Source organism: Macrosteles quadrilineatus, unplaced genomic scaffold (genome assembly GCF_028750875.1).
Source record: "Macrosteles quadrilineatus isolate MER2022 unplaced genomic scaffold, UCM_ALF_1.0 Scaffold_1__1_contigs__length_201487025, whole genome shotgun sequence".
Taxonomy (NCBI): Eukaryota; Metazoa; Arthropoda; class Insecta; order Hemiptera; family Cicadellidae; genus Macrosteles; species Macrosteles quadrilineatus.
The window spans coordinates 27942924-28015012 of record NW_026542594.1 but is presented as its reverse complement, the minus strand read 5'-3'; the positions used below and the strand labels follow the sequence as shown (position 1 = coordinate 28015012).

The window sequence follows — 72089 nt, the reverse complement described above, 5'->3', positions numbered from 1 at the left end:
CTCTAAAACAAATCGAAAATTGCAAAGATCGCTTTAAAAAATAATTTGAACATCCTAGTATTTTACTATGTATATTTCATTAATCTGTCATCCTCTTACAGAAGAATTGAACGAATCAATGATTAGCATTACACATAGTATAAATAAGTCAACCCTTAGTATGTCTTTTATTTTTATCCAAATGCTGAATTTGTGACACAAAAGCTGAATGTTTACAGCTGTTATGTTAAGCAAATTATTTTATGCCAAAAGCTAGTTTAGAATCTTAGCGTCGGCTGCTAGACTTTTAAAAAATTAAAACTTAATTTCTAAAAAACTGGGACCCTAAACTAAAATTATGGCTTCGACATTCCCTAGTTTTCAAAATTATCTTTCTTTCAACACAAAAATCGTGAAAATCCGTCGAGTGGTTGATTCAGAATCGTGAAATAAAAAAACACACTTTCGTTTTAATATTATAGATTATCAATACATTTTCAAAGGAGAAACAAACGTCCGATTATTTCTAGGCAGCCACAACAGATGCCACAATCGTTCTACGATTTCCCAGTCTCTCACCACAATTTTGACGCAAAGAATCGGCTTTACGTAATTAATATATAGATAGAATAGATAGAGTGTAGATGTAACAGTCGCTCATACATTACTAGACAAATTTTACTTAAGCCAAATTCAAGTCTGGAAATGTATGAAGCAGCCTTTTGGTCTTTTCAGTTGTATTCCTATATGCTGTTCTTACCATGTACATTCGTAGCGGCCACTATTTACATCAACGTTATTAGTAATGTACAATATTTACAGTTTCTTAATTACAATTAATTATTTATCGCTCAGTTCTGTTAGGTTTGAAGGTTTAACTAACCTGTTTTACATGGCTAAATGTAGTAACCATCCAACGCGGAATACAACGTCGCAATCCCTTGTTAAATATCTTTAACTGTAAAAGTTATAGTAACATATAAATACTATTTTTAACATACACAAATCTGGGTTTCAATCAATGTTGCTTCAGATAATAACGTTGAGCTACCATTAAACATTATTAGTTTTAGGAGACACTTTATTTTGGCTACGTTATGATTTCTGGTCGCTATCTTATGCTGGACCAAAGGATCGAAAGAATACGCAAACAATACCGGTATCATTACAATAGAGACATAGCTCCGTGTTTAAAGCGATATTATACCTCCACAAACTTGGGTAGTAACTATATTTAACTATATATAAGTTTGTTAAGACCAAAAGAACTGACTAATGTAAATAGTTTTAATTTAGAAACTGTACTATTGTAGATTACTAATAACGTTAATTGTAATAGTAGCCGCTAAGTATTTACATAATCAGAACTGTAAAAATGAATAAAACCGTCAAGGCCGAAAGACCGCTTATACATTTCCATACGTGACAATTCTGTCTAGTGTATGAGCGGCTGTTACATCCAACAATCACATAAGACCAAGTTACATATACATTTATTTATCTAGATAGTAATTTAAAAGCGGTATATTTTTATTACTACTTAATATAGTTAGTAAGTTTTATTTGATCAGTGAGAACTGATTGGTTGCTTTAGTCAAATAGTCAACACCTAGCCGTGGTTCTTGGTGGTGTACGCAAACTTCGCTTGTCAAATTCCACTGACACAAAGGCCAGGCCTTGTAGTCCAGGAGCTGAGGGGGTTTGAGCATGCATAAAGGAGTACGCAATGTTATTGCTGATTATTGTAATATGGACTGTGGTGATCAAAATTACGTATGTCGCCTATTTAAGAAACTGACATCCCCCATGTCAAGAAATTCCAGCTTCAACAGTAACCTCAAAATAAATTTCTCAAAAGTAAGCTAGAGGGTGCATTCGTTGGCACAGAAGTAAGATATGAACTGACGCGACGTGACGAAGGAAAAATCAAACTTACACTGTAACGGATATACCTCCCTTTGAATATGTCTTCCCAAAAAAAGTTTTCTTTTCAAATAAAATCATATTACACTGATGAAATCACGGAAGTGTTTAACTACAAAAGATCCACCAATACGATTTTAATACTATTTAAAGGTTCTTCCAAAGGAAGAGATACCAGATAACATACTAATAATAACTCCGATGACGTATGGTAAGGGGAATATTTTATTCATTGAATGATCAACCGAATTTGGCGACTAACGCAATTAATATCAATATTGTTTTTACACTTATTATTCTTTAAACAATGCTAAATGCTCAAAATATGTAGCCTATATTTCATCCAATTTATCGCAGTTAGGTGAATTAACGTAATCCTTGAAAGTAACCGTCGATTTCGACGGGTTTCACCTAGTTACTATTAAATAGTATTAGATAATATATCGATGTTCACATGACCGGACGAGTCATCAGCTCTATCCCTAGTCCGTCGGTCATTATCCCTCGAGGCACCGGCCGATGGACCAGGGAACAGCTATGATTTACACTATCACCCTCTACTACGACATTTTTTTTAGGTAAACATTCCAACGCTCATGATGACATCGAACACTCATGCATATTTGTATATAGGCCTAGCCAGTCCAAAACCTGAATACACTGTAGGTATGAATCAGACCGCTTATATCATAAACAACTAAATATTAAGGCTAGTTTCCTAACCAGAGAACACACAAGAATGGCACTTTACAAGACTTTTTATACCAAGCCTTCATAAACTAAGAGTATTTCATAAGTTACGTTGCCTGTGTAGATTTAGACTTAAAATCAGTATAAAATCAGTAATGGATTGAAAATCTAAGTGTTATTTACGTTTTGTTTGCACTATAATGTAGTGTACCTGTTTCTCGAAATCGACTAATTTTTAAGCTATGTGTATTACCAGGAATTATTTCAAAACTAATAAATAAATAACGTCTGTGTTGGGCAGCGTACATCAGATTATAGATCTGTTTTACATTAAAACTTTTGTCATTCAAGGAGTTTAAAATACTCAACTAAAAGCTTATGTTATTAATAAAAAAATCACACTGTTCATAACAGTTTGATATAATCAACATTTTTTTGAAAATGTTTAATACTGTGAGTGAAAGAGTTTTTTTTAGCAACTACCACAGTACTACGTAAAATCAAAACAATATTTAGGTTGATTGGAGGTCAATCACTTTCTCGCAACTACGCGATAGAGGGCTGACCCAACACCCCAATAACTGGAATGAACTCTAAGAATTTGCAAATGAAGTCCATTCTGAGTAACGTGTGGGGATTAACGGGACATTCTGTACGCTGTTTACAAAATATTTCCTTAGTTGCCTTTCCAAGTACTGAATCTATATGGTTTTGCTTATATTAAACAATAAGTCAAATACGTTGTAGCAGATGTCTTTAGCTGCATTTTACAACAGGTATTTCGTTCACCTTTCTCAGAAATAGCTGTTCATGGCGTGTTCCTGAATCAACAATAAGGTATATTGTGTTATTGTCCTAATAAACACGAGAGACATTCGCCTATCTTTATGGTCGTATTATATAAATAACATTGAACTGATTAATTTAACAAATGATCATTGTTAATTTATTGTAACAATTAGGCTATTTATGTACTGTACATTTATGTTTTATGTTTTACATTTATGTTTGTTTTGTACTGTATTTATGTTTTAGTATATATACTGTTTAAATATTTATTTATTCAATCAATGTCCTGACTAATCAATACACAACCTAAACGATATTAAATAGAGATTTGATCATATTGTCATAGCATCTCTTTATAAGAAATCTGTCCGGAGTATGTGCAATTTTGGTTTATTAAACTTATTGGTAAATTGGTGTAAGATTGTTTTAGGTTTATTCGTAATCCGGACGCATACGAAGTTGAAGCTTTTGCTTTGGTATTAACAGTCAAGTAAAATAAATAAATAATTAAAATAAATAAATAATTAAAATAAATAAATAATTAAAATAAATAAATAATTAAATAATCTTATAAATTTAAGAAAATGGGTTATTCGTTTGGCTCTGCTACCCGACCATTTTTATTATTGAGGTCTCAAATTAAAGGTATGCACGCACAGATTTGCCATCAAGCATCGGCGTATATTTTTCTATTATCTCACTCGGCTTATACGTAAACGAAATTGCTCCCCATGTTTTTCTTATGGGAGTTAAATTTGGTTTTCATGATTTTCTTCGTTAGGCTAAACAAATCATGTTAACAATTTAATTTTTGAGTTGTTCTAATTCTTATAACGTAGTTTTCTAAAGTTATCTGTTGTGGCTGCCTAGAAATAATCGGACGTTTGTTTCTCCTTTGAAAATATATTGATAATTATAGTAGTGGTAGTTAGTTATGTTACAAGACTATGACAAATTGCCAATTAATTATTGAGTCAACTTGGTCCCCACGCACAGGCTTCGCATATGTGGGCCCTGTCGATTTTCAGAAATTACGTTCATTCTGTATCTATTATTCTTTTGTTATGAATTGCTTTTGATTTTATTTATTTGATTTAATTTTACTATGGTATTTTTCCGGACAAACTCCATTAAACATATAGCACGGGTCGAGGTTAATTTAACAACTTAAAACTAATTCATTCAACAATAGTTTACCTGAAAACTATTTTACTAATATTTGTTTAAAGTTTTACAGAATACACTTACACATGATGCTATTGTATGTTTTTATTTATACATGATATAGGTACTTACAACAAAACTTGTGAATTTTTGTGTTTATTTATACATTTATTGTATGGCAACAACGTAAACTTAAAGATAGGAGCGAGTGTATGCAATTCCAAGATAGAGTTTAGTATTCACCGATCCTACGATAGTTTAAGAGTATATTTCGTACCTAGGGCCGAAAATGACTTTTTTTCAGCTCGGGATCATTTTTAAGTTCGAGACGAAGATGAAATCGGTCCGTGGTACGATTGCTGTTTTTCACCAAACTATACAAAACTGAGAAAATATATCAATAATGTAGGCAAGCATGTTTCTTTACAACCTTTTTATCAGCTCGTGAACATCACAGAGAAAATATCCGCATATCGGTGGAAATGTATTTTCCTGTCGATCTACAGAATGTCTTTATAAATTAAAATAGGCTAAAAAGACATAAAAAAAATAATTACAAATGTTTAAAACTAACATGGGTTTAACGGGTTGCTATGCTGGTGACGAAATAACAACTAATTATGAAAATAAAATCAAAACAAATGGAACATATTCCAATCACATTTATTATTTACAGTGTATGTTAAAAGGAGAAGTATGTGTAGTACATTGCATAGTTTTTGTCGAGTTTTCAACCGCTGGACCTCAACTTCATTGTACACTTCATTGTTCATTGATCACTGGGAAATCCATTGTAAACTATAAGATATGCACACTAATCAATGCAAATACTTTAAGGTTATGTGAAAAAATATTTAAAGGAATCAGCAAAAATAGTAATACATAATTGCTGGGCAGCGGTCTATTGCAATTCATTAGGGATATACTGCTTGTATATTTAATGATATATATATAAATGTTTTAATTAAATAAGCGATTTTCGGTACTAGGGCTGGAAAATTTTAATCACAACTATAGCTGCCATTTCGACCCTGGACAGCAATGCGTAGCTTTCAGCCTCCAATTAACGTCTGTAAAACTACTAAAACATCGTATTGCGGTGAAAAATATTTGCCAATCATACTCAATCGACTGCAGTTCCTGATTTAATTAAGGGTATTATTAAAAAGTACTCGTGCAGTAATCAATTAAACAGGGTAACGAATTGAAGGATGGATACAACTAGACTATAAGGACGCAAAATACGCGTAGGTACAACTAGACGTAGGGACTACTAGACGGAGGGACCACTAGTCGTAGAGACTACTAGTCGTAGAGACTACTAGTCGTAGGGACAACTGGTCGCAACCGTACAAGCTAGGTGATACTACTTGTCGGTGGGATACACGTCTAGTTGTACCTACGTCTACTTGTACCTACGTCTAGTTGTACCTCCTAAAAATCTGCAGGTACAACTAGTCGGGTGAGCCACCGTCTACTTGTACCTACGTCTAGTTGTACCTACGACTAGTTGTCCCTAGGCCTTGAGGTACAAGTAGACGGAGGGACAACGAGACGGAGGGACAACGAGACGCGGTCCCCCTGAAAGTAGACAATTCATTTACGTGAACCAGACTAATATTTAATTGACGTTGAATACTGCAAATATGCATTCCATTTACGCAAGCCATATATATTATTGACATTGGATACTGCAAGTATTTGATCTCATTTACGAGAAAAATAAGTACCATTGACTTTAGAAAAGTATTGGATTAATATGCTAGCTCCGCTCAATAATGCAAGCAGACAACTGCATTGTACACCAGTAGTTTAACCACTAGTTTAACTAACCATTGACATAATTGCAATTATCATTATTGGTACGGGTAAATCTTGAGTTAAGGGCTATACGGGCAAATTAAAAACATTTAAATATTTATCTAGCCTAACCTTTAAACGTCTTCACGATGCAAGGAGTTCATAGTATTCAGAACCAGAACTCTATTAGAAAACTGTCAAATTATAGCCAAAAGTAATCATTATTGTTGATATATCTAGGCTTACACAGCTGTCCTGTATTATACCTGGAATATAGCTGGTTGATCTCTGTATGCCATGAAATACTGCAAATGACCCATCTCATGGTGAATCACGTGAAAATCTTCCCAATTTACTTCAGCACACATCAGAAGCCTAAATAGAAGTTAAAATGGAAAATATTAGTTAATTCATGTTGAAAATTTAGTTTGGATATCAATGGACTGAAAACTTTTCAACGGTACCCAATAAATCAAATGTGTATTACCTTTTGTTTATTGTATTTAGTTGTTTTACATTTTCGTTTTGAGGTCGACATTGACCTAAAAACAATTAGCTCGAATTTATAAATATCATTATAAACGTGTCTGTTAGCACGCGACTTCTAGTTTGATAACATTTGGAACAAGAGTATTAGCCTAGGTTTATTCCTGCGATTTTGGGAACCAGCATGATCGGACTATGGGAACGGGGTTTTCCCATTTTTGACTCTCAAAACAAAACTTTGCAGTTGATTTCCAAACCATTTCTTAGAGCTTAAAAAAGAATAGTTTAGTTCATTGAAACGTTGTTGTATACTAAAATAGTTTCTTAGGAAAGCTCAAAATTTTTAAATTTAATATTTCATGTAATTATTTTGGAGACTAAATAAACTTTTATAGTTTGCCTGTTTATGAATAACATTGTATTGTGATCAAAATTGTCAATTTTTCATTTTATATTAATCTATTGACACTTTACTAAGAACATATTTTATTACCTTACCTGTGACAAAAAAATAATAACTAATTAAGGCTAATGTCAATGAAAAAGGGAGTATTTTGGTGTATATCATATCAGTTAAGAAATTCGCTTAGTTTGCAGGTTTGCTGCGTTGGGGGTGTTAATAACCCAGATTTCCTTTATAGCATACACAACTGTCCGGTTTCAAGTCCAATGGAACGAACTGAAATTCGTCTACCATTACATATCAGCCACTGACTTTAAGACCCCTCAAGGACTTTATGGACTGTTATGGAGATGACATAATCGAATGATCAATATTGACATAAGCTCTGGCTCCCTATATGTCAAATTGTCAGCAAAATTGGGCAATATTTAGTCAACGAAGACGAATGGTGAGAACCGTCTGCCTGGCGCTCTTATCATGAAGATAGCGTCACACTCCAAACATAGGAGCGTTGTGTGGTTGGAACTAACTTTGTGGTTGCACACTTAAATGGGCACAACAACGTAAACGCATATAATTAAATACTAATTTATTGAAATACGATACAAACCTGTTTGACTTATGAGTTGTCGGGAAAATTATAGAAATAACCAAAAACAACTTAAGTGTTTGTTTAACTTTTAATAGCTTAGAGCTTGGCATCTTCGATAAGCATAAACTGTTTATGCCATAGATTCAATTAAGCTGACGTAGGTACATTTGTTATACACTAAAAGTTGCAGATATTATCACAGACAAAGGAACAAGAGTTTCCTTATAGAAATACAACTTATTTCCTTTTCTGTGATATATTACGAGCATAGCGTTTGCATAGTGGCGGTAAAAACTCGATGTTTAAATACAAACTGCCATTATGATAAAGAATGTTAAATCAGATAGTGATAAAATTAAATACCCCCGTTGCAGCAAACCTGCATACTAAGCGAATTTCCATTTACCCGGCTTGATTTCTACTAAAATATTCCCATAAATTTTCAGATTTATTTCCTATTTAAATAACATTAATTTTAGTGAGTAGTTAGGTTTGCTGCTACGGGGAAGATGTTGAGGTGTGTTTTTTTTAAATTGAAATATTGATAGCTTAGTATGAAATAAACCAAATTGCCAAATTTGATTAAAATATATCCATAAACAAGCAAACTAGAACAGTTAATTTATTCTCCATAAGAATAACATGGGAATTTTAAATTTAAATTTTTTTAAATTTTCTCCGTAGTCAATGAACGTTCAAAAACACTTTAATATACTAAATTATTTGTTTTTTTAAGCTCTTCAAAATGGTCTAGAGAGAAATTTAGAAATTTATAGTTTTTAGGGTGAAAAATGAGAAAACCCCATTTTACCCCATAAAACCCCCCATAGACCCCTGATCCCATTGTCCGATTATGCTGGTTCGCGAACTCGTTCGAATAAATGTAGGTTTACACGTTTGTACCAAATTTCATCAAAATCGGATCAATTTTGCTCGAGTTATCGCGCTAACGGACACATATATAAATAAATATATATACAGGGTGGAACGAAGTTAGTGTTAAAAAATTGTATGTGTTAAACTACTAAGTATTGGTGACAAAATGGCACCAATTTAAGTTTCCATACCCTCACAGGTAGGGAATAACAGACAATTTAAGATTTTTTCAAAATATTTGTACTTACGTACATAAAATGGCCATAAGTGCATTAAACATTGTTTTTATTCCAAATTCATTGTTATTTTCAGAATCCTCCAATTTCCAATAGTAATAGTTCAAATTCATTGAGATTAAACCTCTGCATAAGCCCTTATTTGGCCATGGAAGTTTGAATTTGTGATTTTTTATAAAAAAGTAATAACTTTTTCCAAAGTTTTTCTATACTACACTGGACTGCAGAGAGTGTCAAATATTACTAAAAACTTCTGCAGTTAATAACCTTTAAAATGATGTATAAACATCTACTGTTCCTTTGATTTGTCGTTCTCAAATTTAAGAGTTTCTCATGAAAAACACGGAACGGCTAATGTTCAATTTCCTTTAAAATAACATGTATTGGCTTTTATGATATGGCAGCAGCTACTTTAAAAATCATGTTTAAATGGGTATTATTGCAATTTTCAGAATCATTGTAAAATTCCTAATAAGAATATTGAGAAATTGTTGGTAGTAACACTTTATGAACCTATGTTTTGTGATGAATTTTCATTTAGGGGGTTTTCTTCTTATTTATTGGAATAAATTAAATATCGTTTACCTGCACTAGGTCATCAATCTTACCACATTGACACCTATATTGACTGCGACAGTGAGGCATTGACTGTAGTGGATGTATTGACAGTTTAAAAAACATTCGTCTCCCGCTTGATTATACTTAGGTTCATTATGAATTGAACTGAATAAATAATACATAAATAAATACATGAATAAATACATTCAATTTGGATATAATTAAATGGGTAGAATAAGGCAGACGCTAGTCAGGTTTACCCCTTTTTACGTCTAAAAATCTTAGTATAACAGCTATTTGATGAATTTTCATTTAGGGGGTTTTCTTCTTACTTATTGGAATAAATTAAATATCGTTTACGGTGTTAGTTCTATGGCACATTATTCAACCGATGTGCGAGATTGATTTAAAGCAAAATACACAACTTGAATGATAATGATGGGTCATATGGTGTGGTTTGCTGGCATGCCAGGTCGCCAGACCTAAGTCCACTGGACTTGCTTTGTGTGTTATGTAGAGTACTTGGTCTACTCATCTTTATTGGAAGATAATCAGAAAATTAACTACTGGATAATGAATGCAGATGTGCTAGTCAGAGGAACGTTGTATTTTAATGTTACTGTTGGTGCCACGTGCAAAAAAAGCTTGGCTGTGTATCTGGGAAAATGGAGGAGATAAAAAAAAAAAAAAAAAAAAAAACTCAAGTAGTTGGCATCAAATAGAAGGCAACTATTAAAACCTCAAGGAAGTAAGGAACAGTTATTTAAGTTTCGAATATTGTGTGTTTTAGAATTAACTTTTAGTTTTTGTATAAATAACTAAAACTAAGTATTTTTGAGGTAGGTTAACGATTATTTTAGTTAAGAAATATATCACTTGACTGAGTTATTTCCATTAGCATGTGTCTAAGCACTACAATCAATTAATTGGTATATTATACTTAGGTTAATTTTCGGTTTTCGGTGAACATATTGACATCATAAAGTGTAGTATCTACATAATTTTATAGGCTACTCCATTGGAAGTATTTGCTTATGCTTAGAAACAAATCTGAAGTTAAATGTACCATGTGTAACTTTGAACAATATTCAATGTATACCAAAAATAAAAATAAAAATAATTTAACATGTTTTCACAAAACATACGTTTATATGGATGTAAATCCTAATAGACCCTTAATATTCTTACAATAAATCTCACAAGGATTCTAAAAATTACAATAGACCCTATCCAAATATAACTGTTATTGCAGCTATTGCCATATTATTTAAGCAAATACATGTTATTTTAAAGGAAATTGAACATTAGCCGTTCCGTGTTTTTCATGAGAAACTCTTAAATTTGAGAACGACAAATCAAAGGAACAGTAGATGTTTATACATCATTTTAAAGGTTATTAACTGCAGAAGTTTTTAGTAATATTTGACACTCTCTGCAGTCCAGTGTAGTATAGAAAAACTTTGGAAAAAGTTATTACTTTTTTATAAAAAATCACAAATTCAAACTTCCATGGCCAAATAAGGGCTTATACAGATGTTTAATCTCTATGAATTTGTACTATTACTATTGGAAATTTAACGAGGATTCTGAAAATGACAATGCATTTGGAATAAAAACAATGTTTAATGCACTTATGGCCATTTTATGTAAGTAAGTACAAATATTTTGAAAAAATCTTAAATTGTCTGTTATTCCCAACCTGTGAGGGTATGGAAACTTAAATTGGTGCCATTTTGTCACCAATACTTAGTAGTTTAACACATAAAATTTTTTAACACTAACTTCGTTCCACCCTGTATATATATATATATATATATATATATATATATGAATTTGAACGGATGGTGTTTTTGGCATCTGGGGACCTCAAAACGAAAAAGTAAATCGGTCCCGGGTCTAGGTCTTACCATGAGACCTACGGTAATAGCTTATTCCCTTTATGGGAAATTCGCTAAAACATAATGAAATCATTATTCAGGGTAATATAATGGGGTCTAGTGTGATCATTCTATCCGTACCAAACTATTTTAAAGTTTTCCCAAACGAGACGCCGATCATTGGGCTTTAAATAAATGATCCTGGCTAATGAAACAGCTGATCTTAGTCAGTAACAAAGCTACACAGATCATCACACACCATTCTACACTCATCCTTCACTCATATTTGGGTTAAAATACGCAGCTAAGTGGCGTCCCCATCTTAATGATTGATAATTGATAATTGACCCCAGTTAGTTCATACAGGATCGAGGACAGCTGAAAGCACTTTACCGACTACACCACTCCCATCTTAGTTTAATGAGGACCACCAACGACTGAATTTGAAGCCATGATTGGTTGGATTCGTAAGGAACCTTTTCCTTGCATATTTTCTGTACATTGTTTTTTAGGCAAAGTGACTGAGAATTTTCATCCACGTTTCTCCTTGTATGATAACTGTAATTGTGTACCTGTAGTCATCGCCGGTGTACATGTTGGCAGCAGTTCCATGACAGTTGGAGACTCGACCCTCTCGCTTCTTCAGCTGAGAGTTGGTCCAGAACTTGGGCGGCATCCTGTCTAGACCCAGCGATACGTAGAAGTCCTCAGCTCGCCGCACCATGTCCCACACTGAATAGTTCTTGGCGCGAAGACCAGCGTCCAGGTCCAGCCTCGTCGAATTGACCAACAGAGGAAGAACTGCGGACCACTCCTGAGCCCACATGTTGCCTAAAATATTACTACAATGAAGTAAATTTGACCGAAAACATGCAAACTTGGCTGATTCGCAATTTTTATTAAGATCGTTATAGGACATTGGTAAGTGATCATGGTGGGTCATGCTGTCTAAATGATTATTGCGGACACGTTGCGTCATTGAACATAATGTTTTAGGATGATTGTAGAATCTGGTCTCGTCTTAGTTGGGAAGAGACCTAGATCATAGCCAGGTTAGTACCTACAAATCAAATAATGCCGGAAACACAAAAGCTGAAACCAACAAATATTCAGGACAAATTAACAAGACCAATAAAAAAAAATATGAAAAAAGTCCAATCAGTCATGTACAATCGAAAATTCGAGTTCTCTGGACGTTCCGTTTGTGATAGCAGTGACGTTTTTGGCCCGAAAATAAACATGATTTAGTATTGCTTAAATGGAACTGCTAAAACATATGTTAATGCTATTAGTAAAGGATTCGGGTCAACAACGTCATTTGTTTATGTTTATGATCCATACCGGGTATTATTCTAGTATTCGTGCTACAGTGGAGCCTCGATAACAAGACCCTCGATAACAAGTCACCCTTGATAACAAGGGTCATTTTTAGATCCCCTAGAATTTATTTTACCCCTAATCACATCTTATTGCAAACCTTGATAAGGAGACAACCTTGATAACAAGTCTTATCCCCATGACGTACCGAAGACGTACCATGACGTACCATGAGACGTACCGAAAGTGGCATTTTGTGGCGCGCGCTCATGTTTTACGGTGAGTAAATACAACGAAGGAAAATCAGCTGATCATTTTTCCTCACTTTAGAGCCTGGGAAACATATACTTTCTTTGATATAAGTTGTTATCGACTTTTGGTACGGAGTGATGGAAAAATATGTCAATTCATTCTTGTTGTGTAATGAATCCGGTGCTACAGCAGCTATCTATATAATTGATTCGCCGACACGAAATTTGTCCTTTGAACTCCTCCGCCCTTTCTCAACCGATCGGGGCTCTGCCCCAGTGGCTTTTAAGGTTCCTATGCTATCCTTATGAAGAACATATTTGTTTTCAATATGATCAGGTAGATAATTTAGTTTCCGACTCCCAGCCTAAAGATATTTATCATTAGATCTCTTGTCTACCAAAGTATTGCCACAGACCAACCATTGTGTTAGCGATGCCAATAATTGTTTTACGCAAACAAGGCTAGCATTCTAACACAAAGCTTTCTTTTAAGTATAAACAACTTTGTTTTTGTTTATTGTATTTTTCCTCATAAGATGGTAAACAAACGTTTAAAAATAGCTATAAAAATATTTTCATACGATGGATGGAAACTCGATTCTTAATAGTATAGTAGTATTGAATAACTAAATTATATGTTTCCAACAAATTGGAAACTTTTTTCCCTCCACCATTTTAATCATGTACAAGGAGTTAATTTTCAATTGTATTGTATGAACTATTGTGTAAATTGTATGAACAATTTTATTTGGCGATTTTTCAAATAGTTGATTACCAAGAAGGTTTTCTGATCACCATGTCTTCTGGTTATATAGCTAATGTCCACGTTTCTAATACAGGGGAGAACGGACCAAATGAAAACAAAACGATCCTTAACTGAATTAGACCGAGAAGAGTCACAATAGATCGATGCACGCACCTGCTTCTGAACAACTACCCTATGAACGAATATTGGTAGTTAGGGCTACGTAAAGTTGACAAAACATAATTTATTTTTGTAAAAAAATACAACCGACTTCAAATGCTCTAAAAAGAATGAAATAATTTCAATAAAGTAAACTTTTGTATTAGTCAAGATCACGTATTTCAAGTCGGCGCGGCTCTATGATGATTTTTGATAAACAATTTAAAGAGGATGTCCACATTGCAGGTGACTATCTATAACTAAAGGTGATTATAATCTTATAGTGGTATTAACGAGTATCTTTAAAAAGATTATAATGTATTTACATATTTCTAACTTGGAAAAGTAACGTTTTAATTTTAAACTGTTATAGATTCTTTTCCCTATTATATTATCAAAATAAATAATTTTCCTATTCATATAGAACATTTGTGTGTGTTATTTTCATTATGCAATCATTCTGAAGTAAACATAAAATACAAGAAAATACTTCCTTTGATATACATAAACAAAACAGTTCAGTATGTTTTTTTATATATTCATGTTATCCAGCGACAATTTATTGATTTTCAAAATACACTCTCGATATCTTTTATTTTATTCATATTTTTGCAGTTAGAGCCGCGTCGACTTGAAATACGTGAGCTTGACTAATACAAAAGTTTACTTTATTGAAATTATTTCATTCTTTTTAGAGCATTTGAAGTCGGTTGTATTTTTTTACAAAAATAAATTATTTCATGATTTTTAGTGACTGTATAATTTGTTATATATTAATTACTTGAAGTTTTTTGATAAGCAAAACTGTTTGAAACAATCAAAAGTGCCACAGAACAATCATTATTTTTAAACTGCTTGAGTTACCTGTTCAGGTTACATAATCAATGGGTATTAAAAATTAACATTTTTGGATGTTCCAAAAAAAAAAAAAAAAAAAAAAAAAAAAAAAAAAAAAAAAAAAAAAAAAAAAAAACAATGAGTTGTTCATTACATTAGGCCTAATGAAAAACTAAATGTCTTTCCTTGAGACATTGAAATGCCAGACATCATCGTTTCCTGCAGTTGGCGTATTTCTACATTATAAAACGAAATACAGTAAGGTCCCAAGCCTTTTGGAACAATAAGAAAGTTATTCCTCAGCCACCAGCACTAAAAAATCTCTTAAAAGTAGAAAATAGGTTGTTATCACGTACCTTTGAAAAATACGTATATGATTGGTTCAGATAAAAGTGGTGTAAGGGGTAGGTGGTTTTGTTTGCTCAAGATGTAGTTGAAATTGCAAATCAGCTTCCCATTTCCGAAGCAGGCATAATTGAGCGGAGCGAGCGAAGCTCTTATACGTCGACTTTTATGCATTTCGTAATACGCAAACTCCTCCTAGACGGCTGAATCAATCGTTTTCAATTTTTGCGTGGTGATAAAGACCATACCGGTGAGTGCCAACATCTATATGGCGTTAAAAAAGTCTCTCAGGAATCCACCCCACTGGGTCTCAAAGTTTCAATGTAATCCTTGTGGAAGCAGTATTTGACACATAAACAAAGAAATATGATCAGCTGTTGACTTTTGAATGCAGTAGATAAATAAATAGCTGATAGCATTATATTATATTATATTAGCCACAGATATTAGAACATAAACGGTGGTATGGATCATAAATATAATCAAATGACGACACTAGCTTGAGGTCCGTGACGTAGGAAGTGGTGAAGGAAGTAGTAAAGGTGAGCAGTCTGGAGTGTGGAAACTGAATAAGACGATTAGATTTAGGTAGGTATCTGCATTCCTAAAATTTTATGGGAAGGGAGGAAAACGGGTCCGTGACGTAGGAAGTGGTGAAGGAAGTAGATTTAGGTAGGTATCTGCATTCCTAAAATTCTATGGGAAGGGAGGAAAACGGGTCCGTGACGTAGGAAGTGGTGAAGGAAGTAGTCAAGGCGAGCTGTCCGGAGTGTGGGAACTGTTTATGACGATTAGATTAAGGTATCTGCATTCCTAAAATTCTATGGGAACGGAGGGAAACAGGTCCGCGACGTAGGAAGTGGTGAAGGAAGTAGTCAAGGCGAGCTGTGCGGAGTGTGGGAACTGTTTATGACGATTAGATAAAGGTATCTGCATTCCTAAAATTCTATGGGAAGGGAGGGAAACAGGTTCGCGAAATAGGAAGTGGTGAAGGAAATAGTTAAGGTGAGCTGTTCGGAGTGTGGAAACTGTTTATGACTATTAGATTAAGGTATCTACAATCTTAAAATGCTATGGAAAGGGAGGAAAACAGGTCCGCGATGTACGAAGTGGTGAAGGAAGTAGTCAAGGCGAGCTGTCCGGAGTGTGGGAACTGTTTATGATGATTAGATTAAGGTATCTGCAATCCTTAAATCCTATGGAAAGGGAGGTTACAGGTCCGTGACGTAGGAAGTGATGAAGGAAGCAGTAAAGGCGAGTTTTTCGGAGTGTGTGAACTGTTTATGACGATTAGATTTAAGGTATCTGCAATCCTAAAATGCTATGGAAAGGGAGGGAAACAGGTCCGTGACGTAGGAAGTGGTGAAGGAAGTAGTAAAGGCGAGTTGTCCGGAGTGTGGGATCTGTTTATGACCAATAGATTAAGGTATTTGCAATCCAATAATGGGGAAGGGAGGTAAACAGGTCCGTGATGTAGGAAGAGATGAAGGAAGTACTGTAGTAAAGGCGACTAGGCGAGTTTTTCGGAGTGTGGGAACTGTTTATGACGATTAGATTAAGGTATCTTGGTATCTACAATCTTAAAATTCTATGGGAAGAGGGGAAAACAGGTCTGCGACGTAAGAAGAGGTGAAGGAGCCAGGTAAGGTGAAGGGTAGGTAAGGTGAGCAGTGTGGAGTTAGGGAACTGGAAACCGTTTGTAGCAGTTAGATTAATGTATCCGCAATGCTGAAATGCTATGAGAAGGGATGAAAGCATGCCCACGACATAGAAAATGGTGAAAGAAGTAGTAAAGGCTATCAGTGCGGAGTGTGGGAAATGTTTGTGGCAATTAGGTTAACGTTTCTAAAATACTAAAATGCTATGGAAAGTGATGAAAATAGGTCCACGATGTAGGAAGTAATAAAGTATGAACATATTGTGAGAACCGTCTGTGGCAGTTAGAATAATGTATCTTCAATCCTAAAATGCTATGGGAAGGGAAGGAAACAGGGCCCACGACGTAGGATGTGGTGAAGGAAGTATTAAAGGCTGGCAGTGCAGAGTGAGTGAACCATTTGGGCAGTTATATAAATGTATCTAATACTTAAAATGCTATGATAAGGGAAGGAAACAGGTCTATGACGTAGGGAATGGTGAAGGAAGTAGTAAGGCTTGCAGTGCAGAGTGTGGGAACTGTCTTTGGAAATTACATTAATGTATCTGCAATCCTAAAATGCTATGGGAAGAGAGGGAAACAGGTCTATGACGTAGGGTATGGTGAAGGAAGTAGTAAAGGTGGGCAGTGTTGAGTGTGGGAATGGATAAGTATCTGCAATGCTAGAATGCTATAGGAAGAGACTGGTTAAAATGATTATGAAACACGAATCGTTACATATTTCGATACGTATTCAATCGTTTACAATATAAATTTACAACTGAGTTGACAAAAGCTGAGTTTTACTCCATAGAGGCTAAAAACGAATTTTATTCCTTAAAGAGTAAAAATGCTACTTTAGACCGGCAACGCATGCATCAATGACGACTGTTTTTACTGCAGTATGACAAAAACAATATAATATGAACCCTTGATGACTCCGCTCAATTGTGTGGATGCATCTGCGAACGCCACCTAGTATTATTGACAGTGAAGAATGTTAATAAACATTCCACATCTTCAAATGTATGTTTAGTAATTAAAATATTTAATACTTTTAAGATGATTGATGATTATGCAATCTCACACCTCTTATGTCGTTTAAGGAATAATTGCATCTAATTTATATTTAAACCTCTTTTACGAATGCTTTGGTTTTCACAATACACCTTATATTGTCAATATCATACAGCTATTCACTATGTTTTTATAAGTCAGAACATTCAATAGGCCTACTCAAAACAGAATCATACACAAATCAGGTCAAACGTTGCAATACCTTTTTTATAGTAACCAAAACAAAATGCATTTTTTCAATGTAACTTATTTAGGCTCCATGGCAAGAAATAGTTTAGTAATGTCTGTAGCTTCATTTAAATGGTTTTAACTAACAGCTGTAGGAATGTTATTATTATTTATTGCCTTCTCTGCATAAATATAAACAAAATAAATGTTAAATATTTGAGGTTTTCAGCATTTTTCACCAAACAAATATTTTTTCTTAAACATAATGCTATATATGGTACCAAATAGAAACTCTCCTGATAATTTTGGTGGTGGAACCACGCTGATTGGTAAAAGAATCACAGAGAAATTGGCGAACATACATAGAAAAAAAACATCGCCACAGACAAATTGAGAACCTCCTCCTTTTGTTGGTACATAGTGGGGAAGTCGGTTAAAAATATAGGATTTATTAGGTATTGTTTAATGTCGATCTTGACGATCACCCTATGCACTCTATATTGACTTTCGTTCTGAGGTTTGTATTGCAATAACCCATGTAGAGAGAATATTGATGATGGATTTCCCCTCAGTAAGTAAACAATACAATGGATACAATACAATTGGAACATACAATGGATTTAAAGGTTAAAGATTTTTATGCTTTGAAGATTTAATTGATAGAGATTCTATTTGCCTGAAGTTGTTTCCTTAGATTAAAATTGAAATCGATTAAAAAATTAAGTTAACATTTAATTAACTATTTCCCCATCAACATTTTCCATCAACGAAGGGAACGAAGTCTTTTCGGGACAACTAGTGAGTTGTGAAACCAAAACATTTTAACAAAACAAAAAAGGACAATTTAAATAAACATTTTACCTAAACTCTCTAAACTAAAAATAATAAAATACCTTAGCTTATAGGCTTTAAGTGAAGGCATATACTTCATTTTTGTTCAAAAGAGTTTTTCATAATAACAGTTAATAGTTTTACTTTTTTTCGCTTTAATTTAAAGGTTTTAAATTGAATTATTTTAGTCGTGGACACGTGGGCTTGGGAAATGAAATAAATAGGAATTGCACGAAGAGTGAAACCGAACACTTTGCAGTCAACTCGAGTCAACACGACGCGATGTCTAATTGTCTGATCCTGGATTTCGAGGAATGAAAAATGACGGCTATTTCAAGTAGTCTCTAAACTCGATGGTTTACCTTCATCATTAAATCATTTATTCATTAACAAACGGAGTAATAATTTATTATGAATACATATTGAGAACATGATTAAAATGTTATTTTAGACCATTAAATGTAAAAAAGGTAATGCATTTTAAAATTAAATGTTTAATAATTAAACATTCAGTGAGTATTTATTATTTACCTTCAGAGTATTATTTACCTTAGATATTTTATAACCAAAGATGAAGATTCACTTATAAATCCGAATACAATCTGAATGTTATAAGGTATTTGTTTAAACCTATAAGGTATCTTAAGAAAAAACCCAACCCGGTTCAATAGTCAAACATTTTATGTTTGACTATTGAATAGTCAAAGCTAGTAGGCTACCCCGTGCTCTATTCATTTACAGTAATTTGTAGAACGGAAGGAAATTAGTATGTTTTACGGAAAGTGGCGTCTATCGCGGGGAACATTTGGTTGATGTAAGTTAAATTATTATCAACTCATAAAATAATTTAACCAAAAACGTTGCGTAGCCTAATATTAACGTAGGCCTAATATATCCAGGTTTTGCTAAGCCTAAGTGTTACAGTTTATTATTTAACTGCTTGTTTCGTAAACAATTTTCAAATAAGGTTGTTTATGGGTGATAAAACCCCAGAACTTATGAGTAAATCGTCTTAAACCTTCTCTCGTAACACAATAAACGAATGAACTTTTTTATTTGGAAGGTCAACATATTTCAAATCCGTTCTTACACGTAGACTATTTGTCTACAAATGTAATCAATTATATCAATGAAGTAGTTTTCAAAATAGCTTCGCTTTAGTATCATTATTAATCAAACTGTGGTAGTTATGTGTGTAAATGTGAAAATAGTGTAAATGTTTTGAAAAACCTGAGGATGAAATATACTTACGAGCGTGAGGTCTGAAAGTGGGCGTACATCAGAACGGTGTATGCATGTTGTGTACATGCATGTATGTGTGTGTACATGCATGTTTTGTTTGCAGTAATTCCTTTAAAATGAATCCTACTAATATTATAAATGTGAAAGTTTGTGTGTGTGTTTGTTTGTTTGTGTGTTTGAAGTTATATCACGTATTAATTACTAGATGGATTGGGCTCAAATTTGGCATGATGATAGCTCACATTCCCGATTAACATATGGGCATATTTTTATCTCAAAAATCCTTTCGGGCTCCGCCCCAGTGGCTCTAGAGTTTCCCATGTTAACCTTATGAGTACTCATATTTAAATGGAATTAAAGAATTTAGTCAGCTGTTTCAACTAAAAAGGTTGGTTCTATGATATGCAAAGGCATTGAAAGCTATAAGATTTACCAACAGGATGCAGCACTATTATTTTTTTAATTTTTGAAAACAGTTAATTTGAACCAAGCAGCAACAAAAACTGTGATACACAATGAGAACTGTCTGTTTTACAGTTATGTTTATGTTTTTAATTTCACGAATAATTTGTCATATTTTGTGAATCTTTAATTATTCATTTTTTTCTATTGTTTGGGTGAAGTGGTAGAACATTATGGCTATGGTAGATGTGTAATACTATAGTATACCGTAAATTTAAAGAAGCAAATGTTATTATACTTTTCCTCCCTCATTGCAAACGCTAAGCTTGAGTATAACTGTACTAAGCATTTTATACTTATATGCCATTTCCTTACGAAGGACGGGTACTCTGCTAGTCTATAATAGATTTGATTTTATATGTACAGTGTATGACACTCAGGCTGCTGACAGGCGAAGGTGGCTTAAGGATGCGTGTTAATGACGAGCTTAATAAGATCAGCTGGTTCCTTACCCAGGGCCGTTCATTAAAAGCCCAATCAAGCACAGCTGGGTGCAGTTTCGAACCATGAAAAAGCTTTTGGCTTTTCCTAAGATCGATTCGACTACCATATGATTAGGTCGTCTCACTAGGTGATCACTGTTCCACCTAAATATGTTATTACCTTGCTGAAGGTATTATGTAGTTACCCAACAGATGTGCTGGGATGAGGCCAGAGGAAGTGTCGAAGTCGTAAACTGTCGATAGTTTGGTCATCACATAGGAGTGAAGCTTTAGAAACAGCGGTCGAACCTCCATGTAGAGATTATCCACGACCCTCTCCAGGTCTTCCGCTTCCAGCTCGTCCCTCCACGCGGCTCCGATGTCCTCAAACCCTGCGACAAAACACTAGTCTCAATTAAACAGTGTAAGAAAGGGGATTAACCCTGTACCCACAGTGATCATCTACGCAGACACTCTGTTCACAGTCCACTTAAGTCGACCAAGTGTGAACAGAGTTGAACAGTAGCATGAGCATCGATTTTCAAATTCCTTTCCCAGCTGACGTGAGCTAGGCGATGACCGGTAAGGCTGACTTCTGAGAAACAACTTTTGTATAACCTATAAACCACACACACACACACACACTATCGGTATTCAGCCAATGAGAAGGTCTAACCCGTTTAGTCACACTTGTAGCAGTCTTATGTCTCTTACACCCTTTCACCTCTCTACAACAGCTAATAGGCTAATAGGAGTGTAACTTTAATAGGCTTTATTTTAAGAGAGGCATGGGACTCGAACAGCTATACAGTTTAGTAAACCAATCTAATCAGCCTTTCTGCACTGCATATAATGGCGAATTAAAAGAAACTAAAAAAAGTGTTTTAGTTTCTTCATCACGACTCTTAAAAAAAGTTAACTGCACTGCAACTGAGTTAGTAAACTGGAACTGGGCTGCATAGGTGAAAACCATTTTGTGATTTTCCATTCCATGCTTTAATAACCTTTAGGACCATAATATAACGACGCGAAATAATTCGCTCAGCAATGATCTAAATCCATATTTGAAATTGAGTTATCACTGTTATATCTCGCAATACGATTTAATTCCCTACTAACCGTTGTTCTTTGCTCCTATATTCATGAGATGTACCAGATTGGGGTAAACGTCTCTCGCCTTGGGTCCGATCTTGTTCCTCCACTCCACCCAGGACCACAGCAGCTCCGCAGGATCTTTGGATGTTCTCATAAGGACATCCAGCTCTGGCTCAACGTTGTAACACTCAGGATACTTTGGCCCTCGACACACCTCAGTCTCGGAGTACAGCCTCCCCATGTTCTCAGTCAGCGACATGACTTGCCTATTACATACAGCTTAATCGTCTATTAATTCTTGTCTTCGTAATAATTATATTGTTAACTTTACAAAATCGTCATATTTTTCAAACAAACACGTTACTCAAAATGGCTTAAGTGTAAAAAGCTTGGAGTGTAAAATGCATCTGATGGACTATTTTGCCATTCACGATGGAAATCAGACATTTTATAGGTAGTCAAATCAAATCAAAATATCATTTATTTCGCCAAAAATATTTACAAATTACTGTACTACATCATTTTAACAAATTACAAAATAGTTTACAACATTGTAAATTTATTTATAATATAAACATTTTCAGAAAAATATTTTTAAATTAGTCTTAGCAAAATATCTTCCACAAAAAAGAAATACTCCTGTGTGTGGAAGAGAGTATTTTTTTATGATTAAAAAAATGTATATATGAATGAAAAAGATTTGGAACGATTTAAAAGATAGTATAATCATACTTATCCATTAATCAAATGTATGGAATTGTTTGCCTTATCTCCCTATTTTGTAACCAAATTAAATTTCGATTAGGGGAATCGGTGGTTTAATCGGTTGCAAGATGAGTGCAGTAATGTACACGAAATGACAGCGATGTCGTTGGTTCGAGTCCTAGTAACCTCCACTATTTTTTTAGTACAGTTCATTCTTGCTGTGAATTGACTCATCCCTGGTTTTGATGGATATTTCCCGCGCGTGGACGGGCAAAATGCAAGAATATAGAATAAGAGACCGCCAACCTTTCAAAAATGGGTCACAACTAAATGAATACTCTAAGAGTCTAAGACATCTAAATAGGCCACAACGTTGTAGCAGCACCAACCTATTGCCGGTCGTCTGTTAATGAAACTCCAGGCTAGAAATTCTTCTTCCCATGACCCAATTCATGATTCCCGGAAGATATTTTGAAACGTATTCACATATTTAAGCAACTGTTTCCGATGTTTTCACTCACCTCGCCTGAGCCGGTGTGTATCTAGGGCCGCGACACAGCAAGTAGAGCATGCGTAGTCGCTGGTCATCGTTGGCCTGATGACGACCCACGGGTTCTCCCCGACACGCCTGGTTGTGCCACCTGGTGTAGGCCTCTATCAGCTCCTGGTGACTAGAACCTCCTATAGACTCCCCCGTGGCTGAAGCCCATTGCTGTCTAGCGCTAGCCTGATTCCACTTTAAGACCTCGGCGTTCAAAACGTCTAACTCTGGCGACTCTGATCCGTCTTCGTAAAGTGCATAGTCGACAGGAACTGTGGATGTAACAATTGGACAGATATGCAATGTTCACGTTAATAATATAAGCACAAAACATTATTTAAATGCTCGCTCATAAATAAATGCACATGAAGAAAAATGTATGGATCAAATACCGACGTAATGGCAACTCCAAAGTAAAGATTTGCTTACCTGCATAGCTGAAATTCCCATCTACATATAGAGGCAAAAACACAGTAGATCCTTTGCTAACAATAAATGAAATAACGGAGATAGTCAGCACCACAGCGAACACTGGAACAAAAAAACACAGCTCTGCTATAATTCCCTAACACGTTTTGTCTCGAGACTGCATTTGTATAAGAATAACATTTAAGATATTTATAAATAAAATTTCTTTACTGTTATTAGCTGGATCTTAGCCATAAAAAGAACGCAAATATTAAATTCATGAAATTAACTCCTCGCTAATTAATTATTAGGTAAAATCAATAACGCTTAGCAATTTAATAAGAATTAACCTTTCAGTTTGAAAAATGCCACCACCGTTGTTAAGGCAAACACTCCACGATAAAGCTTAAAATAATGTTTATAAACTTCAAATTAGCCTAAAAAACTTTTTCACGACATGCTCTCGACGAAGCTTTAACTGCCAAATATATTATATATTTACTTTATCGCTTTTATTATGCTTGCGTTTTTACTTAGTACACATAATCTTCTCCTTGGTAATTACAGTATGAATATAAATCAACTATTATTGCACGCTACTTCTTACCATGGAAAATAAAAATAATGTTAGGAATGATTAAACAGTCCGTTAATTTAATTTGATTTCGCAACATTGATGTTAAAGCTAAACTTAACCCTTTTTCATCTTCGCAGAAACCAATCTCTTTTCAGCGGCCAAAATTAATAAACAAATCAATCATTTGAGGATAAAAGGACATTTGTATATAGATAAATATTACGCCTAAATCGTAGATCTCACTATTTATTTAGTGATTAATTATCTTTATTATCTACATTTACAGTTATCTTTATTTTTTTACAAGTGACTAATTGATAAAAATTTCCGGTTAAATTCCTTTTGGTTTTAAAAAAGTTGGTGGGTACAGAATTTATTTTTTTAATAATCATATAGGTGCAAGAGAATTTTAAAACAGTATCTTTTATGATAATAGAGTTATTAAGTTAAGTTTTGTTATAAATCTTAGAGTAAATAAATAGAAGTAGACAATAGACAATAAATAGACAAATTTCTTTATTATTAATTTCTTCAAGAAATACAATATCGTCATGTTTGTTTATCTTGCTTTACAGGTATATTCTGGTCTTCTATATTTGTAAGACATTAAAAAGTTCTATGGTCGAGTAAACAGGTCCTTCCACCAGTCTAGTGCATTTCCGTTTCCTCTCATAGTTTTGATGTCTTGGGGCAGTGCATTGATGATCTTGCGGCCGATATAGGATAGTTTATTACTGAACTGCGTTGTATGGTGTGCAGGAAGACTGGCTGTTATTGAACTGCCACCAGTTTTATGGCCGTCCCGAGATACTTGAACTGCCACGATCATTAGAGCGGATTATAAGGGTCAGTTTCGTAGGGTTGTAAAACAGTTGAACTGCCACGCGGGTTCTGTAGGTAGCGAGGGAACTTTTTGAAATATTTGTCCCTCCAGTTTCCCACTTAGATACAGGATGGACTGGGAGTCAAGATTCAAGGCAACTGCGAGCAAAAAACTATGTACTTACTAGTACAAAAACACAACTTTAAGTATTAAGGATTTCCTTTTCTCATAGTTACTTCCTACTTTTTTTAACATGCTACGTGTTTATTATATTTAATTCGTGTGCCAACATGAAAAAAACTTCAATGATGTTTATATGTCAGTATATTATGTTCTATACTAATTCTAAAGTTCTGTAATTTATCACCTTTGAAATATTGAAGATACATAAGCTTTAGATTTGTTTTGGTTTTAGTTTGCTTGTTTACTTTTACTTGAGTTAACATTTTGATTCTCCCATGCATTTTTTTTAATTTCAGGGAAATGACTGTGCGTTTTTCTTATAATGTGGTATAGTGTTAACACTTTTGAATTTTGTTTTAATTATTGTTTAATTATTATTTCAGCACTGTATATTTTAAAAACACAGCAATTGATGTTGCAGAAAAATGTTGCGTATATCCTACTCTAATAATAATACTTATAATACTAGCTATGTCTGTTTGTTTGTCTGTCTGTTATTTAAACCTCCAGCGGAAGGATTTTGACTAATTTTGGAATTAGGGACTTATAGCCCTAAAACCGTGATTGGTGACAGCCACTACGTTAAGAAAATTCGTATTTTGCTACACAGCTAATTTGGAAATTCTGAAAATTAATATTAACGTTGTGAGTAATTAATGCTAGTTTGCGCAATTTTAAGCGAAAATGTTCAACATCGTTAACAAAAACATAAAATATAATTTGAAATATATAAACGGTATGATTTTTCCACCGTTTTTACTAAAGTATATTCATAAAACTATTCTCATGCGCGTTTGAATACCGGGTTCAGAGCCTAGGTTGAGACAGCTACGGATTTTTGATTGGTGTTTGGCGATCCGTAATTGCCTCCTTTATCACAAAATAGGCACACTTTGAATCGAAAATTTATCACATTCATCACACATTACAAATAAGCTATTAAATCTTATTTAGAATTTTTCAATTATATAAAACTGCCCAACAGAATATTAAATAGTACCAATATTTACATTGCCCGTTGTTTTTGTGAACTGTCACCATATCGGCTAAGAAGCTCTGGTATAAAACCAGGTTAATTTGAATCCATTACAAAATGTGCTGTCATTATACATTCTAGAACTCAATTATTGGTAATTTGACCAAATTCGTTTGTACGTTAATTCAGGTCTTTGTGTTAGCCTCATTTTGGGCCTGAAATTCCAGCCCGTACATCGACATTTTTGCGAACACTTAAGTAGGGTAAAACTCCAACTAAGCTACACAAATAATTTTTCTTGAGAGGGGTTGAAATTCCAGGCCTTACATAGTCATTTCTCTGAAATCTTAGAAATATGTAAATGGGGTAAACTTCCGGCAACCCGAAGAATTCACGCATAGTATAGACGGCGTGGTATTCAGTATACGCCTAGATTTGTACATAGCTTCACATAAGCATGCAGTAAGTAGGTAAATTTTGTTTTTGCGTAAATCCTCAACATACAATTTACATCTTTACTATTATGAATTATTTATTGATAACAAGCTTATATCAACTATGAAATGTTCAACTTTGATATTTTTATATTTATACCAGGCTTGTTTAATTCTTGGCTCTAAAATAACAACTATAAACCAACTAAAATATATAACAAACCAGTTATTTTTCAGGATTCCTTGACCTGATGAACAAAACTGATACAATACTTTCGACAAGATAGCTGTTTTTAATAAATTGTATAACCATGTTAAGAACTAATTATGACAACTTAAAAATATTTCGAAGCTAGCTTTAAATGTATTAAAGGAACCATGTTATGATTTACATTTAGTGCAATTCTCAAGTCCACAATTGTATCCACATTGTCCGTCAGTTGTAAAAATAATCACAGTTCAAAGTCTGTGATATATTTGACGTATAGTTGATAAGGGTGAAACAGATTTTTCCTACAGTCACTCAACAAAGTTGGCTTCCTTGCACTGTTTATAGTACAGAAAGCTGGTAATTGCTGCATTTACTTACTTTGTCACACGCTTTATACTTTGTCGCACGATTCATGATTTGACGCACATCGGGATTCAAACCAAACAACACAGAACAGCGTGGTTTTATTATGCACGTAATCTGGGTACGCTTGGAAATAGGTTGGCTACACTTAAATATAATAATACTATAATAACTGTACTAGAGTTATTGTAGTATGATAGCCTGTACTCATAACTACAGTTTGTTGCTTGAATTATTATTATTCCTTATATCTTAACTCTTATATTCCATCCTATATGTAAGTGGGATAATGGAGGGATAAATATTTCAAAAAGTTCCCTCGCTACCTGCAGAACCCGCGTGGCAGTTCACCTGTTTTTCATCCCTGTGAAACTGACCCTTATAATCCGCACTAATGATCGTGGCGGTTCAAGTATCTCTGGACGGGCATAAAACTCGTGGCGGTTCAATATTCCCCGGAAGACTGAAATCTGTTGCTCTTCTGGTCTGGTATGGGTGATAATCTCCATTCCTAAGAAGGTCCAGCTGGCCAATGTATAGAACAACTGCACTGGCGTAAAGTGCTATGACGGTTGGGAGCTTTAGCGACTTAACGGCTTATCTACAGCTATCTGTGGGGTCAAGGTCCATGAGAGCCCTAATAATAGCCTTCTTCTGAATTACTAGGATTTTTTAGGTTGGTTTCAGATATCCCTCCCCATGATATCAATCCATACCTGAGATGGGACTCCACCAAAGCAAAATATGCTGTCTTAGCTGCTTGCATGCCTGCAGTCCATGTCACCCTTTTCACCACATGGATTCCAGATAAAAGATGCTTACTTAAGTGGTTTATATGGTCTATCCAGGAGAGATCAGCATCAATAGTAACACCCACCAGTTTGGACTTTTTCAAGTGAAATATCAGGCGTTTCAGGTATGTGCCCCAGTCTTCTGCTAAAATTACTCTGTATCGTCTTAGAGGGGTTTATAGCTAAGTTATTTTTTGGCAATACTGACTTTTCTTTGTTGATAACTGTTCATTCTTTGTCATTTCTGTTTCCTCTCATAGTTTTGATGTCTTGGGGCAGTGCATTGATGATCTGGCGGCCGATATAGGATAGTTTATTACTGAACTGCGTTGTATGGTGTGCAGGAAGACTGAAATCTGTTGCTCTTCTGGTCTGGTATGGGTGATAATCTCCATTCCTAAGAAGGTCCAGCTGGCCAATGTATAGAACAACTGCACTGGCGTAAAGTGCTATGACGGTTGGGAGCTTTAGCGACTTAACGGCTTATCTACAGCTATCTGTGGGGCCAAGGTCCATGAGAGCCCTAATAATAGCCTTCTTCTGAATTACTAGGATTTTTTAGGTTGGTTTCAGATATCCCTCCCCATGATATCAATCCATACCTGAGATGGGACTCCACCAAAGCAAAATATGCTGTCTTAGCTGCTTGCATGCCTGCAGTCCATGTCACCCTTTTCACCACATGGATTCCAGATAAAAGATGCTTACTTAAGTGGTTTATATGGTCTATCCAGGAGAGATCAGCATCAATAGTAACACCCACCAGTTTGGACTTTTTCAAGTGAAATATCAGGCGTTTCAGGTATGTGCCCCAGTCTTCTGCTAAAATTACTCTGTATCGTCTTAGAGGGGTTTATAGCTAAGTTATTTTTTGGCAATACTGACTTTTCTTTGTTGATAACAGAATATCTTAATGTCGTTCTTGTGCTCTGTCATTTCTAAACAGTCGTGTTGTGTCATCTGCGTACGGTTTTGACGTTGTTGTCATTTATAAAACCAGGAAAGTCATTCGTAAAAAGGATGAAAAGAAAAGGTCCCAGGACAGAGCCCTGTGGTACTCCTCTATTCATTGTCAATCTCTATTCACATCTAATCTTGTTTTGATTAAAAAACTGAACTGCTGGCCAGTAACAGTATAACAGCCAACTGTAACTCCGTTCACAAAATGTAGGCAAATTTAGGGGGAAAAATCAATCCCCTCCACTTGACCCAGGCAACAACCCAACAAACATTTTATTCAACCCGTCTATCAGCTGTAACATACATTAGCCAAAAAGGTAGGCCTAAAAAGTTTGGACTTTAACACTTGTATCTCCTTCTAAGTAGTCGCCATAAAAAGCCACACTCTTGTTCCAGTTTCTCTACCACTCCTTGAAGACCTGTTCAAAACTCTCCTTAAACATAAACCTTCAAAATCGCCTATAAAATCTTAACAGCTGCAGTAGCAGATAGGGAACGCTGGCCTTTCACTCCTTTTTGGCTGAGACTACAGACAAAAAGTCATTTGGAGCCAGATCAGGGATTAAGGGTGGGTGTAGCACAGTTTCGATTTCTTTTTTGGCAAGAAACTGAAGCACGGCATTGGCAACATGGGGCGAGCATTGTCGTTATGCAGTTTCGAGCGTCTGCTGACGAGGTCTGACTGCTTTTTTTATGATGTGGTCTTGGATTATTTGTTTCAATACTAAAATGTAGTACTCCCCATTTAATTGTCTGACCCTGTGGTACAGTATACACCATACCATGATAATCAAAGAACGCAATTACCATTGCTTTTGGCGTCGGTCCACCTTCCAACTCACATGATTCCCATCCATCTTTAAAGTCTTTATGTCACCTAAAACAGGTTCTTTCACTCATGTTATCACTACCCTGTATGTAACCGTAGCTCTTTTCCTCAGTTTTACACAAAACTGTATTGCATATCTGCTCATGGAAATCACCCATAGTAAACTTTAGAGGCAAAAATTTGCGACTGTTTACTAATCGCTTGCCATGACAACAATAATATGCTATAATGTTAACAGCTGATTTGGTTGTTGCTAAATACTTCAATGTTTCATATCAACTTGAAAAAAACGAATTTTTGTACTTCGTTTGTTTGAATGAACACTACTGCCAGTCTTTATTGAACACCCCTCGTAATTGGAATTTTATTATGGTTAATTTAATTGTCCTCGGTCACTCTAATATCGTAATGTCGTCGGCTTGAGTGGTTATTTAATGAAATGCGAATATAAATATGTTTATTTTTTAAGTGTTATTATAAGCAAACTTACCATATAGGGAATACGCTATTACCGTAGGTCTCATGGTAAGACCTGGACCCAAGACCAATTTAATCTTTCGTTTTGAGGTCGCCAGAGGTAAAAATCACCCTCCGTTCAAACTCATATAAGCTCAGAGTAATAATACTGTAAGATATGTGTGTCCGTTAGCGAAAAATTATCCGATTTTGATGAAATTTGCAACAAAAGTTTAAACTTACGTTTATTAGAATGATTTCACAAACCAGCATGATCGGACTATGGGAACGGGGGTTTATGGGGTGTGTGTTGTGGGGTAAAAATTGGGGTTTCACATTTTTGACCATAAAAACAAAAGTATACACAATCTATGGTATTAAAAGAATTTGTTGGATTTTTGTATTCAGCAAATCGACCCCTAAATAGGTATCATCATTTGTTAAGGTATATTGGGTATCAATTTAAATCTCTTGCTCTTATACGTGCTTTTTGTGGGCTTGGATGATATCCCGTACGATGCTTTATATTTTAGACGTGTTCAATTTGGAAAAAATAATTACAAAGTTGTGTTCAGGGGTTGCTTAAAAAATTACAAGTCAGTGATAAGTTATAGTGATTATCTGGTTAAAAAAATATATAATTTTCAACTTAACTCAGAGCAGTAGAAAATTGTAAATTATCTCAAAATATCACTGATTTTGAAGTCAAGAAACGACGCTGGCTGCTAGTATCTTTTAAACCATTTTGCAGAACTAAAAACATGATCTAGTAAATTGAAGCGTTGTTATATGCCTAGCGGTTATGAAGAAAATTTAAAAATAGTGTTAATAAAAAATGTCTAGGCCTATGTTATTTTAATGGAGAACATATAAACGGTTGTAGTTTGCTTGTTTAGGGATACATTTTAATGCAATAAGAAATAAATATGACCATTTTAAGGGAACATTTTAGAGGAAATATAGCCAGGTTAATGTAAATTTTTTTACTGCGGGTTTGCTGCGACGGGTATATTTAAAAATTAACAGAGTGATATTCACAGTAAAGATTCTCACATTAGGTAAAAAAATGTACCAATTGTTTTACAGTAAACTGAGATACAGTCGCTCATTTTACTGACCGTTCTGGTTTAACGACTTATTATGGTTCCATTCGAAATTTAGCTCAGTGGAAAAAACTAGATTCTCTTTGTTATTCTAAAACAATTCACCAAAAACAAATCTTTCGTTTTTATTTTTTATGCTACAAATCTGTAAATATTTTGTGCTTTTTCATCGGACCAATATACTGTATTAACGTGTTGAAAGCGATACTTATATAGCCGGGATATAACTAAATAATAGGGGTTTGTATTTTTTGAAGATGCACAATTTCACTAAGTCCCTGCGGACTTAGTGAAATTTTTATGCTTTTTGCTCTGCTATAAAATTACTACGTTAAAAACATAGGCAAAAATACAAGACCCTATTATTTAGTTATTTAGCAGTTCTTTAACCTTTTTAAAACCTATAACTATTAATTTATTTCCCTGTGTCTATCAGCAATAAAGCTGTATAATCTTGTAAGGTATCCGGAACTCAAAAGATTGACCAGTATACATAAATAGATTTCTAAAAAACTATTGCATATAATTTAGTTGTAATCAAAATTTCTACTGAACTCTTTTGTTTGGTTCTTCTTATGTCGTTTTTACTTACTTGGAGACCGGGCAGATGTTGGCTGAGTGGAAGTCAGTTGAAACTGAAAGCTTTCAGAATCAGCTGATCACCTAGACAACGAAGTCCTGCGCAGCGTGGTGGGACCGCACCATCAGAATCTAACACCGTCAAACTCCAGGGAAATGTTATTTTTAGTAATCCAGTACCAGTAATTTAAAAATAAATGCAATTTACGATAGCGGCATTGCATATTCAACAGTTTATGGAGGAAACCATTCGTCTCGAGGATGTAATACCGTACCGGTTCACCTTCAAACAAATCAACATTAACAAAATCATCTATTATGACAGTAATTAACATCCTTTAGTGTTTAGTATTTAGAAGAATATTTATTTTATATTAAAAACAAATGGTAATGCCAAACACCAAAGCCACAGAACCCAAGTCCATTTTATCTTCAGACAACAATCTTATCGCTATTCATGTCATTGTCCTTATCGTTTGTCGTTCGCTTCAGACAGGTATCCTGGTCATTCTCTCTCTGTCCACGGCCCTATTAATATGGTCTAGTACCGGCCACCTCTTTTAATCTAATTTCCATTTACATTATTTCATCAAGTTGTTTCAGTTTTCATTTTTATTGCAATTAATATTGCCCAATCTTATTCTGAAGTCATTTTGGTTGTTTTAGTGACAAGTAGTATTTTTATTTGCGTTTTATTAACTCACGAATCATGCACCATCAAGTAATCAAAGTGTCCTGTGCGGTGTCGCGACTTCCGTGTAATTAAAGTGGCCACGAACAATAAAAGACTTAGCGTTACGTGCGAACATCAAGCAGAAAGAAGAGCGAAAATCGTCTCATCCAACATCCAACTACCAAGGGTTCGTCACAGCGCCGACACTAATCTGAAGTTCAAATACGCCATCTTTCCCACTTCCCCCTACGTCTGCACTGGAGTTTGTAAAGGTGCATGTTCTCAAGTTTCTTATTATTTTCCGCAATGTAATATGCGGTGGTCCTTCGTAATTTACCTATGAATAATCACTTTTAATATTCAAGTTAAGATAAATAATACACTCATACGTAACATTTGGTCATTTCGAGCCATATCATTTTCCAGTTTTATGGAAATATATCCATTGCTCATTTCCGCCATTTTGAATCTCTCTTTCTCTTTCTGACTGACATTCTGTCATTCTGTCCAGTCAGTGACGTCAGTCCGTCAGTGTTCATGTCCATGTCATGTTTTAAATCATACCACTCGGCGCATGCGCGCACATAACCTGTTCCAGCTCAGCCAATCATATTGTCACAACAATATTCCCAGTGTGCATTACATGCAATATTAGTTCTCTAACTCTCCGCGTCTTGCATAGGCGCTGCTTTGCAGCTGTTTCGGCAAACTCCAATATTTTCTGCAACGATCAGCTGATCGTTAACTGTCATTATCTTGTTTGTTTACATTTTCATTTTGCCGACCAAACTTCAACTTCAAAGTGGCAGTGGTTAGTTTGGCATTATTTTTACTTTATGTAGTGGACATATAAAGTGAAATGTATTTTAGTTAATGGGTTGAGAATATTTTCTACTTTTTCAACTTAAAGTGTTACATAATAAAATTGAATAATATATACAAGAAGAAAATGGACTTTCTGCTGATTGTTTTGAATAATGAAATACTGTCATGTTTTGGACTGTGGCTGTAAGTAGGCCTATTTACTGAAATATAACTAATTATTCCAAGTTTAAATAGTTAGGCCTACAGTACTACACTTGGACAACTTTATTATATTTTTATCATCATAGCCTATGCTTTATTATTTTATAAAGACAAACCAAGCTGGTTATTTACTGGTTCATGAACCTAACCTTCAGTGCTCACTAAGATATAGCAATTTATTAATATTTACTCTCAATTTTTGGAAATAGGCCTAAATTAAGGTTAAAGCAGAAGATAGCTAGACAACCATGGCTACCTCTATTGCTGTTGTAAAGGCAAGAAAGGATAATGCCTTCACTCAAATTCAGATGATATATGATTGGTCCAAGAAAGTGTCTGATAAGGATATTCAACAAAGGTTTTTGATTCGGGCTAAGTCTGTAAATAAACTCCGAGATGATTTCTCTGAGGCTTTAGATGCCTGCCATGAACTTGAATTAGCAAAAGATCCTAACTTTCAACCCAACTATGCTCCTCTGAATAGTGTTGATGAATTAATTGACTACATTAATGCCAATGTTGCCAACCTTGAAAGTAAACTTCAATCCTCAAAAAATAAGAGTGATAAGACTCCGACTCCACAACCTGCGGTTGTACGCTTACCCAAGCTTGAACTTAAACATTTCAGTGGTGAACCTCTGGAGTGGGTGTCCTTTATAAATTTGTTTGATTCTAGCATTCATAAAAACTCATCTTTGTCTGATGTGGTGAAATTTCAGTATTTATTAGGCATTGTTTCGTTTCTGGGGAACCCTTGAATTTAATTAAATCCCTGCCTATTTCTGATGCAAACTACACAGTAGCCTATGATTTGTTGAAAGAGCGGTATCATTCGCCTAGACGATTAGTTACTCTGCACTTAAATCAGATTCTTGACTTACCCTCAGTAAATCACACCTCAAAACAAATGAGAAAATTTGTAAATTTATATAATGAAAACATTCAAGCACTCAAAGGCTTAAATAGTGAAATTGCTAAAAAAAAATCACCTTTTGTCTGCCATGCTTTTGAGAAAACTGGATAGTGATTTAAGGAAACGATTTGAGATTTTTCGTGCAATTAATAATCCCACTGACAGTGATGGTGATAACCCTGCCTTACCTAATGTGACTGAGTTAATTCAGTTTCTCACTAAAGAATGTAATCAAATTGAAGAAGCAAACCTCCACAGCAGTCATAATGTGAAAACAACATCTGATAATTCATATATAAACTCAAGATTCAACAAATCATCGGTAGGTAATAAGGTGTCTATGCTGACTTATCATTCTGTTGATCAAAGCAAATCCTACCCTAAGTACACTAAATGTTTTGTATGCAACAAAATTGATCATAATGTGTATACATGCTCGGTCTTTAAAGATAAGGATCCTAAGGCCCGTTACCAGATCGTAAAGGAGAATAAGCGGTGCACATCGTGTTTAGGGAATCATCTACTGAGTGACTGTAAATCTAAGTCGAGCTGTTACACATGCCATCAGAATCATCATACTTTATTACATTTTTATGGTAAACCTCGTCAATCATCTAACCAGGCTACGCCTCAGACTTCAACTCGTGATTCTTCCTCAGCTCATCAAGAAAATTCATCATCTCAAGTCTCATCGGCCCTGACTAGTCAAGAAAGATGTTCCACAACACATCATCCCTCAACAGTGTTGTTGGGCACTTTACTTGTGAAGCTGGTATCGCCCACCGGAGTTAGCCATGTATTTCGAGCTCTCGCTGACTCTGGTAGTCAATCATGTTTTCTCACAGAACATGCTGCTCAACTTTTATGTGTCTCACGCACAAAAAGTGCGCCTAGTGTAGTAGGCCTCTCTCAAATACCTACTCGATGTAAAGGTGCCACTTCTCACAAGGTAGAGACATTGAATGGAAAAACTATCTCTACTGACTCAAACTTTTTAATTCTTGATAAAATATGTGTTGATTTACCCCACATGCCAATATCCGCATGGTATATTCTTACGTTTTGGCTGATCCCATGTTCCATTTACCTGGTGGGATTGATGTTCTTTTAGGTGGATCACTTTTCCCTCTCATGCTCACTCAAGCAGTTCACAACCTCGGGCCTAACCTACCAAGTTTAATAGGCTCACACTTTGGATTTTTGGTAATGGGTGACGCACCCTGTGCAATCAAGCTTGATGATGACACTAGCTCTCACATGTCAACCATGCTTTTGGCAGTCAATGACATTGAACTGCACAATTCTATCCAGCGGTTTTGGCACCAGGAAGAGCCACCAGTCGCATCGAAGCAATCAGATGAAGATAAAATGTGTGAAGAACACTTCCTCTCCACTCACTCTCGGGACCAATCTGGCAGATATTGCGTCCGACTACCGTTCAAGACTGAACACCCTGCTCTAGGAAATTCTGTCTTTGCTGCTGAGAAAAGACTACACGCACTTCAGAAAAAGTTTAAGGCTCAACCTCAATTCAAATCTCTATATTTCGACTTCATGTCTGATTATTCGTCTTCGGATCATATGGAACTTGCTCATAATGTTGACTTATCTTCCCCGCATTACTATTTACCTCATCATGGGGTGTTGAAGGAATCAAGCAGTACCACTAAACTACGTACTGTGTTCGATGCTAGTGCAAAAACCTCCAATGGTACATCTCTCAATGATATTTTGCTTACAGGAAGAAAAATGCAAACCAACATTTGTGACTTGTTGCTCATGTTTAGAACTCATAGTGTAGTTTTTTCATGTGATATAAGGCAGATGTACAGACAGATTAAAGTCCATCCTGAGGACCAGAAGTTTCAGTATATCCTATGGCATACTCGTCCAGATCAACCACCCTCTACCTTCAGACTTACCACAGTAACCTATGGAGTCAATTGCTCACCGTACCTCGCAATCAGGACTTTGCACCAACTTGCCAATGATGAAAGCGACTCGTTCCCTGAAGCGGCAGAGATTCTTCGAATACAAACCTTCGTTGACGATGTGATTTCTGGTGGAGATTCCGAAGAAGAAGCTTTGAGACTCCAGAGACAACTCATCGCCCTATTAGCACGTGGAGGCTTTGAGCTAAGGAAATGGACTTCCAACTCCAGTCGACTTCTTCTAGATCTTCCAGATGGTCATCGAGAGACTCCGGTGTTCCTTCAAGATAGTTCACAGCCTCATCACACCATTTTAGGCATTCACTGGTCTCCAGTTACTGACTGTTTTACATACAATTTTAATTTTTCCGCAAGCGCAACTACAAAGCGTCAGGTGCCCAGTGTGATTGCACAAATATATGACCCCTGTGGTTTCCTCTCCCCAATTGTGATGTGGGCAAAACGTTTTATGCAGCTCTTGTGGACCAAAGGATTGGATTGGGATCAAACACTTCCCGCTGCCCTACTCGAAATGTGGCAAAGTTTCACTTCATCTACAGACAGCCTGCGAGAGATTTCAATTCCTCGAGCTTTTCAAGTGTCACGAGCATGCACTACTGCATTACATGGCTTCTCAGATGCCTCCGAGAATGGTTATGCTGCAGTTGTTTACTTGCGCTGTGAACTCAGTGATGGGACTGTCACAATCAGGCAGATTATGTCAAAGACTCGGGTTGCTCCCTTGAAAAACTTACAATTCCACGCTTGGAACTATGCGCCGCCCATCTTCTTGCCCAGATAGTAGCCTATGTGGTTTCTATTTACAAGATAAAATAAAAGATTTCATCCATCATTCTCTGGTGTGACTCTACTATCACCCTAACTTGGCTGCAGACACCACCTCATCGATTGAAGACCTTTGTTGGGAACAGGGTTACGCAGGTGCAAGAATTAGTACCTAATCATTGCTGGCGACACATATCCAGTGAATATAACCCCGCTGACTGCGCGTCACGAGGTATCCTCCCATCAGAATTGTCTAACCACGAACTTTGGTGGTCTGGTCCCCCATGGCTTCATCCGAGTGAATATTCGAGTGAATCTTGGCCATCCTCAAACTTTACTCCTCTAGATATTACAAAAACAGGAGAAGATAAACCTCAGTCACCTACCACTCTGATATCTACGATTAAACCCACTCAAGAATGGGAACTCCTCACTAGATTTTCTCACTTCGGCAAACTTACACGAGTGATGGGTTATATTTTACGATTCATCTATAACCTCCGGCACTCGAAAAGGTGCTCAGGCCCTCTCACCTCATCTGAGTTAACTCAAAGTCGACTGACAATCTTCAAGAAGGTTCAAGAAACGGTTTTTGGAGATGACATTACAGCGTTGAAGAACAACTCATCTAAAACCACTTCATCACTTCGGCGTCTCCATCCTTTCATTGATAAATCAGGTTTACTTCGTGTTGATGGACGACTGAATGCATCTCAACTTTCAGAAGACGTTAAGCATCCTATAATTCTACCAAAGAAACATCATGTGGTTGACATTCTTATTGATTTCTATCACAAGAAATATTTGCATTCAGGGCCTCAATTAACTCAATCCCTTCTAGCTCAGAGCGTTTGGATTCTTTCTGCCCGCAGTGCAATACGCTCTCGAATTTTTAAGTGTGTTGTCTGCTTTCGACACAAACCACATAATACAATTCCACTGATGGGTGATCTCCCAAAACCCCGAGTGACACCTTCCCGTCCATTTCTCAACACGGGGCTGGACTACGGTGGTCCTTTCAACATCAAGGTACAAACCTCCGTTCAATACGTTTGACAAAAGCGTACATCTGTACCTTCGTCTGCCTTGCAACAAAGGCTGTTCACATTGAAGTAGCTACTGACCTATCAACTGATGCCTTCATTGCTGCACTAACTCGTTTTGTGTCAAGACGTGGCCTCTGCAAGAACATATATTCGGACTGCGGGACAAACTTCGTTGGTGCTAATAACGCCTTTCAAGCTCTCTTCAAGTCAGCTGAACGAACATCTCTTCTTGAATTTTCCTCAAACCAAGACATTACCTTCCATTTCAACCCCCCAGCTGCTCCTCACCAAGGTGGTCTCTGGGAAGGAGAAGGAGCCGTTAAGAGTGCCAAGCATCACCTCCGCCGTTTCATCGGCGAACATGTCCTAACCCTCTCAGAGTTCATGACCCTGACTACTCAAGTGGAGGCGATACTTAATTCGAGACCTCTCACACCAATGTCAAACGACCCTTCAGATGTCACTGCGCTCACTCCAGGACATTTCTTGGTCGGAGCTCCACTTGTCTCTGTTCCTGATGAAAATCTGGAAGAGGTTCCTGATAATCGCCTGAAACACTGGCATTTGGTCAAGGCCCTAAATCAACGCATCTGGAAGAGATGGCAACTGGAGTACATTCACACCCTTCATCAGCGTGTTAAATGGAATGAGCAAAATACCAATCTTCGCATTGGTGACCTCGCCTTAGTACATCAGCCTACTCCTCCTCTTTCTTGGCCGTTAGCTCGGATTGTAGGTGTCTCCCCTGGAAAGGATGAGGCTGTACGGGTCGTCCACTTGAAAACTCAACAAGGACTCTTGACTCGACCAGCTCACAAGGTTTTTCCTTTGCCTGCTTATCAAGAGTAACTTCAAGAAATTTAATTTGTAAATAGTATTTTCTCTCAACCACTTTGGAAAGAAGATTTATTTTATTGGAATATTATCTTTGTGTTGATTTGTTGAATCCTGGAGGATTCAAGGCCCCCTGTATGTTTAGTATTTAGAAGAAAATTTATTTTATATTAAAAACAAATGGTAATGCCAAACACCAAAGCCACAGAACCCAAGTCCATTTTATCTTCAGACAACAATCTTATCGCTATTCATGTCATTGTCCTTATCGTTTGTCGTTCGCTTCAGACAGGTATCCTGGTCATTCTCTCTCTGTCCACGGCCCTATTAATATGGTCTAGTACCGGCCACCTCTTTTAATCTAATTTCCATTAACATTATTTCATCAAGTTGTTTCAGTTTTCATTTTTATTGCAATTAATATTGCCCAATCTTATTCTGAAGTCATTTTGGTTGTTTTAGTGACAAGTAGTATTTTTATTTGCGTTTTATTAACTCACGAATCATGCACCATCAAGTAATCAAAGTGTCCTGTGCGGTGTCGCGACTTCCGTGTAATTAAAGTGGCCACGAACAATAAAAGACTTAGCGTTACGTGCGAACATCAAGCAGAAAGAAGAGCGAAAATCGTCTCATCCAACATCCAACTACCAAGGGTTCGTCACAGCGCCGACACTAATCTGAAGTTCAAATACGCCATCTTTCCCACTTCCCCCTACGTCTGCACTGGAGTTTGTAAAGGTACATGTTTTCAAATTTCTTATTATTTTCCGCAATGTAATATGCGGTGGTCCTTCGTAATTTACCTATGAATAATCACTTTTAATATTCAAGTTAAGATAAATAATACACTCATACGTAACATTTAGTGACATTCATTGACTAATTAAAATACAAACACATTCAATTATTGGAACGCCGTTCACATGATTATGATTTGATTATTGATATTAAAATTTCTTAGATTACCACTGAATTATTCTTATAAGAAACAATGCGGTCTCCTATTTTATGATTTTGAAATGGATCTACTGGAAAAAGTTTGTTAAAAAATTTAAATTTGAATCCTCATTCAGAACACATACTACTTTCTTTGGTAAGCGAATTGAGAATTCTATCAGCAAGTTTCCCCAGTATAGATATTTACCAAACAGGAGACTGATGAAGACTTTAAATGATTTGAATTTTAAAAAATGGTGACCTGGTTGGGAAAAACAATGAACTGTTTTCTAAAGTTTTCGATCTTACATCACATATAAGTTTGTTAACAGCCCAACAGAAAAATTAACTTAATGAATCTTTTAAATTACAAGACTCAATTGTTGAGGAAATGACACTTTGACTCGTGAACTTAACTTAAGTAAGATTAAAGTTACTAAGAAAGTTTAAAACTATAAGAAAAGAGAACGAAGTTTTAAAGAATTCAAGTTGTAGCTTAAGCTTAGTGTGAAACATTGACGATCAAAATAAAAGTTAAACTCCTTAAAGACAGTAGTACTGTAGTGGCAATAGGGCAAAGAGACGACGCTTTAGGCGTTTTTTCCCATAAGAATAACATGGGGATCATTTTTTAGCCACTTTTTCAAAAATCCTGATCTTTGCCTATACAAGCTTATATAAATGTTCAATACCATTGTACAACTTCATTACTATTTCAAATCCACATTCAATCGCATGTATATTCTCAAAATTGAATGAGGTTTGCTCGCGAACTCGTGCGCGCTCCCGGCTCATGGCGCGCTCCCTTGGACATCCTAAGTGGAAATCCATGAATTCTGACTACTTGGGAACCCAAGATATTTGACATACAATAAATCACCCTTTCTCCTAATTACCTTTTCTACTAAATACATGTCTTTATACTTGGTCTTTAACAACTCCTCTGTATAGAAGCCTCCCCTGATTATATTACCATTTTCATCTTTCAAGATATAAGTCACAGGCTTTGTATTCTTTACTTCTGCTATTGTAAATAGTTCCCCTGTCCAATTCGGAGTATAACCTTTACTAAAAACATGTTTATACTTGGAAATCCTCACACTATCACCTACCTTATATCTTGGCTTTTTAACTTGCACTACTTTAGAAGTCAACCTCTCATGCACATATTTACTATTCTTAATACTCACTTGGTTAGGCTTCATTCCTATAGATCTACGCACCTTATTATTATATTTTCGAATTAACTTTGGAAGTAAATCCAACCATTTATAACTCCCCTGAGTACTAAATTCCCTATATAACCAATTCTTTAAAGTTCTCTGAAACCTCTCCACAATTGCAGCCTTAGTTGTAGAAAAAGTGTGATAGTGATTAATATTTAATTTTTTCATTAGTTTGCTAAAATATTGATTAAAAAATTCTTTTCCATTGTCGGATTGAATGTTTTTAACCCCCTTTGGTAGAATGGTTTTAATGGCTTCTGTAACCACCAACCCTGTCTTATTCTTTAGTGGAGCAGCATAAGCTTTTTTTAGAAAATGTATCTATTAAAGTTAAAATATATTTATTGCCAGAATTTTCTTTAGCATAGTTTTGCATATCAATTAAATCTATTTGTACGGTTTCGTTTATACCTAATACTTTAAAAGATCTTCTAATGAAATTCTTTCTTGCAGGCTTATGAAGTTCGTATGCAATTTCATTCATTTTTTATAACATTACTCTTTCCTTTAACTGTAAATATATTACCATTAGCCCCAATCAATAGATTATCTTCCATTCTTTAAAATACATATTTTTCTGGTATATATGGTCTATTATCTATATACTTAAATCCACTCAAAGATGTGGGGTCAGCAACTAATAAATCAGGATTGTATTCCATCAAATTAAATTTTCTTCCTGCATATACAAATTTTGATCCATCATAATACATAGCTTGTGACATTAAACAAATATCATCTAAATATTCCCCCATTGGTAGATTTCTTATATATTGTTTTTTGGCATCCCAACATTTTTCTTTTTTATCAAAAGTTATAGTCTGTTCTTTTGTAACACAGTCACTGTCATCAATGGCAGGTTTAACACGTACTAACCTTTTATTATTAAAATCCCAATAGCCTGCTTCCATTTTTGGAACTTGTGAAACATTCACAGCATCTTTACTATCTATACCTTCCATCAAATTGCTAAGTTTCTGTTTCTTAGCATTCCAAACACCATTCTCTGATTCTAAAAATTCATAATTATTATCGTCTTGTACAAATTTACCATCTTCTTTTCGTATTAAAGTATGTTGTAAAGTGGGCACATCATTTAAACTTTCACCCTTTTCCACATTAGTAATTTTCCGCTTCTTAGCATTCCAAACACCATTTTCTGATTCTAAAAATGCATAATTATTATTGTCTTGTACAAATGTACCACCATCTTTACGTATTAAAGTCTGTTGTAAAGTGGGCACATCATCTAAACTTTCACCCTTTTCCACATAAGTAATTTTCTGTTTTTTAGCATTCCAATTTTTATTCTTAGATTCTGAAAACTCATATTTCGTTTTACCTTGTAAAAAGACATCACCTTTTCTAGTTAATGTCTGTCCCAAAGTTGATACATCATCTACAAACTCCCCATCTTTAACATTACCAATTTTACGGTTTAAACAATTCCAACTATCGTCTTGTAAATTTAAAGTATGTTCACTACTAGCCCTGGGTTCTGCAGGCTTATTATATGGATTATATAAACGATAAAATTTTATCTATAAACATATCTATAATATTAAAACGAAACAGTGTTTTTTTATTTCACGATTCTGAATCAACCACTCGACGGATTTTCGTGATTTTTGTGTTGAAAGAAAGATAATTTTGAGAACTAGGGAATGTCGAAGCCATAATTTTAGTTTAAGGTCCCAGTTTTTTAGAAATTAAGTTTTAATTTTTAAAAAGTCTAGCAGCCGACGCTAAGATTCTAAACTAGCTTTTGGCATAAAATAATTTGCTTAACATAACAGCTGTAAACATTCAGCTTTTGTGTCACAAATTCAGCATTTGGATAAAAATGTAAAGACATACTTAGGGTTGACTTATTTATACTATGTGTAATGCTAATCATTGATACGTTCAATTCTTCTGTAAGAGGATGACAGATTATTTAAATATACATAGTAAAATACTAGGATGTTTAAAGGATTTTTTAAATAAATCTTTGCAATCTTCGGTTTGTTTTAGTGCAATGTAATTTTCTTTTAACAGCTGGTTAAATATAAAAATGCTCTATAAAACTATGAGGTTATTTTATTTACTCTGATTTTGTCATTGATTATAGGAAATAATTCAGATTAGTAGACCACCGAGATAAGTAACACCATCGATGTATACAAGTCGAGGCTCTGTACATGAGTCTTAAAAAGAGGATATCCCTATTAATTTACTGCTCAACTTTTTTAGGAAAAGGTAGGAAAATCGATTTTTTACAAGTGTTAATTCATCTTGGTTTGTTTACAATCAATCAATCAATATTTTTCAATGCGTATACTTTGTTTGGATTAGGCCCGGAAATATTTATGTCATAAAGAAGGAGATCAAGAATCTTCAGGAATATGTTTTTAAATTACCACCACAACCTCAGACGGGTTTTATCCAAAGATATATAGATGAACAAAATAATATATGAACAAAGATATATAGATTGACCTAGGATACTGCAATTAGACTAACCATCCTTTTATGAAATCTAAAAAGTTGTTTGGCGTGTGTTTAGTTGTGGTCAAGTTTGGAGGCTTTGAATATTTTTTTAGTTTAAATAAATGAATATGGGGAATTACGGTGTGCATTGATTCAATGAGGGTGGTTTAATTATTAATGATAGAACTGATAACGGAATGGATAATAAACATAGACAATTGATTACGTCACTAGCTTTACTAGCGTGTTTACGTTTTAAATTTCTTCAACATGTGACCAGTTCTTTTGTTCAAATGAATATTATTTTATTTTTGACTCAGCTGTGTACAAAAACACACTATATGTTGTTGTTTTTACTTTTCTTTGTTTACACTTATTTATTTAGCAATTGATGCAGTGAAATTGATATGTGAGGATGATTCGTTTAATGATGTCAGGACACCAACGTTATAATTGTGTGTACTGTGAATTTTATTGAATGTTTACGTTTTATTTTAGGGAGTTTCTATTCAGACCTACTGGAAGTTGTTTATAGTATGAGTAATTGTATTGTGGTGATATTGATTATGGAAGAGGCAGGTATGCGATGGAATTGGAAGGTGATATTGTTGACTAGGCCTATACACTTCTCAATTGATAATTACTCTTTCTACTGTAGGCTGCAATAAAATTTGTCTTTATACGCGTAAGCTAGCTGTTCTGAATTATACACAGTTTTAACTCACTACTCCCGTACGTAGGACGGGCTAACACCTCGTTTTTATTTAATAAATAATACCACTTTCTCTCAATTTCTCAATAATGGAATCTATTTCATTATCCACTCCTGAGTTACCAGCTTGGCGACTTAGCCAAAGAAGTCTTAACCTATCTACAAGCTCATTAGGATCATCCCAATAAATATAGTCTATTTTATTACCAGTCACTTGTCTCAAACCTTCACCAACAGATTTGAAAAGAGGTTTAATTATATTAAGATATTTAGTATGTCTATTACTTGAAATTGGTGCACCATCTTTGTAACTCTTTAAATGTCCATTTGTAGCTTCCAAAATTTCTTTATAATTTTGCAAATCAGCCGGAGTATAATCCTGAGGTTCTTTTAAAGTTAACAATTACCACAAACCTTTTATCCCCTTGTAGGTTTTATTTGCAATTGTAACATCATCATTGGCAATATCAACTTCCTTATTTCCAATAAAAAATGTATTTGCTTCTCGTCTAATACCATATGTAGTGTCTGTCATACTACTTTTACTGAGGTAATTTCCTAAATAGTCTGATGCTAAAAGAACAAAATCTAATTTCTGTGGGGTGGATTGCTGTAATGGTTGTAATGGTTGTAATCTTGGTATTATTGGTATTCTAGATGGAGTCATTGGGAGAATCTCCATTCGAGGCCTCTCTGTTTTGGTGATTTTTTTTTATTCTTGTAATGGCTCTACTAAAGGTTGGAATGTTTGGAACCTCTCTTCAGCCTCTAGAAACTTGTCACGTTTTAAAGCTCTATATTTCTCTCGTATTTGTTTTGCAGAGTCAACTAATTCTTGTTGAATGTTTTTCATCTTTTATTTACATTTTATTTATCTCATTTGACAAAGGATTGTACTCAAACACTTTATCATGTATTATCAAACAATATGCAGATGTATTTGCTGGTACATTTTCTGCAGTTTCTATCTCTAATTTAATATCAACAATTACTTCCTTCACTGTTTCGTTCTGTCTAGAACAGTCTATTACAATTAGTGGATATTTCTTCATAAACTCAGCCCTACTAATCATAGGATCTGGGATAGTATTATAGTAAGTCTCTCTAAACCTCATAAACATCTCATAAGCTTTAGAGACATCTCCATTTTCAAAGTCGAGATTTAAATCACTATAAGGATAATATTCAGAGTTTAGAAATACTTTGAGATTTTTTAATTTACAGTGATCAAATTCATCAGTTCTTTTTCGTGCACTATTATCCCTAGCTGTTTGGAAACCAAATATAATATACATAGGCTTCTCCAAACTTGAAGATGTCTTTACTGACCATGTATGTCTTGTAGTATTGGGATATGATGGAAGTTCATGCAGCTCTAAACTTCTATGTGCAATTTGCAAATTTTTATTTTGCAATAACATCTTCTGTAATTGTAACTTCTCCCCATCTGATGGTGTCACATGTGGCATCACCCATTGAATTGAGTTAAGTATAATTTTAGGAATCATATCAGCAGTGCCACTGGCTGGAGCACTAGTGGTTGTTAATATACAATTCAAATCATTTTTGGATCTTTTCAACACCAATTCTTGTTTGACATTTACTAATACCTTATTAAAATCCTCGAATACACCCATTAACAGCTCTAATGGCAAACATGTACTCAACTTGCCACCTTTATGGTACTCTTTTAAATTTGTGTCAGAATCAAATGCTACATTTGACAATTTAGTTGTTTTATTGTAAGAGCTCAATATTTTCATAAGACTAGAAATTCCTGGGTTTCTTACAATGTCTATTTCTTTACCTGCAACTTCATATCTAATTTCATCAAATAAGAATGCAAATGCATTATTTATAAAAAAAACCTTTATCATGATTTTCAATTTCTCCCTTAATATACAGATAACTCCTACATGGGAGAGTTAGCAAATCTTGATTATTAATACATATTCGAATTTCATCAGAATTATTTATTGCCAAAGTGTTGTGTGGAACATAGGAGTGATTTGTAATTTTAACCACACTATCGTCGAATTGGGATTTCCCTGTAACATCTATAAAATCTTCCATTTTTATTAATAGAAAATTTTAACTTTAGTCCTATTGATTTTAGGAACCTAGCATTTTGTACACTTATAGATAACTGACCACTCTTATAAATTCTCATATCTTTTTTATATGACAAGTAATTGTAGTTTCTTCTCCGTTAAAGTCAATTGCCTTGTCGTGCTGATCGGCAAATGCAATACTGACAACATCTAAACTTCTCTTATTTACAGGAAAATATATAATATTTCTTGGAACTTCAATAATTTTGTAGCCAGGAGGAGCTTCTGGATAAAAGCTATGTATGGTGTGTGATTTGTTGCCATTTAAAAAAGACCCGTTTGCAATATTACATTTTTCTCTAATCACATTTACATTATTAATGTTTATTTTATTTGTAGATTCAAACTGAATACCAGGAGTAGAAACACCTTTAAATCCCAATAAAACAGACCCTAAACATGGTTTTGTAAAATCAAACACGTGGCTAGAAAGTAATGTTGCTTTCATAGTTTTATTATTAGCTGTAAGGAAAAAGTCTGGGACTTGCTTTTGAATTTCCTTTGCAAGCTCAACCACCTCATATGTTCCTTCAGAAATTTCTATTGTAACTGGAGCTTTGTGGTCATAATAGAAAACATCATCACCTTCGCTAATGGTTAATTTGTTGCCTTTAAGTTGATTTAATTTTGGAATAAGCCCTTTGAATAAAAGTTTAACTTTAGTATTTATTAATGCATCTTCATTTTTATATATTATAACTTTAAGTTTGCCATCTAATAACTGGTTTAAATCATCAACTAAGATCTCACCTTTTGGTAATCTTTTTTTCTCTACTTTGTAATATGTTAAAGTATTTAGAGGTTTTTTCACATTAAATATAGAATTATAACTTTGAAAATCTACTAATCCAATTATATAATTATCATTTAATTCTATGGTAGGAAAAAACACTGACTTTAGCTCTGGCTCTGTACCCGAAAATGTTATAGTAAATGAATCCATTTTTATAAAGAATATATAAATGATAAACATAAAATTCCACAAATAGAACTATTTAAATCTTGTATTTGATCGGTTGTATAGAAGATTTTATTTCCCTCAAAATATTTAATTACTTCTTTTGGAGGTTGGATTCCAAATGGGTCAAAATAAATTACAATATCTTTATTTTTACGATATGCTGTCCAATGTGTACCAGATGAGCTATCTAAATTAACTATTCCGCACTCTTTTACTCTTGGTGTTAGATTTTATAGCTCGTTTTTTAGGTAAACCCCTCTGAAGTGAGGCACGTCTTTTGCGGCCTCTAACAGCTGGTAGTTGTCCATCTTTTTTATTAAATTTTAATCCCATTTCCATTTTTGCTTTTGCCTTCATCAAATTTATCACGGCATAAGCAGCAGCTTTTTCAGCAAGACTTGCGTCCTTGGCCGTAACTCTAGTCCAAGCTAAGTCTGCTAATCTCATGTCTGCTTTGTTCCGAGCAGCGGTATCGGGATTATTCATGTAGAATATGTCATGCTCTTTACAATAAGAGTCTAGTTTATTTTTTGGAGGTACATTTTTAGCTAGATTCTCACGTATATTCGTTCCAGGTCCACAGTACCGATATGATAGTATATGAAGTGGGAATGGAAGGTTATTTATAAGAGTATTCAATAGCCCTCGACCCCTGTAAGGTTTTAGGAATAAACTTTTGCCCTTTTTACGTGTTTTCTTATAATTTTTTACCATTTTCATTATATAAAAATGTCTTTTATTTAACAAAAACACAAATTTAGAATAGTACATACTAAGGAAAATATACCAAAGAAGTTGGGTCTATTTCCTACCAATATTCTATGTGTTATTTGTGGTCCAAGTGGAAGTGGGAATACGGTTGTAATTTACAATTTAATTGTAAGAAAGGAAGGATTAAAATTTACAAACTTATATTTAATATCAAAATCTTTAGAACAAGAAATATATAAAAAAAATAATTGAAATATTTAGTTTGTGTGACGAAGTGAAATTACACACGTTTACTAACTGAGAAATCACACCAAATGATGTAAAATCACAGTCAGTTGTTGTATTTGATGACATAAATAGTCCAAATATTACACAATTTTTCTCAATGGGTCGACATAAAAATTTTAACTGTTTTTACTTGTGTCAATCTTACAGCAAAGTACACAAACATTTACGTGATAATGTAAATTTCCTAATATTATTTAAACAAGACATTTTAAATTTAAAACATGTATATAACAATCATGTTGGTAATGATTTTTCATTTAACCAATTTAGAAATCTCTGCCACCAATGTTGGGATAAAACTAAATATGGTTTTATCGTAATAGACAAAGAAAGGTCAAAGAATAATGGCAAATATAGATTTATGTTTGACAAATTCTATCAAGAGGATGGTAAGGGTAAATAAATAAAAGACTGAAGTTTTTTAACATTTCCATTTATTTTGCAGCATTTAATATATCTACACATACAATTTATTGAACCTAACTATGTTTGATCAATTTTATAATGACCAAGCGCAAGAGTATTGATGCCATCTTCCAGAATAAACCTCTTGTCATCGTCAAAGGATAGTACTTTCTTGTTCATGGTCAAGGTTTGAAGATGATGATTTGTAGATTTAATTCTTGTCACATTCTCATAGTAATCTTGCCCAGTTGCAAGACAGTTCAAATAATGTTGATGTCTAAGGAGATGTTTAACTGTAGCACCATCAGCTCCTTTAGCTTTCTTCACCTCTAAAGCTTGCTTGTCTTCTTCATATAACCATTTTAGAGGAATATAAGAATATAACTTTGGTCTTAAACCACAATATTCATACATAATATGACCATCTAATTCGTCTTTAAACTTGCCTGTGACTTTTTTATTTTTATCAGAGTATAAGAAATGGTCTTTACTATATCCAGAGGTATCAAAATAGTGCAAGTCACATTCTATTTCCTTGTAAAAGTTCTCTGTAACTATAGAATACATTAAAGAATCTGTATCTGTCATAAGAAATCTTTTGTTCTTGAATTTTGACATATAATTATAGTGGAAATCATACATTATTACTTTACTTATATCCAAAATTGTCATTCCTAAATATATCGGTTTATTAAACTTTACAACTAATTTATTTAAATGTATAGCATGTAAATTGTTATCAAACTTTTTGCTACAGTCAAACCTTGGATTAGTGACATATTTTGTTAATAGTGACTCATCCTTGAGATAAATGTCAAGAAAATTTCGTTGATTCATAATTGTTCGACCAAAGAGACTATTATTTAGCAATTTGTAAAAGTCTTTTTCGAAATCATTTTTTGCCCATTTTCTCTTTTCAATATTAAAATTAATATAGGGCGCAAGCCATTTAGACTGTCTAAATTTTTAATCTCTGTGGTATTTTGTAGCAACCAAACCCAATTCCTCATATTTTTGTAATGCTTTATGTTAATGACTAATTTCATACATATGACTAATTTCATACATATGTATGACCATTGATTAATCTTTATATTTGTGCTATAACTTATTTGTGCTATAACTTATTTGTGAAGATTAACTATCACATGTTTTTAATATTGTAAAATGAGTAAATAAATAGTTGTTGAAATGTACTGAAATTGACTATTCTTATTTTTTGACTTTGATAATTGACAATTTAATATTGGTGCCGAAACTAAAAAAGAACCATGTCTTACAGAAAAAGTAATAGAGAAGTTAAACCTCCAAAAAGGTATACCCCTGATCAGAATGAAAATCATGATACAGACAAATTATTAAAGAATGTTTCTGAGAATGGAAACAATGACACTCAAGGAGTAGCATTGAGACAACCCAGCATTACTTCTAGTAGTTCAAGGAAAATAAAAAGTAAATCAGCAACATCAAGCAGCAGGAGACAAATGGAAATAGAACTTGAAAAGTTGGAGGAAATACAAAAACTGGAACGAGAAAATGAAGAAAAGGAGCTGGAAAGACAAAGACTGATGGAGGAGAAAGAAATGGAGCGACAACGGATGGAGAAGGAAATGGAGCGACAACGGCTGAGAGACGAGAGGGAACTAGAGCGACGTAAACAAATGCTGGAAATAAGGGCTTCTATGAAATCACTATCGGCAAATGGTAGTCAAGTCTGCGGATCTGAGGTAAGCATAAGTCAAAGCTTAATATCTCAGAGAGAGAAGAGAGAATCTGAGAGTAAAGTCGTAAAGTGGCTGAATGATAATGAACCAACAGTTCATCAGTGTTCATCAACCGCTATGACCACGGCTGCACAATTACTAGCAGATTCAGTCAAAAAAGCTATTCAACCAACCTCTCTTTGCCGCCAACAACTACCAAACTTTAGTGGTAGACCAGACGAGTGGCCTATGTTCTTTTCTGCATTTGAAAATACCGTAAACTTGTATTCTGATGATGACAATCTAGCTAGACTTAGAAACTGTCTTGAAGGCGAAGCCTTCAAAATGGTGAAACCTCTTTTTGTTTCCAGTAAAAACTTGGATGCCATAATTAAAACGTTACAGATGCGTTTCGGTAAGCCCGAGTTTATCATTGAGTCTATGATGAACCAAACTAGAATGCTAGCCCCTGTAACTGAAGATGATATTGTTGGCCTCATTGAGTTTTCTACAACCATTCTTAACTTTACCTTGACAGCTGAGTCTCTTCATATGGAGTACTACATGACAAACCCCCAACTACTCAGTGAACTGTTAGGAAAATTGCCTTATCAAATGAAGTACCATTGGGCTCAACATGTGAGCAGTATGTGTTTAACTAGACCTAGCCTAAGTGATTTTTCAGATTGGTTAGAGAGACAATGTTCTATCATGAGTATCTATTTTCATCCAAACGAGGACGTCCCGACTAGAAAGAAAAATGACTTCAAACCTGTGTTGACCAACTCTTCAAAAGCAGCAGTTCCCGCAGTTGGCCCACTTACCTGCGTGTTCTGTGGTGGTAAGCACGATAATGACAAATGCTCTATACTTCGGAAAGCTGATATTTCTGAAAGGTGGAAAATGGTAGGTGAGAAAAAGCTATGCTTTTCTTGTTTCAAACGACATCAACTTAAATTTTGTAAATCTAAAAGAGCTTTTAGTATAAACGGTTGTAAGCTGTACCATCACCGTCTCTTACATAACTCCAATCTTGAAAGACTTCCAATGGAAATGGGGGAGAGTTAAAATCTAGAGATGAAGTAATCGGTAATCATTTTGAGAATAACATATCAAACCGTGTTTTGCTTCGTGTTTGTCCTGTCACGTTGTACGGTCCCAAGTCCCAGGTAGATACTTATGCCCTTTTAGACGACGGCTCGACTGTATCACTTCTGGATTCATCAATTGCCGATGAACTTGGTATCCAGGGTGAGATTGTTCCTTTGACAACATGTTGGTCTAACAACACAAGACACTTTGAATCTCAATCAAAGAGAATAGATTTAAAAATAAAAGGATTTTACGAGGATGAAATCTTTACATTGAAAGGGGTCAGAACTCAGTCCACTTTAGAGTTACCACACCAACAAATAGACAGTGTCAAATTGAGGAAAAACTGGCCACACTTAGACTCTATCAACCAACCTCTTCCAATAGCGAGTGTCAGGCCCACTCTCTTGATAGGCCAAGACAACTGTAATCTTATTTTAACCCGTAAGATTATTGAAGGTCCTACTAACGCCCCAGTACTGTCATGGTGCCTTCTTGGTTGGACTCTACATGGGAAGTGTGCACAATTCAGAGATCGTGTGGATGCGAATTTTCATATGAAGAATCTTCGCTTCATGACATGGTAAAGAAATCCTTTGAATTAGAGAAATATGGAGAAACAAGATCAAACAACCTGAAATTGTCCATAGAAGAAGAACGTGGAGTATCGATCCTTGAGGATACCATAAAGAAAACAGGAGATCATTACGAAGTTGGTCTTTTATGGAAAGATGACGAATTTAATTTTCCTCCAAGCTATGACAATGCTCTAAGAAGATTAAATACTCTTGAAAAGAAAATGGAAAGAAATCTCGAATTTAAAGAAGCTTACACAACCAAGATTGACGAATACATGGAAAAAGGTTATATTAGAAAGCTCAGCCCTGAAAAAGCTGCTATCATAACAGGTCGAACATACTATCTACCCCACTTTGGAGTATCGAACCCGAACAAACCTAACAAAATAAGATTGGTTTTCGATGCTGCTGCTAAATCTCACGGAGTCTCGTTCAATGATGCACTACTCAGCGGCCCTGACTATTTGAATCCATTGCCATCTGTGCTGTTGAAATTCCGGTTTTGTTTAAATTTGCCATCGTGGGAGATATAAGGGAGATGTTTCACCAGGTGAATATAAGAACTGAAGACGTTGACTCACAAAAAACCTGAAAGCCAGCCAAGCCAAACATTTGATGCCCGATACTCGACTTCCTACAGAACGAGTACTTGGATTATGGTGGGACGCTGAATCTGACTGCTTTGTGTTTCATCGCAATGTCGAAAAACTTGAATTTCTCGAATCCGAGTATCCGACGAAACGAGAGATTCTTAAAGCAGCTATGTCAATTTTCGATCCTCTAGGTCTCATTGCCCCTACCACAGTTAAAGGGAGACTACTGGTTCAAGATATATGGAGAACAAAACTAGGTTGGGATGATGTTGTGACACCTGAACTTAGTCTGAAGTGGAAAGCTTGGATGAGGTCAAAAGTCTTCGAACACTGAAAATACAAAGGTGCTACTTCAACACACGAGTCAGTGACTCAGTTGAACTTCACATATTTGTTGACGCAAGTGAAGAAGCTTTTGCTGCAACTGCATATCTGCGTCAGGAGAACAAAGACACTTACGAAACGACATTGATCATGTCACGTGCCAAAGTGGCACCCATCAAGAACCTGACTATACCTAGACTGGAACTCCAAGCTGCCGTTTTAGGATGTAGAGTAGCTTCTGCTGCCGAGCAAGATTTGGGCGTTTCAATCCAAAAGAAAACGTATTGGTCTGATTCTCAAACAGTCCTACACTGGATTAAGTCAGATCCAAAAAACTATAAACAGTTTGTCTATAATAGAATTGGAGAAATCCAAGAACTTTCTTCGGCAGGAGACTGGAAATGGGTCCCGACAAAATTGAACCCTGCCGACTATGCGACTAGAAGCATGAAAAGGTTCAATTCTGACATTCAAAACACATGGCTCCATGGTCCCCAATTTCTATCTTTAAACTGTGAACACTGGCTGGCACAACCACCGAACCTACAAGTAAAAGAAGACCATGAAGCGAAACGCCAGTTTACCGGCTTACATGCAGATGTCGAAGCAAAACTAATTGACATTTCAAAGTTTTCATCATGGGAGAAACCGACTAGGCCTAGAATTGTTGCTTGGATTTTGAGATATGTCAATAACTTAAAATCGAGGTGCAAATCAAACGACAAAACTCAACTTCGATTTGGACCAATAGACTACAACAGCATCGTTGAGCTGGAACCTAAAGAACTGAAAGCTGCCGAAGAAATTCTTTTAAAATCTGCACAGGATGAAACCTTTGGTGAAGAAAGGAATTTTTTGATGAGAAAGAAGTCTATTCCGAAGTCAAGCCGCATTTATTCATTCTCTCCATATTTGGATTGTAACAACATTTTAAGAATGTCATCAAGAACCTCAAACTCACCCGAACTGACAGAAGATCAGAAAAATCTTATAATATTGGATGGCCGACACTTTACTTCGAGATTGATAGGACAAATGTATCATAATGAATGTTTCCATCAAGGTCTCGAGACAGTTGGGTGCAAGATAAGAGAAAAATTCTGGATAACGAATCTACGACCACTTCTAAAGAAAACTAAGAAAGAATGCATGAGGTGCAGATTGAATTGTGCGAAACCTGTTCCCCTTCAAATGGCGCCTCTACCAGCATTCAGAGTAACAAGAACTAGCCACCCGTTCTTCTACACTGGAGTAGATTACTTCGGACCGATAGAAGTAACTGTAGGGAGGAGACACGAGAAACGTTGGGGAGTTTTGTTCACATGTTTGACAACTAGAGCTGTCCACTTCGAAGTTGCACATTCTTTGAACACAGAAAGTTGTATCATGGCAATCCAAGCCCTATACCCCGGTCGAGATGGACAAGTAAGAGTTGTTGACATCACAACACCAAAAGGTCCGATGACAAAAATTGCCATTTTGCCTGAGGAGGAGAAAGATGTTAATGACTAATTTCATACATATGACTAATTTCATACATATGTATGACCTATTGATTAATCTTTATATTTGTGCTATAACTTATTTGTGAAGATTAACTATCACATGTTTTTAATATTGTAAAATGAGTAAATAAATAGTTGTTGAAATGTACTGAAATTGACTATTCTTATTTTTTGACTTTGATAATTGACAATTTAATACTTTATAATGTAAAATATATTTAGTTTTGTCATTTAAATTTGGTATTAATTTGCCATTAATTTTCTCTGGTGCTAATGGATAGTCATTATGTAAATCATGTAAGCTTTTATCATATTTTAAATCAACTTCTAAAATGTATCCAAACTCATCATTTTGATTATTTTTGTAGTCTATCTCATTAGTCCAACGAAATCCATCCACAGGCAGTGGCTCGCACATTGCTGTAGAGTATAGTGAGTTACAGTCTAAATATATTAAATAGACACTCTCTTGATTGGGGTCATAGTGTTCACCCATATATCTATTATTGGCTTTAGCGTAACGTGTGGAAATCACACTGACTCCTCCTCTAAACGCACTTTCTATGAACAAATGCATGTCAATATCTTGAAATAATTGTAATTTTATACCAGTCATTCTAGGACAGGCCTCCCATGTTAATCCAGGAAGTGAATACATATGTACGGGGTCCAGTTTGTAATCCTTTAAACACAGGTCTCTAAATGTCTCAAACACATCAGCCAGTAGCAATACATCTGTTTTAAGATATAAATCATGATATTCTTGTAAATTATTTATATTAAAATGGGTCCAGACATTTTTAGCATGTTCGTATTCGTTGGGAGAAATATGTTCTTTAGTTAGAGTACTATAGAATGCTTCAATTGGGGGTAGAGACTCTGCAAACTTATCTGGTCCCGTCATATATTCATAGGGAAATACGCCTTTACGTTGTAGTAGTGGATTGTCTATGAATCTAAATGTATTTAAATTGGAAGCTAATTTATATAATGGAAGGGACAGAAAGTTATAGGAATCAAAAAATACTAAATCATCAACTGAGAATGAAATGTACTTTTCCATATCCTTGGCTATACAATTTAATTTACGATTAAACTTTCCCAAGTGTTGCATTATTAAATGACCATCATAATTTTTTAAGTTATGGAAGAATACTGGGATTTTCTTTGTTACTTTATAGTTTAAATTACAATCATTGTGGGCAGCTCCACGGTAGTGGCCATTTGAATGACAATGATCACGTACCCTATCAAAATATAGGGGCTTTTCACAAATGTGACAATGCGTTGAGTTTTGGAAAGATGCTTCTTGTTCAGGAGTCATTACAAGGGGAATATATATCGCCATTTGACTTTTAATTAAGTCATAAGTCTCAAACAACCTTTTGAAAAACACGTCCATAACATTTTCGCCACTATATAACTCTTCAGAAATAATCTTAGAATCTCTCACTACAACAAATGCAAATCCAGATGGAGTATGATTGTTTGAGTTTATAAAACATTAAAAATCTGCATAAATCACAAATGGGGCTTTAAGTTGATATTTATAATTTTTAAATTGTAATGTATCTTGTTTAGACATTTCCACTCGTTGGTCATCAAAGTTTTTACAATATGTTATATGACGCTCCAATTTATCATTAGTGTAAAAATGTTGTAAACACAGCTTACAAAAATGCTTCTTATGGTCGTGTTTTGTAGACCGCAGCATTAACCTATTAAAATCACGAATTAAACAGTAATGTGATTTACGACCTTCTTGTAATAACAATAGATCTATATGAGTATTACTATTCAGTTTGGTTGTTCTTAATGGATATATACATTTATTATTTTCAACCCCAAATACATTAACACTTATACTATTTTGTCTTTCAAATTTATCCATATCAGCTATTTTCACAGGATAATTTATGTTTGTCATATTCAACTGACATATGTAGGGTGCATAGCTAGAGACTCTTTTAGCATTTTGATGTGTATAATTCATTGGATTGTAACGGACCGTTGCCGTTCGCAATTCAAATAGCGCGGGGTTGTAGTTCACCGAGCGGCCACGCACTGCACCAGCGTCGCGACCCCTATATAAGCAGCACGGGACAAGGGCTAATCACTTCCTTGAGCGCTGGGCGAATAGCTAGCAACATCTCTCCCTGGTAAGTGGAGTGGAATATATATCGCGAAACCTTAGGTCGAGGGCGGAATAGCCCGGTAACAACCAGTGGGGGAATAACCCTGGAAGCGTCGAATACTAGGGTTAGGCTGAGGGCGGAATAGCTCTCGGACCGCGAGACGATAGGTCGAGGGCGGAATAGCCCGGTAAATACACCAGTGGTGAAATAACCCTGGTAGCGTCGAAACCTAGGTGTTAGGCCGAGGGCGGAATAGCTCTCGGATCCGCGCATATCCGTCGCGAAGCCGTAGGTCGAGGCCAGTGGTGAAATAACTCTGGTGTCGTCGAATAGTAGGTGTTAGGCTGAGGGCGACAATCGAATCGGTTAATTGTAAGTATAATTGGTTTTAATTCTAAGAGTGAAACACGGTAAATCCATTAATTAGAAGTTTTATTTTATTTTCGAAGTTAATATTTTAGTTTTATTTTGACCAGTGTTTCACTTACGGAATTAACGCCTAATTATTATTTTGTTTAAATTAGGGCCTAACCCGGGCAGTGATGTGTCATTCACTGAAAGCTGATGCTTTAACGACCATATCTGAGCCCATATTTTAAAACTTAACTATTATTATTACTACTAACCCTGGACTAACTCAATTAGATTAGCTATCCGAGGCCGACAGTACAATTTTGTCCCAGGACGAAATTGCACCGTCACAAATGGCGCTGCGAACAGGGACTTGGTAATTATATAGCTATCGATCGTTAATTTTTGCCATTTTTGGCTGGCGCCCGAACGATTGTTTTTTTTTTCAGTGAGTAAGAACGGTAAAAATCGAAAATGCGAGTTTTACAATTGTTCTTAAACATTTGGTCTTATCTTCTCTGGCCCGTATACTACGTAGTTACTCCGAGTAAAACTGTTGCGGAAAAAACTCTCAGGACTACGTCGAGCACCGTGAGTAGTGCTACAAGTACGGGTGCAATATCGAAAACGACCAAATCGATCGAAACGACTAGTACTTCAACGATTACTACTACTACGAGTACTGGGGCGATATCGAAACCGACCAAACCGATTGAAACGACTACTGCGACAGACGCAATGTCAGCTTTGCCGATAACGACGCAAGCTGTAGAATTAAGTTCGAAAACTCCGCCGGAAGAAGATCCTAGGACAAGTTGGATAAGATCGTTAAATAAAGACGAGCTTAGGCGAGAGATGGATAGGTATGGGTTAGATTCGTCGGGAACAATGGACGAATTAAGACGCCGATTCTCGAAGTTTTGGAAAGAGGGAATTCCCCGAGGAAACCAGCAAACTCCAACTAATGATTCGGAAGGAGAGACGATTTCTGTAGCGGGAAATCAGTTGTACGTTAGGCCTAACTCAATTGATGTGCCTAGTAACATACCAGGTCACGTGACCACGAGCGAGGTTAATAAAATTAAAGAAATTTTAGGAATGCCAGAATATGTACCGTTCGAGGAATTGTGTAAATCAATTGCAAATTTAACACGACGATCGACTACTTACGATACTAACTATCCAACACAACCAATGCGAGGCACGGGCGGAGTAACTTACAGCTCGGTGCCTATTATGAGTACGCAAACAGTTACGTCAAATATGCCTACTGTTAGCAAAATGCGACATTTGCCGGACGAATATAATACTACGCCATCAGTTTGTAGTATTGTTAGAAAATGGAATGTGAAGTTTGACGGACATAAAGATCCCATATCATTCCTCGAACGACTTGACGAGTTAATCGAAGCATACGGGATTAACGATGACGAGATACTTAAAGCACTTCCCGAATTGCTTACCGGTACTGCACTTTTGTGGTACAGAAATGGGAAAGATTTCTGGCCAACATTCGCGACGTTTAGAGACAGTTTCGCGCTACAATTTCTGCCACAGGGTTATCAGCGAAACCTTGATGAAGAGATAAGGCGGCGAACACAGGGCGAAAAGGAGCCTTTTAGGGACTTTATAGTTGCGATAACGACGTTAATGAGAAGGAAAGGCGGGCTTTCGTTACAACAAAAGCTTGACATTATTTTTACCAATATGCGACCGGATTACAAGTTAACGATGAGGAGAGGAGAAATATTCTCTCTCGAGGAGATGATTTCACAGGCGACGCATGTTGAGAGTTATATGCGCGACAAAGCGTTATATCGCCCGCCGCCGCCGCCGTCAATGGCCCTGGTACCGGAAACCGCATATCAACCACGAAAACAACCGGAAAAGCATTTTTTCCAATGCGTCGTTAACGTACCGGAATCACATAAAGACGAACATAGAGACTACGGAAAACATAATGAGGGAATCAAATCAGTCAACCAAGTACACAATAAAACTTATTTTCAGAGAGACGGCTCTAACCAGCGGTGGAATAATCGCACGGTTTATCAGGGCAGGGATAACTACGATACACGTAGGTCGAATAACACGCATACCGCGGATACCGCGAGTAAACAATACAAGCCGGAACCTATTGATGGACGGGTGAAACAACCTGTTCAGCCGTTAATATGTTGGAATTGCGATAAGGTAGGGCATTTATATCGGGATTGCCGGCGCCCGAAAGTTTTAAAGTGTTTCCATTGTAAGACAGTGGGTATTAAAACAGCCGATTGTAAGTGCAATCGGGGAAACGAAACACGGACTCCGGTGGTAGGGGGTCACCCGAGTCCCAAGTAATACAGAAACCCTCGAGTTGGAACAATTGGCTAGAACGGATTAAAATATTTCCACAGGGTTTTGGGTCGGTTAAAGGCCACCCCGACAATCGACCATATGTTAAAATTTCTATTTATGGTGAACACTATTTAGCGCTGTTAGATTCTGGGGCAACTATAAGCTTGATCAGTTCAAAAGTGGCAGAACACTTGGTAAGTAGCGTAATTAGGCCTAAACCAATTTCGATCGTAATTCAGTTAGCGGACGGTACAAAAACTGAACAAACGGAACTTTTTGAGTTTGAAGCATCGATTGACAATAAGGAAAGTTTATTACAGGCAGTCCATCTACCTTCACTTACTAGCGACGTCATATTGGGAATAGAAACACTACATAAGCTAGGATTAATCACATATAATGTCGAAACGTGCCATTTGAAACAAGATGGCTCCACGGACGTAGAACCGGGCAAGTCAAAGATAGGTTCTATTAAGACTCTTACTGAGGATCAAGAAAATCGATTTCAGTCGTTTCTAAAGGATGAATTACCATTGTTTGACCAGGTATCGGGAAGAACTAACCTCATAGAACACAGAATTAAATTAAATAAAGGCGTAACTCCCATTAAAAAGCGAGATTACCCACGTAATCCTGCAATGCAGCAGGTTATTAAGGAGGAAATATCCCAAATGCTCGAATAGTAGTTGGTCCTCACCCGTTGTATTAATCCGAAAACCCTCAGGACGTTATCGATTTTGTATCGATTTCCGATCATTAAATCAGGTATCAGAACTTGATGCCTATAACCTACCTCGTATCAACTCTATCCTAGAGAAACTTAGGTCTGCCAATTTTATTACTACATTAGATCTCGCAAATGGTTACTGGCAGGTTCCATTAGCAGAGGAAAGTAAGCCCCTAACAGCGTTTAGTATTCAAGGCTTAGGGTTGTATCAGTTTACAGTTATGCCATTTGGTCTTCACTCTGCGCCGGCCACTTTTCAACGACTCTTAGACCAAATAATAGGACCGGAATTAGAACCACGAGCTTTCGCTTACTTGGACGATTTGATCTTAGTTTCTCAAACATTTGAAGAACACTTAGAGCTCTTAAAAGACGTTTTCCAACGGCTACGTACTGCTAGTCTTAAACTTAACATTGAGAAGTGTAAGTTTTGTCAGACAGAGCTGAAATATCTAGGACACATGATAAATTCAGAGGGTATAGGAACCGACCCCGACAAAGTTAGAGCTATCGTCGGGTATCCGCGCCCAACGACTGTAACACGTCTTCGTTCATTCTTAGGCCTTGCGTCATGGTACCGACGATTTATAGATAAATTTTCGAAGATCGTCGCTCCTCTCACGGGCCTCTTAAAGAAAGGTGTGAAGTGGAATTGGAGTGAGAAACAAGAGAAAGCCTTTTGCGAGTTGAAAAATCGTCTCGTTTCGGCGCCTATTTTATCGTGTCCAGATTTCAGTCAAACATTTAAACTGCAGGTTGACGCGTCAGATGAGGGCCTCGGGGCTTCCTTAACTCAAAAGAGAAATAATGCCGAAGTTGTGATCGCGTACGCTAGTAGACTTCTGTCCAATGCTGAACGGAAATATACCGTTACAGAAAAGGAATGTCTCGCTTTAGTGTGGGCCGTTAAAAAGTTCCGACCATACCTAGAGGGGTACAAATTCATAGCTGTAACGGATCACATCGCCCTCAAATGGTTACTGCGACTCAAGGAACCGTCCGGCCGCTTGGCTCGTTGGGTATTAGAAATCCAATAATATGAATTCGAGGTCGAGTATCGTAAGGGAACGGCTAATAGGGTCGCTGATGCACTATCACGAAATCCCATTGAGCACCCGTGTGAAGATGTCCGAACAATGGTTTGCCCAATAATCGCGCAAACAGACAAAATTATCGAGCAGTCGGAATCAGATCATTGGTACGACACTTTGTTTAAAAAAGTAAACAAAAATCCGTCTTCGTATGAGAAATTTACAATCCGGGAAGGCAAGTTGTATAAGCTTGTCCGAAGAACCGGAAAATCGGGCGTGATGACGGAAAGCTGGAAACTTTGTGTTCATGCGTCAGACCGAATGAAAGTACTACACGAGACCCATGACTCACTTACTGCCGGTCATTTTGGGTTCAAGAAAACGGCGTCCCGCGTCGCTGAGAATTATTTTTGGCCGGGTTGGAGAAAAGAAGTTAGGCAATATGTAAAGACTTGTTCAAGCTGTCAACGATTTAAAGTCGAACAAGTAAAACCAGCGGGTCAAATGCACTACCGTCCACCGGGTGGACCGTGGCATACGGTCTCCGCAGACTTGCTAGGACCGTTACCGAGATCTAGAAAAGGAAATACATTCATAATCGCTTTCCAAGATCAATACAGCAAATGGGTAGAGATGGCACCTCTGAGATGTGCCACGGCCAAAAACGTGACGGACAAATTTAAGGAGTTAGTACTACTACGATATGGGGCACCCGAGACATTAATAGTTGATAATGGTACCCAGTTTTGTGCGAAACTCTTCCAAGAGATGGCTAGGGATTGGAACGTGTCCTGTCAACACACGGCTCCCTATAGTCCTCAAGGCAACCCGATTGAACGGCGAAATAGAGTGATTAAAACTCTCGTAGCACAGAGTGTTAGGGGTGATCACAGGACGTGGGACGAACACCTTCGCGAGATTTCGTTCGCGATAAATACAGCTACCCATGACTCGACACAGTTCACGCCGGCAATGCTATGTGAACGGTACTTTGCGTACTTCCAATTTATAAGAGCAGAGACCATCTTAAATTTTGAATAGTGACGCAAGGTGCGGGCTATGTTAACTGTACAGCGCTTGACTACTACAGCATAAATGCTGGAATTAGGATTTTTCAAAGATATTAAAAGCTGAAAGTCCTGTAAAGAAAACAAACATTTTAAGCACTCTTGTGACATGAATAAATATATTAAAATGAAACGCTGAGAGTACCTGATTTCCAATTTTACTGAGTGTAGGTGTTATTGAAGCTGAAGAAGTGCAGCCGTAGAGGTGTCAAGATCCTGTAGATGAGAGAGATGGCAGCATAGGGGAGTTAGGGCCTCACTGCTGGGGGAAGAAGGCGCCTTCTTTAGGGGACGATGAGATGATGTCGGTCGTATGTAGAGATGATGATGTGCAGAGTTGATGTAGATAATTGTGTTAAGCATTAGAGAGTAAAAAAGCTATTCTCTAGCATTTAAAATAAAAATAAAAATCACTTCCTCTTGAGGTTTTATCACTTTATTCATGTGATATTTGAATTAAAAATAAAAATATTTACACTTGGCACTCTTCTTTATGCCTTGCACAAAATAATAAATCTTAAAATTAGCAAATTGAAATGCAAAGTAAAAATGATTTAAGACTTTAAACTGGAGCTTGATGTTTCTTGAAATAACATGAAATTTAACATGAAAAGTGAGAAATAGCTTATAAAAACTGGCGTCTTGATGTATTTAAATTGAGAATTATGCGGTGAACTGGATGAAATAACACTTTGTCAGACGGACGCTGCATAAAGCGAGAACGAGAGTAAGTTATAAAACACTGGTAAAGAGACCACGTGCAAAAAATGCGTAATGCAATATTAACCGCGAGTACACGGGAGTTGCCACGGTGAAGACATAAGCGGAACTGGATTTTGTCGTTACAAATAACATAGCGTCTCTCCCACTCTTCAATATTTGAAAACCTGACCAATCACGTGAGGCCGTGTTATCACAAAACTGCTCGACAAAGTGCATGTCTGGAAACAGGTGACTGGACATGTCGAATAGCCTACTGACCATACCGGGCCCCGTGAATCGCACAGAGATTCGCAAAAAATGAGTTAAAGTTTGTTAAAGCTCCAATTTGATGACAAACAAAATTTAAAACTGTCAAAAATAAACTTAAATCACTTCTTGAAACGAGATAAAAAAGATCTTGAGAAAACTGTTCTTCATTTGGGTAAAGGTGACACCTTTACAACCGGACGTTTGAAGAGTCCGTTGCTGGTCCGCACAGTGACGACTCTAGTCACACCGTCAGTGCCGGGATGAGTAGCGATTATCCTTCCTAGCGGCCAGGACTGAGGGGGTGAGTTGCCATGGAGTAACACCAAATCGTTGATTTCGAGGTTGGGGTGATGAGTAACCCATTTAGCTCTTTGCTGAAGAGTGTGCAGATATTCTATTTTCCACCGCTTCCAGAGCTGCTGAGTAATAGATTGCACCGCTTGCCACCTTTTCAGACGGTTTAGAGGCAATTCTTCATAATCTAATTCCGGCAGAGCAACCATTGGTCGGCCGATAAGGAAGTGCCAAGGTGTCAACACCTCTATCTCAGATGGGTCGGTTGATAGCGCGCGTACAGATTGGCCAATGGTTCGAGGGTCTTTTCTAACATACAGATTGACCAAAGGTCCTAATGAGCAGGGGCAAAAAATAGGGGAGGAGCTTACAGCAGGGATGTGCGTGGGGGAGGAGCTAGTCTATTCAAGTAAATCTTACCAGATACAGGTGGTCTCTTTAATGCTATTGAATATCGTAGAACCAACTTGTGTAGTTGAAAAAGCTGAGAACATTTTTCAATTCATTTTAAATATAAATACTCATAAGGTTAACATGGGAAACTATGGAGCCATTGGGGCAGAGCCCGAAATGATTTTTGGGATAAGAATATGTCTAGATATGTTAATCGGGAATGTGAGCTATCTTCATACCAAATTTCAACCCGATCCGACCAGTAGTTAATGCGTGATTGGATATCAAACAAACGAACAAACTCACAAAATTTCACAATATTAGTACTACGATATATTGTAGTTTTTAAGGGTGAAAACATGATGTCTCATCATATCGCTATTATTTTCATTGCGTGCGCGATCTCTTCAAGGAAACTTCAGAAAGATTAATAATACTAATGACACATACTATGAAAACAAAAAATCTAACGTAAACCATTTTCTTCTTTGCATTTTATACAAAACTAGCTGTTGTTCCCGTGCTTTGCAACGGGAAGAGGACACAAAATATAAACATTTTAAGCTTTACATCTGTTGCATATAATAGTTACACATCCGCAAACGCTTTTAGAAACAAAATTCAACTTTTATGGCCTTAATAGAAAAGTTAAAGTTATAACTTTTAAATCTGGTAAGTAGTGGATAGCACCATTTTGGTTTTGATTAATTTTAAATCTTGTGTAGGCTGATATGAGAAAACCTGACAAAATCTTCGAATACAACTTTGACATACATGATTTACCTTCATCTCCCTTAATTAAATATCTTTTAATTTACTATTGACATTTTAAATTTCAATTTTGAAGTTGCAAATATACTAATTATTAAATTTAAATGAACACTTTTTTAAATTTCACTCTTCTTTATATTAAATCACAAATCCTTCCATCTTAAGTTTCTTCACTCACAATAAATCATTAGCAAAACTAAGTCAGCTGTTATAAACTTTAGAAATATTGCTGTGCCTTATCAATACAGTCTTTTGAAATAGTAAAGAAACTATATCTATAGGTACTATAAAAAATGTTAAACAAATAGTTCATCATTACAGACAACCGACAAAACTAATATGATTATCAAAGTATCAAGGACTAAAAAATGTACTAGCAAATACAGTATATGTTTCATTGCATCTCTGATTCTACTCTATACAAAATATCAACAAACAACTTAATATACAAACCAGTTGTTTTAATCAGTTCCATCGTCCATTGCCTTTACATTTTCACACTTACCATTAAGTAAACATAGTAACAGATATTTCATTGATTTTAGAAACAAAAGAACACTGTGTACTGCTTAGTTTTACGATATTTTCCTTGGTTTAATTTAATCAGTGGTGTGGCAAAACACAAATAATAAATGTATCAAATAAAGTAAATGTGAACTGAAAGCTATGTTAAGATAAAAAAGAGTATTTTGTATTACCATTTGATAATTAAATATAGTTACATATATATAGTTAATATAGTTACAAATACAACAGATTTTAGAAAACAAAAATCAACGATGTACAATTTAGTTATTGATGATATTCTTTAGTTTAATTTAAGCATAGGTTTAGCAAAACACAATAACTTAATTTACCTAAATATACATATAAAAAAAACAATGTGATGTGCAAGTTATGTTAAGTTAATCTAACACAAGTTAAGCAGTTTGAATTTGTTTAAAGTAGCCTCCAAATTCATACAAAACATCTATGAATTGTAATTTTCATACTGTTTTCATGAAAACATATCAATAACATTATTTTCATAACTTAGACGCTTTAAAAAATCCAAAGCAGAGCCGGAGATGATACAGCAACGGTTATAAAATCTTTTTTTTCTATAATCATTGAAATAGTTTTAGAATAAATAATCCATGATAAAAGGTTAGATTAAAATAAACCTACCTCATATTTATGGAAAATATTTTATTTTATTTCTTTGTATCAGCTGTCTGAAATTGTGAAATATGCAGTTTAGCAGTTCTTCTTGTTTACATTTAAATGGAATCCATCTGTGGGGAACGTCCAGTATGTCGAACATAAACATTATCCAACGATTTCAGTCAAAAGTTTTAAGGTTCATTCTGCAAGCCCCGTGGTATGTTAATAACAATATCCTTCACAAGGACAGTGGAATTCCTACGGTTGAAGAGGAAATAACCAAATTTAGTGCAAAATATCTAAAGAAACTTGAAAATCACCCTAATCACCTGGCTCTAAACCTCTTGGACAACAGCACCAGTATATACAGGCTAAAAAGGATTCATGTTTTGGATCTAAGCACACGTTTTGTTTGAACAATTTAATTTTCCCTTGTTTATTTACATATTTATGTTTTCATTGAAATATTTTTAAGTTAGCTCTGTCAATGGACAGAGATTAACTAACGTTTTATTAAAATTTGTGATTGTATTTGCTAAATGTTCTAAAAATGAACAGATTGTAAATAAAATTGTGATAAAAAAAGCAAATGTAAACAAACATTGTTAGTGTTCTCATCGCAGCCATGAAGACCAATCAATATTTACTTTTAAAATGTTCACCTCAGAACTTATAAAGCCAAAGGGGCAAAAGCCTACGGTCAGTTTTGAAATGTGAATAGTCCAATATGGTCCTTGTTGTGATAGCTATAATTTCGTAAAATTTAAGCCCAGTTGGTTCAGTAGTTTTTGCACCTATTAGTAACACACATACAGACAGACACCATTAGATTTTTATATAATACTGTAGTATGGATAATACAACATTTTCTTGATTTAACTTAAACCCAATTTTCGTATAGATATAAACAAAATTGTACAATGGACATATGTTTTGATGTAAACAAAATTTCATTGTAAACTTGAACAAGTTCAGATGATTGACAACATAATTCAGCACAAACTATGCAATTTTAAAAGCTAATATGACGAGGTTATATGCTTTCACGGGATATCATTCAAACGGAATAATACCTCCAATTTGGAGTTATTATTTTCTTTTAGCGGCAACTGAAAATGTAGCTGACTGAATATTAATAACAAATTATTATTTATTTCAGGATTTTAAGGCAAAATGTTAAGAATTATTTGAAGTTTAGAATTTTAATTTTTGGTTTACGTAAATATTGGATAAGTGAGTAGATTTTATACTCTGTGGTAGAACATTTTATTCAGGTTATTTCACTTCCATTGGAATATTTTTTTCTTTTTTTTTACTTTTTTTAAAATACTACTCCTATAATGAATATTGCTAGATTGGTTTTGTGAACTTAAAAACGAACATCGTGTGCAAAATACTAAGACAGATATTCAATTTTCAAACAATGGGTATACACATAAAAACGAGAATGCTTATGCTTTGAATCTTGAAAGAACACTTCAGGACTTTTAAATGGTAACATTATCCTTATTGCTATAACTAGGTCAAACAAACTAACAATTTCGTAACCAACTCGACCTCCCAAAAAATGTACTTTGTGTACTTGAAAAAAAATTGATAGTGAGTTAATAAGCAATTAGTTAGATTTTATAGCCTGTTTGTATTAGAATACCGCACCGTTTGTTTAAGCTACAGTTGAATGTAAAAACCTTATTTGTTTACTTTACTGTTTACATAAAACTTGGTGTTTTAAAAAGTAAAATTCGTCTCTTGAGCTTGGCCACCTCTGTGACTGGTAAGATTAGAAAAAGTTAACAAACACTTGACTTGAATAGACTAGCTCCTCCCCCACGCACATCACTGCTGTAAGCTCCACCCCCATTTTTTGCCCCTGCTCATTAGGACCTTTGGTCAATCCGTATGTTAGAAACGACCCTTAAACCATTGGCCAATCTGTATGTGGCCGGTTGATAAGGGACAAAGCGGCCTCGAGTTAAGTATCGCTTCGATGCGAGTACACATAGTTTGAAATTCTTCCTGTGTTAATATTCTGTTACCAATAACCTTTTTTAGGTGTGTTTTCATACTCTTCACACCACTCTCCCAAATACCACCTTGATGCGGGGCTGAAGGTGGAATAAAATGAAATTTTATTGAATACTCAGATGACAGGTCGTGTAACTTGCTCTTAGTCGATTCATTTTGAATTAAAGTTTTTATAACTTTGTTGAAATGATTGGAAGCTCCTACGAAGTTTGTAGCGTTATCAAGGTACAAATCACTTGGTACGCCTCTTCTAGAGATAAAGCGTGTGAGCGCAGCGATGAATGTATCCGTAGATAAATCTGAGACTACTTCGATATGAATTGCCTTAGTGGCGAAGCATACAAATAAACATATGTAGCATTTTACAATCTGGGCTCTTCGTAAGGTGTGAATTTTTACTTCAAACGGTCCCGCGAAGTCTAATCCAGATGTTTTGAAGCAAAACGAAGGGTTAACTCGGGCTTCAGGTAGGTTTCCCATGAGAGGACAAATAGTTCTCGGCTTGTGGCGGAAGCAAATTAGGCATTTATGTACTCGAGAACGAATTAAACTCCTAGCTGCTAATATCCAGTAGTGTTGAGAGATGAGTGACTGAAGAAGCTGAGGTCCAGCGTGTAGGTATTTTACGTGAAAATAATCCACTATCAATGAAGAAATCTTATGAGATTTAGGAAGTAGAATCGGGTGTTTGGCGTTAGAGCTTATTTTTGCGTTTTTAAGCCTACCTCCCACTCTTATCAAACCACTTTCATCTATGAAAGGCGAGAGATGTTTCAGTTTATTAGAACACATTTTATTGTTCTTTAAACTTTCAATTTCAGAGTTAAGATCATTGATTTGAACTATTCTGCATATTTTAATTACAGAATTTTGAAGCTCATATGATGATAGATTTTCGCTTAGTTTGGAAGTTGGATGTCGTGCATTGTGTATAAAGCGTAGAACAAAGGCGATTACACGCACAAGTTTACTCCAGGAGGAATATTTAGACAAAAAATCTTGGTCAAGTTTACAATGTAAGGAAGTAACAAGTGTATTGTTATGTGTTATTTTGAGCTCAGGAATTTCTGAGGGATCGATTTCTTTATTCAGAGTTTTAGGCCAGTTATCTTGATCTGATAAGAGCCATTGCGGTCCTGACCACCAGAGTTTGTGAGAAATAATATCCTGCGGAAATATTCCGCGAGAAGCACAATCAGCTGGGTTCTGGCATAGATTAAACATACTCCCTAAGTAGATAAGTTATAAAGGCCGGGCCAGCCCACACGGTCTCCTTGTACGTCCGAGCAGACGACGGAGCTGGTTTAGTACGTCTACACGTCGCCGCGCTGCTGTCGCTGTCCCTCCCCTCACTTCCCCTTCAGCCGCGCGCCCATCCCAACCGTCCCCACCGCTTTCTCCCAACACACTAGCACTAGCACATCACTGCGCTGAGGCTGAGGGCACCGACAAGACAAATTCAGTCACAATGTACGTCCTGCCAGCTACCGTCACAGAGCCTGTCGTACATAGATTGCAGTTATTAATATTGACATTACAATATATGCTAGTAATTAACACGTGATCACTGAGAAATTATGTAAGACATTGCCTAGTAAAATATCTGAATAATTTTTATATTAATTGTTAATTTAGTTTACCTAATAACTTATTTAGATATACATTTATTTTGCGAACCATAAAATTTAAACATTGTTAGTTGCATGGTATATAATTAATCGGCACTCTTTTTCCCAAAGCTAGTACAAAGTCCAAAGTAATTGAATGTCAAATGCACATTATTGTGATAAAATGAGTAATTTATGAAATATCTTAATAATCTCGGATGATAATCAATTCATTGTTCCTAATGCCCTAATAATGATCATTGCACTGTTTCATTCCTTGTAAGCTATAAATATTATTAGTTGTGGTCGATAAAAGTCTATACCATTACATCTATGATGAATAACATAGATGAAGCCCTGAACATCAATAAGGAGAAAATTAAGGCCTTTTCACACCGGCGTACTGGGCGTACTGTACTTACAGTACGTACTGTACGCGACCCTTTCACACCGCACAGAAACATCCAAAACGTACACTTGTTCGTTTGCAGTATGACAAGTAACACTGGCTGAGCACGTGGTTTTGAAGTGTTCACTGCGCATGCGCGAGCCCATGTACGCCACGTACGTTTTAGGAAAATCGCTCTCCGAGCGATTCACACGAAACCATCGCGTACGTACTGTACGTACAGTACGTTCTGTACGCGTGGTGTGAACGAGCTCATATGATAACATGAGCAGGGATTTGTTAAAAAAAAACGTACCAAACGTACAGTACGTCCAGTACGCCGGTGTAAAAAGGCCTAGGAACAGTAAGGCCTTTTCACACCGGCGTACTGGACGTACTGTACGTACAGTACGTACAGTACGTACTGTACGCGGTCCTTTCACACCGCACAGAAACTTCCAAAACGTACACTTGTTCGTTTGCAGTCAGACTAGTAACACTGGCTGAGCACGTGGTTTTGAAGTGTTCACTGCGCATGCGCGAGCCCATGTACGCCACGTACGTTTTAGAAAAATCGCTCTCCGAGCGATTCACACAAAACCATCGCGTACGTACTGGACGTACAGTACGTTCTGTACGCGCGGTGTGAACGAGCTCATATGATAACATGGGCAGCGATTTGTTGAGAAAAACGTACAGTACGTCCAGTACGCCGGTGTGAAAAGGCCTTACTTTTACTTTTCTTTGAAAATGCAGTACAGTACATTATTAACATGAAAATTAGAAACCTTATTAGTGAGAATAATCTTATTTAACAGCAGTAAGATGATCAATTTCAAAATAAAAAACTAAAATTATGTTGCCATAGCATTTTATTGTTATTCATTAACCAGTTTATAGATTTTTCAGGGGTTGTCTTAAGTTAAATCTTAAATTTGAATAATTATTACAAAATGTCTAGCAAACGCCCCACCTTCAAGTTTTTCGTTCGTATGATTAACTAATAACCAAAATATTGTATATAAAAAATTTCTTAACAAAGGTCTTAATATTAAATTTACCAATTTACTATTGACATTTTATAACAAAAACCACTTTTGTACCCTCCCTGTTGCAGCAAACCTCAGTAATCGTTAAACTAATTATATTTAAAGGTAATAAATGTGATATTATTAAGGATAAATGTTAGTGCAAATCCAATCAGGCAACTGGAAATTCGCTTAGTCTGCAGGTTTGATGCGGTGGGATTATTTTGCTATACAACTTATAAAAAGTTATGATACGCTTTAAAACTCCACAATGTATCATTTGGCAAGATAGCATTATTTAAGATAATTTTATGTCTCGTTAAAAACTAACTGGCCGTTTCTGAAGTTTGATATCGTAAATTCGAATGGGTATATCCATGACATTATTGTTATGGTTAGTTGTCTGTACGCTAGGGCAGTAGTGGTGTGACCTTGGCGAAGATGAGTCACTCAGTTTGGCGGGATATATCGTTTGGCGGGAAGCACACCTTCGCGATCTCGAGTGCGACTGCCGAGTCGAGTCGTCTCGTCCAGTGCGATCTTTGTTGAGTGTGCATCGACATTGTTTTACCTCTGTTTTTTTTAAAAGTGCGCTACCTAGCTGTTGTATTGTGATACAGTTAAAAGTTACTGTGTGTCTACCTCCTTCGAGTTAACACACTGATTCTCTGCAATTGGTAAGTAAATATTACCGTAATTGTTATATTTGTAGATTAACCTTTTTTGACGACTGCATTAACCGCTGGATGGAGGATTTATGAAATGTTCATGAACAAGTGCTCTTGTAGTATGGACATGAACAAATCTGTTTCTCATTATGACCTCACAATTTAAGCATGCGGTTGATGGCTGTTCCTTATGCACGTTATTATACAGAGTGTCTAGTCATCAGTGTTTCAAATAAGATTTTGGTGTAAGTAAAAAGTAAATAAAGTTTGAAGTTTGATGATGCATATAACAGGTTCAAAGTCTAAAACTTGGCTTGCCAGAGAATTATTTTACGTTTTTAGAAAATAACTAGGTGTTTAAACACAATAAAGCGATTTCTGAATTACCTGTAAATGCATTAGAGTAGATGATATTTTTTTCGTG

At 35.7% G+C, this 72089-nt stretch overlaps 2 protein-coding genes across 2 annotated transcripts; one reads left to right on the top strand and one right to left on the bottom strand.

Annotated features, from left to right (window-relative positions):
* Positions 1–11881: 11881 nt before the first annotated feature.
* LOC128995559 (angiotensin-converting enzyme-like) lies at positions 11882–25020 on the bottom strand. The gene is made up of 6 exons (XM_054420579.1): positions 24927–25020; positions 23636–23737; positions 23187–23478; positions 21985–22226; positions 21072–21257; positions 11882–12204 (listed from the first exon to the last, which is right to left on the bottom strand). Exons 1-6 carry the CDS (start codon positions 25018–25020, stop codon positions 11882–11884), a joined length of 1239 nt encoding a protein of 412 aa, XP_054276554.1.
* An 8826-nt stretch (positions 25021–33846) lies between these two features.
* Positions 33847–39123, top strand: LOC128995550 (uncharacterized). Its single transcript, XM_054420570.1, has 5 exons — positions 33847–34191; positions 35134–35332; positions 35623–37175; positions 37337–38257; positions 38326–39123. Exons 1-5 carry the CDS (start codon positions 33847–33849, stop codon positions 39121–39123), a joined length of 3816 nt encoding a protein of 1271 aa, XP_054276545.1.
* The last annotated feature ends 32966 nt before the right edge of the window (positions 39124–72089 follow it).

Bases quoted from the DNA above. Each gene is read 5' to 3' on its own strand.
- LOC128995559 (XM_054420579.1), bottom strand. From the start codon at position 25,020: ATGATCGTGGCAGTTCAAGTATCTCGGGACGGCCATAAAACTGGTGGC. The intron at 22,227-23,186 runs GTGAGTGAAAAC...TGTATGTAATAG, and splicing joins TACACACCGGCTCAGGCGAG to GCAAGTCATGTCGCTGACTG. The intron at 21,258-21,984 runs GTTAGTAGGGAA...GTTTTGTCGCAG, and splicing joins TATAGGAGCAAAGAACAACG to GGTTTGAGGACATCGGAGCC.
- LOC128995550 (XM_054420570.1), top strand. From the start codon at position 33,847: ATGGCTACCTCTATTGCTGTTGTAAAGGCAAGAAAGGATAATGCCTTC. The intron at 35,333-35,622 runs GTAGTCAATCAT...ATGTTCTTTTAG, and splicing joins TCGAGCTCTCGCTGACTCTG to GTGGATCACTTTTCCCTCTC. The intron at 37,176-37,336 runs GTTGCTCCCTTG...ACTTGGCTGCAG, and splicing joins AGATTATGTCAAAGACTCGG to ACACCACCTCATCGATTGAA.